This window comes from Prosopis cineraria, unplaced genomic scaffold, assembly GCF_029017545.1.
Source record: "Prosopis cineraria cultivar Desert tree isolate PC_DT_omini unplaced genomic scaffold, ASM2901754v1 PC4, whole genome shotgun sequence".
Taxonomy (NCBI): domain Eukaryota; kingdom Viridiplantae; phylum Streptophyta; class Magnoliopsida; order Fabales; family Fabaceae; genus Prosopis; species Prosopis cineraria.
In genome coordinates, this window is record NW_026555335.1 from 11,822,832 (window position 1) to 11,894,920 (window position 72,089).

The 72,089-nt window shown below is 30.1% G+C and overlaps 3 protein-coding genes across 7 annotated transcripts; all 3 read right to left on the reverse strand.

The window, feature by feature from the left end:
* Nucleotides 1-11,217: 11,217 nt before the first annotated feature.
* On the reverse strand, nucleotides 11,218-14,795 carry LOC129309336 (AP2-like ethylene-responsive transcription factor AIL5). Of its 2 annotated transcripts, XM_054950883.1 has the most exons (9): nucleotides 14,445-14,795; nucleotides 14,015-14,351; nucleotides 13,830-13,912; nucleotides 13,490-13,498; nucleotides 13,230-13,318; nucleotides 12,925-12,998; nucleotides 12,750-12,800; nucleotides 12,525-12,601; nucleotides 11,218-12,335 (listed from the first exon to the last, which is right to left on the reverse strand). In XM_054950883.1, exons 1-9 carry the CDS (start codon nucleotides 14,515-14,517, stop codon nucleotides 11,593-11,595), a joined length of 1,536 nt encoding a protein of 511 aa, XP_054806858.1. In that variant the 5' UTR covers nucleotides 14,518-14,795; the 3' UTR covers nucleotides 11,218-11,592. The 2 variants fall into 2 exon arrangements, with proteins under 2 accessions (XP_054806858.1, XP_054806859.1); XM_054950884.1 differs by lacking the exon at nucleotides 13,490-13,498.
* A 9,852-nt stretch (nucleotides 14,796-24,647) lies between these two features.
* On the reverse strand, nucleotides 24,648-31,253 carry LOC129309437 (probable pre-mRNA-splicing factor ATP-dependent RNA helicase DEAH2). Of its 3 annotated transcripts, XM_054951015.1 has the most exons (8): nucleotides 31,055-31,247; nucleotides 28,527-28,824; nucleotides 27,856-28,058; nucleotides 26,650-27,734; nucleotides 26,118-26,243; nucleotides 25,780-26,018; nucleotides 25,493-25,611; nucleotides 24,648-25,129 (listed from the first exon to the last, which is right to left on the reverse strand). In XM_054951015.1, the coding sequence occupies exons 2-8, from the start codon at nucleotides 28,809-28,811 to the stop codon at nucleotides 25,003-25,005; spliced, it is 2,184 nt and encodes a 727-aa protein (XP_054806990.1). In that variant the 5' UTR covers nucleotides 28,812-28,824; nucleotides 31,055-31,247; the 3' UTR covers nucleotides 24,648-25,002. The 3 variants fall into 3 exon arrangements, 2 of the variants coding, with proteins under 2 accessions (XP_054806990.1, XP_054806991.1); XR_008592914.1 differs by lacking the exons at nucleotides 24,648-25,129; nucleotides 25,493-25,611 and having other exon boundaries at nucleotides 25,995-26,018; nucleotides 26,118-26,356; nucleotides 31,055-31,253; XM_054951016.1 differs by lacking the exons at nucleotides 24,648-25,129; nucleotides 25,493-25,611; nucleotides 25,780-26,018 and having other exon boundaries at nucleotides 26,180-26,346; nucleotides 31,055-31,253.
* A 19,177-nt stretch (nucleotides 31,254-50,430) lies between these two features.
* LOC129309438 (uncharacterized) lies at nucleotides 50,431-55,170 on the reverse strand. Of its 2 annotated transcripts, XR_008592915.1 has the most exons (16): nucleotides 54,944-55,170; nucleotides 54,840-54,874; nucleotides 54,500-54,611; nucleotides 54,307-54,404; nucleotides 53,799-53,895; nucleotides 53,518-53,607; nucleotides 53,274-53,411; nucleotides 53,118-53,183; nucleotides 52,956-53,033; nucleotides 52,137-52,247; nucleotides 51,978-52,055; nucleotides 51,778-51,897; nucleotides 51,480-51,523; nucleotides 51,358-51,385; nucleotides 50,767-50,900; nucleotides 50,431-50,591 (listed from the first exon to the last, which is right to left on the reverse strand). XR_008592915.1 is itself a non-coding variant. In XM_054951017.1 (15 exons), the coding sequence occupies exons 1-15, from the start codon at nucleotides 54,980-54,982 to the stop codon at nucleotides 50,886-50,888; spliced, it is 1,149 nt and encodes a 382-aa protein (XP_054806992.1). In that variant the 5' UTR covers nucleotides 54,983-55,170; the 3' UTR covers nucleotides 50,630-50,885. The 2 variants fall into 2 exon arrangements, 1 of the variants encoding a protein (XP_054806992.1); XM_054951017.1 differs by lacking the exon at nucleotides 50,431-50,591 and having other exon boundaries at nucleotides 50,630-50,900.
* Nucleotides 55,171-72,089: the final 16,919 nt, after the last annotated feature.

Here is a 72,089-nt window from a genome sequence, read left to right on the forward strand (position 1 = left end):
ATACCCTTTGCCTACAAACACATTATTTTTTGTCATTACAATCTTGTTTGATTCAAATGACACTTTAACCCCAACTTTCCCTAAAAGAGCAACTGACACTAAGTTAGCTCTATCTTCAGGCACATGCAGAACATCATTCAGAGCCAGAGTTTTTCCTGATGTGAGCTTTAAAACCACCTTTCCTTTTCCTTGAACTTTAGCAGTTTGGGAATCAGCAAGGTAAACATGGTCTTCCCCTTCCTTTACAGGATTATAGGTGGTAAACATCTCTTGACTTGCACATATGTGCCTGGTAGCCCCGGAGTCTACCACCTATTTCTTCACATCAAAAATCAAGAGAGCTTGTGACACCACTACAGCAATGATGTCATCATCACTGTCACCATCTCGTTGTACCAAATTTACATTTGGCTTCCGAGGCTTATCACGATTTGCTCTCTTCCTACACTGTGCTGTATAGTGTCCTGGTTTACCACAGACAAAATAGTCTCCTTTCTTTTTGAAAGAGGGGTTAGAAGCATTGGGTTTGTAATCAGTTTTCCTATTCTTCTTGTCTTTAGTTTTAGAATCATACCTCTTGTTGTGAGGCTTTGTCTCCACCAGGTTGGCTTTGGATGTCATTTCTCTGGTTCGAGCTGCACGTATTGCCTTGCGGTTGGTATCTTCGATGATGATGTGAGTGATCAAGTCAATCAAGGACAGCTGCTTCTGTTTGTGTTTCAACTGCTGTTTATAGTCAGACCATGATTCTGGCAGCTTCTCAATTAGTATCCCAGCAACAAACTCGTCTGCAAGGTTGATGTTTTCAGCACGAAGCTCCTCCAGCAGCTTATGATATTCGTTGATTTGCTCCTTGACATCCTTGTTCTCAGTCATCTCCTATTTGTAGTAGTTGCCCACAACGAATTTTTATTTGCCGGCATCCTCAGCAGTGTACTTTGTCACCAGGGACTCCCATATCTTACAAGCTTCCTTGTAGACACAGTAGACATCGAACAAATCATTAGATAAAGTGCTAATGATAGTGTGTCGGCATACCTTGTTTGCATGAGTCTATGCAACTCTCTGGGCTTGATCAGTATCAGCAGGAGGCTCGGATTGAGCAAGAGCAGTGGCCACACCATGCATGTCAAGAACAGTGAAGACACGTTCCTGCCAGCGTTTGAAGTTCCTGCCATCAAAGACTTCTATCTTTGATATGTCAGGGAACGGCCTTGGTAGGGGAACGGAAACAGCAGCAGGGACGGATTGACCTCCAGTCGAACCACTGGGCACACCTTCGAGAGTGACATTCTCAGCACCGTCGGTCGCCATTGGGTTAAATAGTTCTTAAGATTGTTATAAAACAGCAGATGCAGAGGCAAACAGTGAGCTACTGATTGCTCGAGTCGTGTCAGGAAGAACACTGTCCTTAAGAACTATTCCGGTACACCTGGACGGTGGACCGGCAGTCCCCCAGGATTAAACGAGCACTTCCTGCGATGGAGCAAGGGAACAGAACAGTGGAGTCTATAAATGAGAACAGATGAACAGAAGATCAGACGGAGGAGAGGACGAGAACGCTCACTATCTGTTCTGTCCGCACCCATGTCTATTTATAAGCTGAGGAATGAGACACAAACGTTGGGTTATAATTACCGTTTAATGCTTCGGTTATACACACATTAAATAACGAACGTTCATGGATTAATACCTCAGTTACACGCCTTAAACAGCAAAAACGTGCACGTCCATTAATCCAAAAACGTTCAGCGTTCAATCTGGAGACGTTAGGCAGACAAAACATTAACGCACAGAATTCGGTTTCCAGAAAACTGCCAACGCCTCAAGTTCAACTTGAAAACAGCTAAATTAGAGGTTTTTCGGGTAAGCAAAAATAATTATTTATTTAACCATTTTTTGTAAAAATAACCCGATAAAAGAAACCCGGTGCCTCTTGAACTCGCGCGCAGGGGGGGCGAATCGGCTGATTTCAACTGTGATTGCCCTGAGTTGGCCTGTCTCATGTGCGCGAGGCCACTTCTCCTCTAAGCCCATTTTACTAGCCCACTTCATTTTTTAGTATATATACACTAAGAGATTCCTTCCTTTAGTCAATGTGGGACTTTGACACACACACACTTTTGACACACATACAACAATTTGTTGAAAAATTGTGAAGTCAATATTTACCCAATTTCTAACTTAAATTAATTCTCATCCCTCTTTAGTGGAGAGAAAAGGAGGAGAGAAGGGAGATTTTAATAAGTTTGAATTAGAAAAAAAAAATAGAGAAGTGGGATTGAAAATTTTTAATAAAAATAAAATGTAAGAGGATTAATTAAAATTTTTTAATCCCATTCATCATTTTTTAAATCAAATTCATTGAAATCTCTCATCTTTATTCCAGTTCAATGTCCCCCTGTATTATACCGGTATAAAATCTAGTTTAATGTGAATAGAGAAAATTTTTTATATGCTTTAATTGTATCAATTATTGTTAGCCTAATCCTAGATATCTACATGAGATTAGCTCAACAATGTAAATCTTAATCATCCAAATAAAAAAAATGAAACTTATAACAGTTATGAGTACTCACCAGAATAATTGTACCACTCTATCAGAAGATAAACAAAGACAGTAAAATAAAAATTTGAAACAAGCCCCATTAGGCCATTCTTTGAAGAGAAGTAGGGTCGCATCATATCCACAGTCTATCATTGTGCTTTTTTACAATTGATAATTGTTATTCAATGGTGTCCCATTATTCATTATTCTGTAGCCACATTAATGTTGCAAGTACTTGTATTATTAGTATTTTCTGTTAGGGTTTGTCTCTTCTGTGATGTAGATTAGATTAAAGGTCATATTCTCTCCAAATCATAATATAAGTTATTATTAATTAATTTATATTTTTTAAAAAAATTAGTTAAGATCTTAATTTTTAAAAAAATTTCACATCTTTTTAATTATATTCTTGAGAGTAATAAATATAATAATTAACTTACTTGAAATATCCTCATTAATTATTCAATAAAGTGAGGATGTAATTGGAATAAAATAAAAAAAAGGCGTATACAAAATTTTATATTTTAAATCAAGTAAAATTTTTAAAAAATAATTTATATTATAATCCTGATAAAGTAAAGTTTCACACGTTGAATTCCTTGAAGGAATATTGCAAGTGAAAATATTAAAAAAAAGGAAGAAAGATAGACACAAAAAGGTATATGCACATCAAATTCTTTATATAAGCTTCTCATCCTGTGTTTATGTCTCCTCGCTTTATTTCAATCAATAAAAACGGATTCGAGTGTTATTAAGGGTTTTGTTTGGTTTTTGTTCTCATTTTTATTTTTAAAAATTATTTTGCAAAGTAATCTTTAAATTTTTTTAAACAAAACAAAACAAAAGAAAATATCTTTGGTTGTGTTAATTCAAAAATAGTTTCAAAATTAAACAAATTTGTCGATAGCAATAGTGACTAGCAATTAATGATGATGGTTTATGATAATTATTTGTTAATGTAACTATAGTTTTAAATAATCAAATGTAATGTATTTTGAAAATAAGAAAATAGCTGTTACATATTTCTATTTTTAATTTTTAAAAATAAAAAATGAGAATATTTTTTAAAACAATTAAATTCAAAATACTCATCCAAATAAGTTTTTAAATTTTTTTATTCTAAAAAACAAAAAACTATTTTTGAGAATAGAAACTAAGCAAGTCCTAAACACTCCCATGGGTATTATTTATAAGATGGAAGTCGAAGAATTTTTTTGATTTTATGTATAAGCCATGTCATCAACTTTTTTATCATAATTTTCTCCTTTTACCCTTATTAAATAATGTTAGTAAGAAAAAATATATTATTAAATTATATATATTTAATAGGGGTTGAAGTTGAAACTTAATAAATTTTTAGATTTAATTAATGAGCTTTAATATTTTTCTTAATTCTAGTAAATTATATTAAAAGTGACTTGTAAATATGATCAAAGAAAATAAGTAAGTTTTTCAAACTTGCAAGTTTAAGTAAAATCATGACGGCAATGTAAGCTGGTTAGAGTTTACTTTTATCAATAAATAACCATTAAAAATATATAATTAAATAATTAAAATACAAAATATAATCACAATTTGACTTAAAATATATTTCAAATTTAAATATAAGTAATTAAAATTAAATTAATCTATATTAATAGACTATCATATTCAACATAAAAGTTTCAAAATTAAGAAACATGTTTTTGGTATTTCTTATTTTTCTTTTTTATATATTAATTTTTGTTTTTTAAATTTTATTTTTCTTTGAATCAAATCATAGCATTTCTATAAACTAAGTTTTACATAATATATACCTAAGTCATCAATTAATTGTTCAACTTGATAAAAAATTTGATAATTTTTATGAGTTTAATTAAGTTTACATTTAATTTGAGTTTGAGTAAGTTAATATAATTTCATAAACTAAAAATATAAAAATGATAAATTTAAAAAATCAACTTATAACTTTAATTAAATTTATTACGAACGAATCCAAATAATTTTATAAATTAATAATATTAAAATGATAAGCTTATAAAATTAACTCAAGACTTTGATAATAATCAAAATAAGTATCGAATGAGTCCAAATCATGCAACATGTGGTGCCATGACATCTATACATGCCTAGTCTATAAGCCCCAATAATGATATGCTATAATATAACTGTAATGCTACATTTAAGGAGCATTACTAATTGATGTCTATTATTGTCCTCATTTTACTTGAAGTTCCTTCAAGAAATCTAAGGTCCTTTGTATTTGGTAGGATGTAACCATTTTTTACATAAATGAAAAAAAGGGAGGGACATAGAGACAAGGCTTCCACTAAAAAAAAAAAATTAATATTCTATTTTAACAATAATTTATTTAATATTGATCATTATCTATAAATAAGTTATTTAAATGGTCTTTGAATATAATTTTTCCTAAAATATTCTACATCAAGATGGGCTGAGATAATCAAAACATTTTATAACTTGAAAGTCATCAACTTAGTAATACATTTTTATTCTATTGCAAGAAGTACTGTTCCTTATTTCAAGTAAAATTAAGCCCAATTCTTTTATACTCACCCATCCTAATTTATAAGACGTTTTTTTAGTAAAATATAGAAGCCTTATTTAAAAAAAATGTTACATTTTAGATGCTAAATCACATTCAAAAATATTTTATAAAAATAAGACAGTTTAATATATACTTTGGATACTTAGACGTATAGCAAACATATCAAGATAAGAAATTCTCTATTCACCGACTTTAATTTTTCTTAAATTCGTTTCTTCCATGTGAAGAATGAACTCCTTTAATGAGAATGTAAGTCATAGATCATGCAACACGTGGCACCTCTATGCATATGCCTAACCTGTACCCTGCTAGAGGATAAAAAGACCTAATAAGCTCCAATAATGGTGCCTTCAAGCTAACAAAAGACAATAAAAAAATATTTGCGAAGACTGAAGAATTATTGCTATGCATGGCCCTAGGGATCCCTAGAGGATGTTAGCCTCAAGTCCAAGCCCAGTGGAGATACATTCAATTAACTCAAGAAAATTCATTTTGGTGAAGTTGAAGGGTTGATGAAGGTTGCTTTCATGACCATTTTTGTCACGTTCATTCCATTAATCGAAGGTTAATTACTAAACTTAATTATTTTTATTAAAGACAAAACACCTAAACTTGTTACACGGTACAAAGTAGAGATAATCATCCCCAGAGAGAAAGCACGGTTTTTTTTTAAAAAAAATTATGAACAAAAATACTTATTTTAAAATTTTTATAAATTACTTTCAACAATACCACGGGAATGAAGAAAATGCTCGAAGCTCACTACCTTTGTTTGAAAACCAAATCATTTTCCAATTATTTGCCTTTTTTTAATCTCATGTGGTATGCTTTTGAAAAAAAAAAAAGAATCAATATTAAATAAAAGCAATATGAGAAAGACGTAATAAATATTCTATATGATGTCTTCTAAAAAAAAATTCTACATATATCTTATAAAAAAACTGGGAATTATATCAAATATGTAAGCTTTCCTTTTGTAGTTGTGTAGCGTGCAGTGTGTAATATAAATGATCATGTTCATGAGTAAATTATTTACTCCTTCCATTTAAAAATATAAAATATTTTTTAAAGAGTTAAAAGTTAAAAAATGTAAGTTATTTTTAATCTTTTGAGGTATAATTATTCTCTTTTTTAAAAACATCCTTATTGATAATGACTTTATATTTATTGTAGGGTGCTTAATAGGGGTAAATATAGAAAAATTGGGTTAGTTTAAAAGCAGATAACTATTTTATTGGGGATAAAATTCAGTTAAAAATATTTTACATTTTTGAATGGAGGAAATATTAATAATACATTTTTTCTATGTGATATATAGTTTCTTTTGGTACTATCTTTCTGTATATTTATTAAAGGTATTGATAAATTTAGATAATTAATGGTTAAACTTAGGTTGCGTTTGAATAAGTGAATTTAAGTTGAGAATTTGAATTTAAAATATCATATTTGAAATTTCACATTTGAAATTCATATATTCTAAATTCTTTGTTTGAATGATATAAAAAATTTTAAATTATATTATTAAAATTTTTTGTTTGGATCTAAAGTAAAATTTTAAATTTTAAATTCTACATGTGAATCTAAAATATACTTGGATGACGTCGGCACTAGTCCATTCTTTGTCAAAGTCGACAGTCTAAATGGGCAACTTTCATAGGGACCAAATTGTTAACGCCAACTGAGACTGTGGCACTAGTGATTACTAGGGTCTAAAGGCCAACTTACCGAGACCGAATCGACGGTGATGACCAAGACTGAATTGACAGTGACAATTGGGATCGAAATACCAACTTCAATTAAGAAGTGACAAGGACCAAATCATTATTGTCGATTGGGATTGTACCTACAACCAAATTAAATAACTAGCTCCCACTATGACTGGGTGGATGGCTTTGACTGCGACTGTGTTGGTGACTTTGACAGGGATCAGAACGATCATGGTGAGTGCCGGCGATCTAATCCTAGTCACAAGAGGTCATCCAATCCCAATCAACAGAGGCTGCCTTGTCCTAATAGAAGTTGGTCGTGCGGTCCTAATAGTTGCTGTCAGTCTGGTCCCCTAAAAGTTAATCATCTTATATTGGTCATAGTCATCGATTCAATCCCAATGGGAGTCAATTGTCACTGCTAGCCTGGTCCCACTAGAAGTTAGTCATTTTGTCCTGGTTGTAGCCATCGCTCTAGTCCTAGTGAAAGTCAATCGTCCCGTCTTAATCATCTCTGTTGATCCAATCTTAGTGAAAGTCAGCCATTGATCCCAATCATTGCCATTGGTCTGGTCTCGGTCGTTGTCAGTTTGCGGTCCCAGTGAAAGTTGGGGGCCTTATTGGATTATCGCTGATGGTCTAATCCTGGTAGAAGTCAAGGGTTGTCTGAGTTATTACTGATGGTCTAATTTGAGTGGAATTCAATCGTCTGGTCTTGATCGTTGTTCGGGTGTGCTCCTAATAGAAATTGCCTCGATGCAAGTGAGGGCCCATCTGGGTTATCACTGATGGTGTAATCACGGTGGAAGTCAGCCATCCAGTCTAGATCATTGCTTGCACTTAGGTCCTTACTAACAAGGGTAGTTCGGTCCTAATAGAAGTCGGACATTTAGTCCCAGTTGGCATTGGCGGTGCAATCCCAATCAACAGTAGCGATCCGATCTTGATCAATGGTGACAGCTTGGTTCTATCAGCTTTGGTGGTTCAATCCAATTACCGTTGTCAGGTCAATCAAGCCTTTATGAATTTGGGTTAAATTTCAAAATAAATTGAGTTAGGATTTGAAATGATAGAGGTTTAGAAAAAATGTTAAATTATGAAGAGATTAAAGTAGAATTTGAATTTAGATTTAGATCAAATTCAAATTCATATATTTTTAATTACCTAAATAATGGATTTGGCTCAAACTCAAATTTAAATTCATATGCATCCAAATATAGTATTAATGAATATTGTACTGTTGTTTTTTTCTGGTCATATCTTATTGACAAGATTTAAATTTCAATACCTAGTTGCATGCAATTGAAAGATACGCATCCCAACTCAAAGGAATAGTTTTAACCATCAAATTTTCATCCCCTTGACAACCAACTAGGTTATTTACTGAACAAAAACCAGTCGGAATTAATGATTAATCAATGTGAAAATTAATATGATATGATAGTTTGAGAAAGATTTGAACAAATGATTACAGAAGCTGGCCACGCGATCATAAACAGACTAATCGTCATTGAAGCAAATTGAAAATTGATAATTAAGCAGCTGCATAACGTAAGCTTTTAAACATCTGTGATTTTGTCTTTGAGAGAATGACAGTTAAAAGTCGAGAATATTGAATTAATTAAATTCTTAACAAAATTTTTAAAAAATAAATTGAAAATATTGATTGAAATAATTGTAAATTTAAAACTTTCAATTACAGTTAAGATATTTAGGTTTAAAAAATAATTTTTAAATGGGAATTGAGATTTCTGTTTATAATTTTCTGAACCATTATTTGCAACTTTATCCTTTTATTTCTGTTTATAAAACACTTTTTAGTTATTTATGAAATATTATATAAATAGAGAGAAAGTATAATAAGGAGAGACATAATATTAAGTATAGTTAATGAAAGTTTATTTTTATGAAAATAAATTATATTTTAAATATTAAATTATATTTTTAAAAATATTTTATAAATTGATATTGGTGGAGTATTTTTTTGAAAACAATTTATCGATTACTAATTCAATATTGTAGAACTTAAAATATCGTTCTTCATTCTTGATTTAAAATGGTCAGAAGAGTGGTCAAAGATGAGAGCGTGGTGGGGAAAGAATCTAATGAGCGCCGAAAGGTTCAGAGGACAGTCATCATCATCAAAAGAGGATTTTAACAAATTAAAGAGACAAGACAAGACAAGACATTTTCTTTGTTCTTCTATTCTCACTTGTTTTCTATGTTTTTTTCCTTAAAAAAATATTATGAATTGAGTTTCCAAACTAACAAAGTGTTTTTACGAGTAATCTAAAAGGGCAGAGGCCCCATCACCAAAAAGTACACGACAACTCTAACAACTAAGGTTTTGTGTCATTTTGTATGCCTATGTAAATGTAATTAATAATCTCTTATCAACACCCTTTCCTTTTCAATTTTGATTTGATTCTTTAACTTTTGGTCAAACTTGTGCCTCCTCTCAATTAATTATTGGCCCCGAAATCACCTTTCTAATGTAAACACCACTAATTAAGCATTTTCTACCAACTTAATTAATGTCTCCATGGCTGGTTTAGTATTACTTTATTATTAGGAGAAATATTGAGTTTAACTTATGAAACGTTGAGTTTTTCTCACCCAACTCGATCACTATTGATTTCGTTTGTCTTTTATTCATACATTTAATTGGACTCTGCAATTTTATTTCTATTTCATCAATTTTTCTCTCCATGTATATCTTCATGTCTCCTCATAAATTGCACAAGAAAAAAGACAATTACATATAATTTGTCTAAATTTTGAATCATTTTAGAAATATAATGTTTACTATTCCATAATTCTAATATGAATATTTAATTTATCAATTATTTAAACTTTAACAATTCTTATTGCTTATTATATGTTTCATGGTATCATTATTTATATTACAACGATTTTTATTCTTATATATTTTTATCGTGGCAGACCAACGTAACCTCTAGGATTACTCATACACTATTCATGAGAACTGTTTCCCCATAAATCAAAGTTAAATAAAATTATTTGAGCACAGAATAAGTTTTAAGAAAATTACCGTCACTAACAAATTTGAAAAACAAATTAATCAATAATAAGAATTTATATGTTATAAAAAAAACTTCCACGACTCAAGATTTAGAAATCAAATAGTAAAAATTAAATTATATATTAAGAGTAAAAACTCTCTCATCTCTTTATTTAAATATCGTAGTGTGTTGGAGTTCAACACAACCTTGCCGACCATTGTGAAACTGCTATGGAGAGCCTCGAAGCTGCACATGAACCTCCAATCAAAGATTCCAATTAGTAAAGGGATTCATATATTAAGATTCATTTACTCTTATTATAACACTGAGACTGTCTATTAGGATTCATGTATGGTGAAAAATTAAAGGGAATGTTTAAAAGTTAAAAAAAAATGATGTCTTAATAAGAGGACTTATGAGGGTCAAGATGAGATTTAATATTATATGAGATAGCAATATCAGTATTGTTCCTTTCATTACCTAATTAATAGAGAAATAATAATGGATAAAACTAACACATAATAAGAAATGGTTGTGTTTTTTTCCCTGAAAAAAAAACATAAATGCTCGGGCAATAAAAATAAGGAGAATTATATTGAAATTTCACATTAGTAATTAATTTCTTGGTGTGGGACCTGAATGTAATTGTCCAATAAAAATATTCATATATATATATATATTACTCCATTTGGATTATTTTCATTTTCTATTTAAAAACGGAAAGAACATATACGGATTCTCATATTGCACTCCATTTTTTTAATTAATTTCTAATTCTAGTTTCTATCTTCACCGCATGCTTTAAAAAAATGTAGACCAAAAGTCACCTTGTAACGTAAAACAAGACCAAATATTATTTCGTGAAGAAACTGAGGCACCTAGACGTGCACGTGTGATAATAACAAAGCATCAGAAGACATCAAGATATCCCCAACATTGTAATGTAAATGAGAGAATAAAATTGTTTTACAGATAACACAAATTAAACTACAAGAAGAAATTTATTTATAATACAAAATGCTTCATCGGATACTTATTATAATTCACTTTCAATAATGTCGTTAGTTTTAAAAAAGGGCAATAAATTCGTTAAATTTATCTTAAAAATTAAAAAGTATTTCAACTTTACACAATAGAAGTGTTGATTAATAGCTTGTGACTTCTATTGAATTTCAAAAAAATAATTTAGAAAACGCTATGCAACAGAAAAAGGTGAGGGTATTAATTCTCTCACCTCACACAATCAAAATTTTCACATTTCCTGCTGTTTAAGACGTGTCCTAAAAATGAAATAAACACTTGATTCCTTTTCAGTCAAGAGTCTTGTGATTAAGATATTAACCAAACTACCCGAAATTTAAAAACAAGTAACTAATTAGGCGACCAGCGATATCACATGAAAATAACGTTTTTACCTTTCAAGAAGCAAAATACAGAGACTAGAGACATACTTGAAAGGGTTACAAAACATTCCTTTCCCTTGCTATCCCCACCAAAAATTATGTCAGTGAACAAGGAGGACAAGCAAAAGGGCTCAAACTAAAGAAGCACCCAAAAAAAAAAAAAAAAATCAAAGCCTAACCTAAACAACTTTTCTTTTTCACCAAGTTAGTAATAGTACAGTACAGTGTCAGCAAATTAAAGTTTTGGGGCCTCTGGTGAATTATTACAAACACTACCCACTTACTCCTTCAATATCCCTTTCACCATCATTATGCACAGATTCTCACTCCCCTTCCTTTCTCCTTCATCGTCTCTCTCATTCACTCATTCCATTCCAAATATTGGCGTCTGAAACAGACTTCCTTTTGCATGTGTTTGGAATGTGCGCAGACCAGGCCCTACACTCCAGTTTCCATATCCAGATGAACTCTCATAACTACTGTTACTATTTAAACCTATCGGAGTGCCCAATGCTATCACTGAACTTAAACTTGAATCCACCGTTCCGGTACTACTATTATTATTATTGCTTCCGCTTTGTTGCTGCTCAATGTTCTGAGCATTAATCACACCCCCATCCATTAATGCATTGCTATTTCTCTGCAACTCCAAGCTGAACGGTACCATTGTGTTGTTATTGTTGTAATTTTGCAGAGAAGCGAGAGTAACAGTGTTGGAAGGGTTCTTGAGAGATGGAGGGTTCTGGTGGTAGCCAAGGATATTGGACCAGTAATCCATGGTTGGATCTTGTTTGATGATGGGCACGGCGAAGCTGAGGTGGTTCGAGGTTGATGGGGGGGACGTGAAGGTTACCGATGAATGAGAGGACGGGTCTCGGTCGACGTTGTTACTATCGGCTGATCTGAGGCTTCCATCGTTGCTTTTGCTGTCAGATGCAGAAGAGTCTGATGAGTTTTCGGCTTTGGATGATAATCCTCCTATGGGAAGACTGCTGTTTGCTATGCTCTTCACGTCGTATCGGCTCATGTCAAAGTTGGTCACTGCACTTAATCCTCTAAATTTTATAGCTGCAATGTCATATGCTTCAGCAGCTTCCTCTTGAGTACCTAATTTGAATCATATAGTATAATCATGAATGAATTCAAAAAGAAAAGGACACGATATAAGGGGCCAAGGCCATTATATCACACTTAACTTTTTTTGCCCTGTCTATTTCTCTCTGACTTCATCATCTAAATAAGAGTCTATAGATCCTAATTAAAGGTAATTGAAGGGAACATGAGAAATGGACTCACTAAAAGTGCCGAGATAAAGGTCTTTATTTCCGGCGACTCGGCCAATTCTTGCTTGCCATCGCCCATGCTGGTGGTGCCTGCAATGAACAAAAGCGTTTAAATCCTCTCACAATTATGATATATTTTATTCACTCAGGATCAAAAAGATTATAGTACAACAAAAGCAGAGATAAAGTTAAAGCATTTACTCACAATAAATATATATACATATAAATACACACCCACCTTGTCACTCCTCTGTATATTGAAGCCCCTCTAGAGAAGCCACTACTCTTCCTACAAAGTGGAGAGAGAGAATTTAGAGAGGGCATAAAACAATAAAAAAGACTGGAGATTACATGCAAAGGTAAATAAAGTGAAACCCTAAAGTGATCAAAATGCAAATGCTGTAAATTACTACCTTCGTAGTGAAGCAACAAATTCCTGCCTTGTCATGTTCTTCATCTCTTCCAGTTCCTTCTCATAGTTCGAAATCTGCAAGAGTTGCACCAGAGAAAGAGACATTAGTAAATATTTAAACGAATTTACATAGGAGCACTGAGCCTTGGGGATCAGCTAGCGAAGGAGTTAATCCAATTTAACCAGAAATTCCGATTTCAAGTTATGGGTATATTAAATTAAAAGTAAAAAACCTAGCATACCAGCCGAACTCACGCACCAAAAAAAAAAAGGGAATATTCACGGAGAAAAAAGGACGAAGCAAACCTGAAAGTTGGTGGTGGTAGTTGGACCCCAATATTTAAGAGCAGCGAGATCATAAGCTCTGGCTGCTCTCTCTTCCTTATCGTAGCCACCTATTGTGATAGGTAACAAACAATATAAACAGAAACGTGTTAATTCTTTCAGGAACACGATGATCAACCTTGACGAGAATCTGAATCTAAAGGCATAGACATCCTTGAAAATGAACAGAACGGAATCTTTAAAGACAAACGAGAATGATAACGGGTCAAAGCCAAACTCACCCAAATAAACTGAAAATCATAATGACCAAAAGCACCCCACAGGCCAGCAATCATTCACAGCATCAGGTAGCCGCACAAAGCAACAAAGCAAGCATGCATCAGAATCTTCTTCTTCACCATTTATTTATATACCAACAATAAGAAAAAGCTCAGCTTGCTTCGTCTAGTTTCAAAACATTTACTACTCAGTATTGGGATTTGAACCCCAAGCACGTTCTGATGCTCCCATTTATTCCGGTCAAATATATAGATTGAGGCGCGTGATATACACGATCCATGATAAGTTTGGCCTCACGGAGAAGAAACGTGTGAATCACTGAACAAATTAAATTAGTATTACCTTGCCTTCCTTTCCTACTTTGACCTTCTCTTCTACAACTATTATCCCATAGATGAGCTTCATATCTCCCAGTCCATCTATGCCTGATATAATAAATTCAAAAGAACAAATAAGTGAAAAAATAGGTTGAAAATAGTATCATTTCTGCTGAGATTATTTATAAGTGAAGACTAGAAGAAAGGTACCGTGTTACGCCGCGGTAGATGGAGGTGCGTTGGCCGAATGTGTCGGCGGTCTTCCTAGGGGAAGGCACGGTCACGGCCAGGGCCTGTTTTCGAGGCTCGGCTTGTTCGGCGGCGGCCAAGCGCGGGAGAAAGCCGGCGGCTATGGTTTTGAGATCAGAACTGAAAACGTTGTCGGCTGAGAACTGAGGAGGAGGAGCAGTAGCATCTGCTACCGACGAGGCGGAGGAGCCGCCCAGGAAGTCCTCGAACTTGCGGCTGCCTCCGGCGAAGATGGAGAGGTCGTTGCTGGTGGCAGGTCCTCCAACAGCCGCCTGCGGCGACGCATCATCGGTGGTACCTGAAAAAACAAAACGCTTTGAGAAATAATAATTTTAAAGAAAAAAAGAAAGCGAAAGAAAGCGGAAGAGAAGAGAGGCAAAGAGAGTAGTACCTGAGGAGAATGAATGGAAGAGAGGGGAGTGATTAGAGAGAGAGAAAGCGAGCCAGTTGGGATAAGAGTCCATAGGGTTGGTGAGTGAGCGTGAAGAAAGAGAAGGTTTCTTTGGAAACGGTGATGTAAATAGGAGGCTAGATTCTAGCTGGTTCAGAGAGAGAGAGAGAGAGAGAGAGGGGAGAAGATGGGAGGCTTCAGGTTTGAATGAAGGAGAAGAGCGAGAAGGTGACACATATAGAGGAGGAGGACGAGGAGGAGGAGGGAGGTGGATGCAAGAGAGAATGAACGTGGGAACAGTTGATTGCTGCTCCGCCTACTGTGCATTGCTCGATGATCGAGGTCTTTCCATCTTCCACCCTCCCCTCCTCCTATACATGTCCTCCTTCATTATCTATGTACTTTAACTAATTAATTAAATTAATATCAAAATACATGTATTTCCTGTGATAAAAAATACTCTACCTCACAAGGATTAAGAAAATCATTAAGTTATTAATTTTATTTAAAAAATAAAATATATTTTTATTTTTATTTAAATAAAAATTTTTAGAAGTACATTTCATTCTCTATTATAACTAATTAGTTAAATAAAAATAATATTAAAAAAATAAGTAACACATTATCAAGTGTCTTGTGTTATAGACCAAAAGGTTATTTCACAGTGGGCCTTCTAAAAGAGACTAAAGAAACAATAAGATATTTTTAATTAAATTATATTTTTAATTAATTAATTATTTGTTTATTTTTAAATTAATGTTATTTTTTCATGTCTGCTTTTATTCAATAAGATGTTTTGCTGAGTGATTTGCATTTATTAACAATATTTTTTAAAAAAATTATAATTGCACATTGAAAAATTCAAGATGCCTTTTATTTTTGAAAATCTAACCTCCAAAAAATGCATTGTAATTTTTATAGGAGGGGGAGGATATATTTTCATATAATTACCATCACCCAACTTCTTAATTGCAATTAAATTTAATTAGTTTTAATGTTGAAACTTAAATATAATAATTAATAATGATATTATATAAAAAGGTTAAATTCTTTTTAATTGTACACATATACTATCTTGGTAATAAATTTTAATTACACATAAAAAATACAAATTTTAATTTGATGTGCATGTGAATTTGATTAGCCGAGAAGGGTAGGCTAAGGAGAATGGTGAGGAGAGCAAAGTGGAAGCATTTCATAGGAAGAGAGGGCGGCGTGTGGGTGGACGGATACAGAACGTATGGGGATTCTGATGAATTTATTTATAATTATGGAACTTCATTTATAATCAGATTACGTGAAATATACAATACGTCGGTAAATATATATTATTAGTATATTTCTCTTTATATTTCTCTTTTAACATTTTCACAGGAGTTCCTATAAATTTTTTTAAAAAATTAACCGTTTAATTTTTCAACTTTTAACTTACTTATAATTCAATCCCTCAATTATGACTCCCTGCGACTCAATCCTTCAATTATAACTCGCTGTAACTCAATCCCTCAACTTTTGATTCACCTATAATTCGATCCTTATTTTTTAATTTTTCAAAAAAAATTTATCAAATAAGAGGAATAAAAAAATTCTCATATTATTCTAAAATATCTTCCTCTTGCTTATTGATGTCAGAAATAAGCTAACAAAAAAAAATTAACAAAAATTTAGGGACTAATTTATAAGTGATTCAAAAGTTGAGGGAGTGAGTCATAGGCGAGTCATAGTTGAGAGACTGACAGCGAATCATAGTTAAAGAATTGAGTTACAAGTGACTTAAAAGTTGGAGGACCAAAAGATTAATTTTTTCAAATTTTTATCATAACTCTTAAACTTTTTTAATAAATAACACCTCCAGAATTATTATTTTTTTAAAAAAATTTTACTTAAGTTTAGTTAAATTTTAATTAAAATTTGACTGTATATAGATATATAAACGCCCGTTATTTTGGGTGAAAAAAATATATACTTACCTTGTTTAAAAATATAAAGTAATTTTAACTAAATCTCATCCTCCAATAAAGTTATTGCCTACTTTTAAATTAATCTTATTTTTTTATATTTATTCCTATTAAATACCCTATAATAAATATAAAATCACTATCAATAAGGACATTTAAAAAATAAGAAAACAATTACATCTCAAAAAATTAAAAATACTTTACATTTTTTAATATCTAACTCTTTAAAAAATGTCTTATATTTTTAAACGGAGGGAGTATTATTTTTAACTTTCATCATTCTTAGAAAATATTATGTGAATAAAAATATTAAATTACCCAATTTTTTTATTTTTTATTTTTTATTTGAACATAAATTTATATAATCCTAAAAAAATGGGATGCTTTTATTATTTTAATTTACATTAATTGGAAAAACCGACGGTAATATATAAGATATACTCCTGTTCAAAAATATAAAGCATTTTTAATTAAATCTCACCTCCCGATAAAGTAATTGCCTACTTTCTAACTAGTTCTATCTTTTAATATTTACCCTTATTAAATACCCTTCAATAAATATACAGTTATTATCAATAGGGGTATTTTAAAAATAAATAATGATTATATCTCAAAAATTTAAAAATATTTTACATTTTTTAATATCCAACTCCTTAAAAATGTCTTATATTTTTTAATAGATGGAGTCTTATAGAGTACTTTTCTTATTTTTTGTTAGCCAAAAGTCTACCTGTCAAAAGTTTATTTGGTAGTTTGGCAACAAAAAAATTACTTGATAAAAATTAATTTAATAAAAAGTAAAATTTTTAACAGAATTTGTATTTAAATATATTTTTAAAAAATATTAATTTATTAAATTGAAATTTATTTTAATTATGTATAATAAAAATTATTTTTTAAAATACAATTAAAAAGGATATTGTTTTTTATGATTTGTAATTTTTGTTATACAAATACTTTACATTAAAATTGTTTGAAAAATATATGTGATAAAAAATTTATATAGCAGAAAATTTGATATGTTAGATAATAAGTGTAAAAAATATAAATTTTGATATATGGGACAATATATATATATATATATATATATTAATATATATTAAAAATAAAAATTAACACAATTAATTGTTTAGTCTATGATTTCTTATACTAGTCATAATTTATTTTTTAAAAAAATTAATTTGATCTTATCAAAAACATACCCACGATATTTTTTTTTTTTATAAAAATCAAGGATAGCAGGGTGATATAAAAATCAAGGGGGTCATGTCTCAAATGAGGCACTCAAATCGCAGAGCAAAATTCTGTGAAATTATTTTTTAATTTTGTGAAATTAATTTTAAATTATGACTAAAATAATAATGTTTCAAAATTGCATTACATAAAATATTCTTAGAATGGCTGAGCATTCCATTGCTTGTTGAACCTCCGGCGATCGTTCATGCAAACAGCAAAACTAAATATGCAGTTTGAAAGTTTTCATTACGTAGGAACTATTCCAGCAGCCAAACAAGGCGTAACGAAAAATATTCACAACTCAACCCCACTTGTCACTCTCTCTCTCTCTCTCATAAATATTATCCACCATGAGATATTGACGGAGACGACTAGTCGCTTCCAACCCTGTCCGTTATTGTGCCGTTCATTTTACGAATGAAGCATACTGGTAGTATCCAAGCGATTTCATTTTCGCATTTTTTTTTAATTTCAAATAATACTGTCCTTGCTTGTAATGCATAAATAATTTAATTATTATATATGTCAAATTATAGATGTAAAAAGTTAAAGTGATAGTTATAAATTATTTTAAAAATAATTGTAAATAATTAGTATTAAACTGTGTTACTAACACTTGATCAATTTAACTATTAGATATGTAAAATTATTATTGTAAAATATTAAAATGACTATTATAAATTACTGATGAGATAGTTAGAAACAATTAGTGCTAAATTTTGTTAGTAATAGATGATCAATTTAACTATTAGATATATGAAATTATAGTTATAAAATATTGAAATGACTATTATAAATTATTAGTGAGGCAGTTGTAAATAGTTAATATTAAATTTTGTTAATAACGCATAAATATTATATATGTGAAGTTATAATTGTAAAATGACAAAATAGCTGTTATAAATTATTGATGAGATAGTTATAAATAGTTAATGTTAAACTTTGTTAATAACACATGATTAATTTAACTATCAAATATGTGACGTTATAATTGTAAAATGTTAATGTGATAGTTATAAATTACCAATGAGATAATTGTATATAATTAGTATCAAATTGCAATGCATGACCAATTTAACCAATGGATTTGTGAAGTTACAATTATAAAAAATTACAATGATAGTTGTAAATTATTTTATTTATGTAATATATTTTTAATAGATATTATTCTCTTTCCACCCAAATTCCAAATTGTTAATTTATATATGATTTGAACTAATTGTACACACTAAGCTGCCTAACTGTTTACCATTAACCTTCATGTACATTACCTTAATGAATCATGAAAATGTGTCTTGATACAAGCAATCACAATCAAACAGTATATGCTATTGTATCTTACTCTTGTTTCGCGTAGCTATTATTGGAAGTCTGAATAGTAGTAAATATAGTTAATATATACTAATTGTTGAATCATAAATTTAGTCTTGATAAAAAAGTAAAAAATATATACTTCTCCCATTAAAAAATATAAAACGTTTTTGAAAAAGTTGGATATTAAAAAATATAAAATATTTTTAGTCATTCAATGTGTAATTATTAACTTTTTTTTAAGTGCCTTTTATTGAATAAATTATTTTATATTTATTTTAAGGTGAAACATCCTATTTTATAAGGGTAAAATATAAAAAAATATTGTTAGTTTAAAGATAAATAACTACTTTATTGAAAATGAGATTTGATTAAAAATATTTTATATTTTTTTTAACGGAGGCGGTATATATATAATTCCATGATATGGCAATATAATTTTTTGATGGAGTTACCCTATATTACTCATCCATTTGGGTATAATACATAAGGAGAATGATAACTAGCTCATAAAAAATTGAATTAATAACAATTAGATTTCCTGATAAAATTTTTCAAAACATGAGTTATTATAAATTTCAATTCAAACTTTTACAAACAAAAATCTTAATTGTAATTTAAAATTTTTATTTGAAATATGAATTTATTATTTGTAATCAAAATTATTAAATTTATAATTATCTAAATTAATATTTCTATCTTATTTTTTAAAATTTTTGTCAAAGATCTAACTAATATTAATTCAATCTTTGAGGGTTCAACTATTTTCCTCCAAGCAAATTTTTTCCGAGCCACACCATAACACTCACAATCTCTCTCTTTCCAGGAGATGTGGGGTGTCATTGAGTCAATAGGCTTTTGGCAACAAAACATATTCTTTATTATACTGAAATAGGAAATTTTGGAATACAAAAAAGTCAATAAGAATAAATTAGGGCTTATTTGATTTTATTGTCATATTTTATTTTTAAAAATTATTTTGTAGATCAATTTTTAAAATAAAAAATAAAAAATTGATTGTTAATTTAAAAATAATTTTAGAATTAAAAACGGCTAATAGTGGTAGTTGCCAATGGTAAAAGATGATAGCCTATGATAATGGTTGACCATAACTAAAGATAATTTATACTTACTTTGTTAAAAAATATAAAGCATTTTTAATTAAATCTTATCCCTTAATAAAATAGTTACTTGTTTTTTTAACTAACCTTATCTTTTCATATTTATCCCTATGAAATACCCTACAATAAATATAAAATCATTAATCAATGGGGGCACTTTTGAAAAAAGGATAATGATTATATCTTAAAAGACTAAAAATACCTTACATTTTTGAATGGAGAGAGTAATTGTTAAATTGTAGAATCAAAACGGAAACAACTCTAAATTGTTTTTATCTTTATTTTTTTTAAAAAAAAGCAGTTTTGAAAACATTGAAATCCAAAAGACTTAGTTAAACAAATATTTTGTTTTTTCTTTTTAAAATATAAAAAAAATTTTAAAATGGAAACCAGATTAGTTTTTAATAACAAAATTTATTTTTCCTCTAGAATCCTTCAGCTTGCTTGCCCTATTTGATAGCACGAAAGAATTTTTTTTACAAAAGTGAAAATGGAAAACGAAGAAATAAGACTTTAAAACATGTTTGATACCTAAATGAAAGTGGGTCATTTTTACTAAAGAGGTAAGAAAGGAAGCGAGTTCTAAATGTATGAAAATAGAAGTAAATTCTGTCAATTTTAATTGAACCAGATTTTCTAGAGAATTGAAATCTATTGTACCAAACAACTTATTTTCAGTTACATTTTCCCTCTCAGTTATCCAATCCCAATTCCATGCTGCCAAAAGGGCATGGAGGGAGAACATAAAGGTTGCCTCCCTTTTCCAACCGAACAACAAATTCCACTGCCCTCCCCTTGAAAAGTCCTGAAACAAAGCAATCCTTAAGTACCAATCCGGGCTAGACCATTTAGCTTGAAGGGTTAGCCCATAACCCATTCTAACCCACGTAATAAACCCGATCTAAATCTTGTCCGTTTTGCCTTGGGTTGATTTTTTGCTCCCAAAGTTATCAAACCGCTTTTCTCTGGGTCAATCCGAGTTCATGCGGCCCAAGACTCGTGCTTTCTTCTAATATCCTTTATAGTATTCCAACTTATCATCTTTTTTTATCATTTTTTTTAAAATCATTACTTTTTACATAAAATAAGTGACATTTTAATTTCTTACCGTACCAAAACAGTAAATATTTGTACAACAACAACAACAACAACAACAAGCCTTTATCCCACTAGGTGGGGTTGGCTACATGGATTGCAAAACGCTATTGTGCTCTATCATTTATCAAACTTTTAGGAATATTATTAATTAAGAGATCGCGTTCAACAACTTCCAAGAGTGTTCTCTTAAGCCTTCCTCTACCTCTCTTAATCGGACTCAAAGTTATATGTTCCACTCTTCTCACTGGTGCCTCCCTTGGTCTTCTTTGTACATGCCCAAACCATCTCAACCGATTTTCTACCATTTTTTTCTCAATAGGTGCCACCCTCACTTTTTCGCGTACGTACTCATTTCAAATTTTATCTTTACGTGTATGTCCGCACATCCATCGTAACATTCTCATCTCTGCTACTCCAACTTTATGCTCTTGCTGTCCCGTTAGAGCCCAGCATTCACTACTATATAACATTGCCGGTTTGATAGCAGTGCGATAAAACTTTCCTTTAAGTTTATTAGGCACCTTACGGTCACAAATAACTCCTTTAGCTTTTCTCCAATTAAACCACCCAGCTTGAATTTTATGTGAAATATCTCCACTGATTTCGCCATCATTTTGAATAATGGCTCCCAAATATCTAAACTTTTCCACTTGAGGTATAATTTGATCTCCCAATTTCACTTCCAAATTATTGTCGAATATTCCTTTACCAAATTTACAATATAAATATTCCGTCTTACTTCTACTCAGACGAAAACCTTTCGACTCCAATGTCCTCCTCCATAATTCAAGTTTACAATTAACATCTTCTCTTGTCTCTGCTATAAGAACTATATCATCCGCGAAAAGCATACATTTCGGGATTTCTTCTTGAATATGTTCCGTCAAAACATTTAAAATCAAGTTGAACAAATAAGGACTCAGAGATGATCCCTGATGTAGTCCAATCTTTATAGGAAAATCCTTTGTTTGACCACTAGGTGTTCTTATACTAGTTTTTACCCCCTCATACATATCTTGTATGGCTTTAATATAAGCAATCCGTACTCCCTTTTTTTCCAACGCTTTCCAAAGTACTTCTCTTGGTATACGGTCATAAGCTTTTTCCAAATCAATAAAAACCATGTGTAGATCTTTATCTTTACAACGATACTTTTCCATTAATCCCCTTAGTAGATAAATCGCTCTGTAGTTGATCTACCTGGCATAAAACCAAATTGATTTTCAGAAATACTTGTCTCCAATCTCAACCTGTGCTCAATTACTTTCTCCCACAATTTCATTGTGTGGCTCATGAGTTTAATCCCTCTATAGTTAGTACAATTCTGAATATTTCCTTTATTTTTATAAATAGGAATTAATGTACTTCTCCTCCACTCATCAAGCATTTTCTTGGACCGTAAAATCACATTAAATAACTTAGTTAACCATCTCACCCCTTCTTCACCTAAACATTTCCACGCTTCGATAGATATACAATCAGGTCCGTTGGCTCTACCATTTGCCATTTTCTTAAAAGCTTCCTTTACCTTCTTATCACGTATTATTCGATAGAATGACAAATTTTGTTCTCCTTCACCAGTTACTAAATCCTTCAAGTTACTAGATGAATCCTCTCCATCATTGAAAAGTTTAGAAAAGTAAGTCTCCCATCTATTTTTAATTTCATCATCTGTAACTAAAATTCTTCCCTCTTCATCCTTAATACACCTTACCTGTTCTAGATCTCTTGATTTTCTTTCCCTACTCTTGGCAATCTTATAAATATTTTGCTCTCCTTCCTTCATCTCAAGGTTCTTATAAAATTCTTCAAAAGCTTTAGAACGAGCTTCACCCACAGCTCTCTTAGTTTCCTTCTTAGCCATACGGTACCTCTCGCAATTTTCCTCATTGTTACACAAATGTATGGCTTTAAAACAGTTCTTCTTATACTTGATTTTGTCCTGTACACTATTATTCCACCACCAAGACTCCTTATCTCTCGGATCAGAACCTTTCGATTCTCCCAAAACTACTTTTGCAACCTCCCGTATCTTTTTAGCCATATCCTCCCATATGATGTTAGCACTTCCCTGAGATTCCCAAATTCCTTTATCTAAAAGATTTCGCTTGAAAATATCTTGCTTCTCACCTTTTAATTGCCACCACCTAATCCTTGGTGTTACTACTTGTCGACGTTTTTGAATTTTACTCATAATACACACATCAAGGACTAGGACCCTATGTTGTGTCGTAACAGCATCTCCGGGGATCACCTTACAATTTTTACAAAGTCTTCTATCTGTGTTCCTAACCAAAAGAAAATCAATCTGTAACCTTGAGGCTCCACTTTTGTAAGTGATGAGATGCTCATCTCTCTTCTTGAAACAAGTGTTGGCAATCTTAAAATCATACGCCAATGAGAAATCAAGAAGAGTTTGTCCTTCATTGTTTAGCTCTCCAAAACCAAAACCACCATGCACCCTCGCATACTGACCAGCTTCCCTCCCCACATGCCCATTAAAGTCTCCTCCAATAAAAATCTTTTCACTCTGTGGTATATGTCGAATCAACCCCTCTAGATCCTCCCAAAATAATTCCTTAAGACTGGCTTCTGTCCCGACTTGCGGCGCATAAGCGCTAATAATATTAACAGTCTCACGTCCAATTATCATTTTTAAGGAAATAATTCTGTCTCCGATTCTGCTAACTTCTACAACGTTCTTCTTCCACTTCTTATCTATAATGATGCCTACTCCATTGCGTGCACTTACTTTTCCTGTATACCAAAGTTTGAAACCTTGAATATCCTTAGCTTCTTCTCCACGCCATTTTGTTTCTTGCAGGCAAAGGATATTGATTTTCCTTTGAATCATAACCCCTACAACCTCTAAAGATTTACAATTTAATGTCCCAACATTCCAAGTACCAAATCTAATTTTGTTCTTATGGACTAACTTCTTTAGCCGCGTGCGTCCAGAATGACGCGGTAGCCCTTGCTCATTTAACACTACATTCGAGCGCCGATGCAGCGGCTCTAACTCACTTATCACTGTACTCGAGCCATGCAGCGCGTTACTTACGGGCAACGACCTAGCATTAACATTATAACGTCTATTGTCCATGCTCATAATAGATTCAACAAAGTTTTACATTGGCTGTTGATGGCCTAACACAACCCTCCTCCTTTACCCGAGCTTGAGACCGGCTATAAACATAGGCGGAGTTCCAAAACAGTAAATATTTGTAGTTTTTAAAAAAACCAATCCCTTTTATTTTTAAAAAATCATACAAACATAAATCCTTACCATATTAATACTTCGAGATATTAACATATTGTTTATTTTATGTACAAACTATTGATCCAAAAAAAAAAAAGAACGAAAAACAGTTAAAAAATTAGAACATCACCAAAAACACCAGAGAAAGGCACGACAGAAACCCTAACTTTTGAGCTCACCAGGTTTCAGGTTTTGCTAAACAGCCCCAGCTAAAAGAGGATGAAAAATACATTTCGGTCTAGCCCTTTTCATTCAAACTTTCAGCTAACAAGCTTGCCTCATATATGTAAGCTTCATTCTCACTTTAGCAAGAATATCATATCAGTCACAATAGAATCAAAAATTGGGGAAACACAAATCAATCCCATAAATGTCAGTTACTTGATAGGTTACAGCTTCACTAGGATTTAAAAACAAAACAAAAAAGACAACACGTTACTAACACAATAGTAAATAGTACAAAGAACTCTAGCCAATGCTTAAGAATTCCCTTGGGAGGTAATAAAACCCATTGCTGCAGATGATGCGTATAATCTCCACATGCAACGGCTTGATATCTGTGGATCGCTAATACTTCATTTACGACTCCTGGCTTCCTCATTTTCCCTCTCCCGCTTCTTGTAAAGCCTCTCAAGAACACGCTTGGCCTCGCATTGTGGAAAATTGGATAAATCATAGTAATGTGGTGCTATATCAACTAGCCTGCGTCAAATAACAATTCTATGTGTCAAAAGTAAACAACAATTGAAAGGCCTTGCACAATAATAAGGAAAAATTGTGAGAACAATTTTGTGTAAGCACAGGCCTTCGCTCCATGAAACATTTTCTATTTGTAAAAGGAAAATTCAATATTTAATCACTCGACAGAAACAGACATTTCTGTAACTAACATAGGAGACTGCTTTATTGATTAGCATTTTAACAGAACACAGGTTCAGATTTTCACCAGGCTCTCTACTTTGAACATGATTTCCAATTTTTCCAGTACAAGGTAGTCAAATTATGTTTGCTCAAAATGCAGCATAAAAAAAAAAAAAACTGACGTGTGCATAGAAAAAATCTTACCACTCCCCACGTATGTCTGTCACAGTACGTATAAAATTCCTGCTGGTTAGAACATATTCATTGTAGATGACCCATTCAGGCTTGTGGTCTAGGCAATTTGACGGATGCAAGTGCACCACCTAAACACACAAGAATATTAAAATTTACAAAATCATACAAACATGAATAAAAGACAAAAGACCAACACTTGACTGTTCTGGCGGTAAATAAAAGATGAACATGAACAATACTTATTCTGGCATGCACAAGAAGAAGAAAGAAATTTAAAGCAACTTGTCTTAGCAAACCTGGTTGTCTTTTACTGTCAAGTAGTGTCCTGTGCGCTCCAGGTGAGCTACCTGCATAAAATATCCCGCTAACATAGCCTTTCTTATGTTGACATAGTAGTCACGACTGTTGAAGTCAGTACTGCATAACTTCAGGTTGAACCGGGCCATGATGCGCACTAGTTGTTGTCTAACATTATCAGCTGCTTTCAGCGCCCTGTGGTTAACGAAGTTATCGTAGCACCAAGAGGGATCCTCATCTGAAGGCATTCACACAGTAAATATACCACATTTAAGGAAACATATCAACAGCAAATCATTAAAAATACAAGAGAACAGCGACAGAAATAAGCACTTACTGTTTTGCTTGTAAGCATGATACACATTCAAGAGGGTCAGATGATCTCCATCAATATGCCCAAACCTAGCTTTTGCTTCATCCGCTGCTTTTTGTGCCTCCCTGGGCCGGACAAAGCAATTGGGTACTAAAGAAAGAAATTGATTATCACAGAGGAGGAATATCGTAGGTCAGCAGATGCATAGAGGCGAGACCACACCAATTGCTTCATGAGAGAATACTGAGAGAAACTGCAACTATCTGCATCAGCACTTACTTAGAATCCTATGGTGCATGCCAACCGGTGGCATGGAACCCAAAGAAGACAGTTACTGATGACAACCTAAATGGACACACTTCATTGACCACTTTCATGCGTGATCTAACACACATGTAAGGAGTCAAACAACCCCAGCATGTGCACAAGACTACTTATGCACACATGCACAATTGCTCGGCCTCCATTTCAAAAAGAAGCCCAGCAGAACCCCAGTCCCTTGAATTAATGGCAGGACTCAAGACAGACACTAAAAATACATTTAAAATAATAATACCTGAAAGCATGGCAGAGACTGACAGAATCTCATTTGAACAATTGAATTCAGGACTCACAACAAGCATCTTTGACATCTGTGGGTCCAAGGGAAATTCACTCATAATTTCCCCCAGCTTTGTTAAGTTACCATCATCATCCAGTGCACCCAAGTAATTCAACACTTCCAGTGCACGCATCAAGGTCTCAGGAGCAGGGGGGTCCATGAAATCAAAATGCACCAAGTCATCTATACCCAGTTTCTTCAATGTAAGGACTGTGTTGGCAAGATTTGATCTTAAAATTTCAGGATAGGTCTGGGGCTGAAGATCATTATGGAAACTTTTCTCAGTGTAAAGTCTAAAACATTTCCCTGGTTGAGTTCTTCCCGCACGCCCTGATCTCTGGTGTGCACTAGCTTTTGATATTGGAGATACTAACAAAGACTCGACTCGAACCCTTGGGTTATAGACCTTCTGCTTAGAAAACCCAGGGTCAATAACATAGACTATACCATCAATTGTCAAGGAAGTTTCTGCTATATTTGTTGATACCACAATCTTCCTTCCAGGAGGCCCACCCTCTGTGAGCGGAGGTGGAGCTGGCTCAAAAATCTTCTGCTGCATAGCTGGGGGAAGAGTAGAGTACAAGGGTACAGCTTTGACAGGTCCCACCTGATCTCCCAAATTTGCTATTTCTTTGGATATTTTGCGGCATGCATCTTCTATCTCTTCCTCACCAGTCAAAAATACCAGTATATCTCCAGGAGGTTCACACATGTGAATCTGTACCACAGTCCTGATCGCAGCTTCCAAGTAATCCCTTTCAGGTTCCTGAGTATAAAAAATTTCAACTGGATGCAGCCTTCCAGGAACTTTCATAAGAGGTGCACCATTAAAATAGCCCTGAAACTTTTCAGCCTCAAGAGTTGCACTCATAACAACCAGCTTCAAGTCAGTTCTATTTTTAAGCACTTCCTTAAGAAGACCAAATAGCACATCTGTAGCTAAAGTCCTTTCATGTGCCTCATCAAGAATAATTACTTTGTATCGCTCCAAAAGTGGATCTGTCATTGCTTCTCTTAGAAGCATACCATCTGTCAGGTACCTATTATGGAAAAAGAAAAAATCACCTTAGACAATGCTTAAAAATGAGAACCAAAATGGTGGGAAAACTATATTAAGGTCTGAACCAATTAAAGGAAATATTTTAATAGAACAAGACATACTTCAAAACTGTCCTGGCACTACTGCAATCCTCAAATCTGATGCTATAACCAACCTCTTCTCCAATATTTACATCCATCTCTTCAGCCACACGTCTGGAAACAGACATTGCAGCCACCCTACGAGGCTGAGTGCATCCAATCATCATCTTCCTGCGTTTATCTGGTGTTTCTAAATCTACAGCTTCCAGAACAAACTGAGGAATCTGTCATCCGAAAAAGAAACAGAAAAACACATCAATAACTGGAGGCATGTACAAAGAATCAGAGTAGGAGTTCATGCAACTAGAAATCCAAGGCATATCATCGACAGTTAAATAAGTTGTCATTGGTAGGGCATGCCATTACTTAGAGCTCAAGAAGTCCAATCCATGACAGTTGACCCAAAATTTTAGCCATTAAAATTCCAACACCCTCAAAAAGGAACTGGCCGAAATGAAGTGAAAGCAAAAACTAAAAGAAATGCAAGAAACCTAATCCATGGCGCAAACTAACAATTACCATTGTACAAACTGTGAAGCAGTTCCAACTTCGAACCTTCACTGATATCTTAGCCCAGAATTTACCTGTTCCTATTCCTCTTTCATTCAGCATGATCGAGTATCTGACCTAGACTGATTCCCAAAGACATAAAAACACACTACCAGAAATATTGTTTGAAGCAATAAACTAACCTGGGTAGTTTTGCCACTGCCAGTCTCCCCAACTAATATTAGAGTCTGGTTACCCTTCAAAGCCTGGAAAAACTCCTCCTTCTGTTGCCATACAGGTAAAGTTTTTCTCTTCTCCAAAATTTCATAGTATCTTGGTGAGTAAGGTCTCCCAGTCCACCTATTAATTAAATTGTTACCAATGGTGTTGTTGGCACCAACTGCCCCACCATTTGCTTTGGCCATTTTAACTGTAGAATCATCTACCACATCGAACAGGCTCACCTTCCTCTTTCTTTCAGTACCCATCAAAACTGTAAACCTGCAATGCAGTAGCAGAAAGCAGAAACTAGTAAAGAAATTGTTTTTAGAATAAATCAACGAAGATCCAGCTAAATAACTCTTCAAGAACTAGATCCAAATGACCAAATCCCTCAAGCAGGTAAGCCCACAGCAGAGAGGTTAGGGCAACGTTATGGCATACAACTATAAAAATGATGGAGTATGAGATTCCAGAATTACAAATGAGCCCTTTTATATTGTTAGCTATTATTTTATTTAAAGTAATTAACTGAACTCACTTTGATCTAATCATGTGTTTGGGATATAGGGTTGAAGCAGGGCAAATCGACAACAGGCTTTAACATCACAAATTGGAACTAAATGAATTAGATCTAAACCACATCTTATGAAGCCCAAAAGGTCTTAGCTTTGCCCTGTTTTGGGTTTTTTTTTGGGGGGGGGGGGTTTAATCATTTTTCACGAGAATGATAAAAATTACTACAAAGAAACATAATCGCAAGCAACTTAATGATTGCACTTGCTTCATTAACTAACCAACATAATATAATGTCCAAAGACTCGAAAACAATCAGAAAGTCAACCAATACCATTACTAACACAATCTAAAATACCAATGTGCTAAAATAGATATCCCATTTAATCTACCAAAAAACCTACAAGCTAACCACTATAAATATCAGAACATTTATGGATGTTTAATGAGCAAGAACAATTAGTAACCAACTGGATGATCTTATGTTCTTGCAATGATTATCTCAATTCAAAGGTTATCTTAACAATTTACATTGATTTTCAACGTAAGAATGAAAGGACCCTCAAATATTAACTGCTTCCCGTTCTCATCTGTCCGTTTCTTCAATATTTCTGTTAGCTATTAGCTTTCATCTTACAATACATTAACTACATATTTAACAGGCTCAAATACAAGTAAAGGTATTAAACCTGATTGATAACGGAACTCTCCAGTCTCCATTGAAAAAACTGATAGTTTGAAGTCTTACTAAACAACACAAAAGTGACAGTGAAAAAATAAAAGGAAAAACACAAACAGATTCACATGCGCTCAAGCTAGCTTGCAAGAGGTCGGTGCTCTCCCTTAAGTCAGTGCACAATTTGTTACTCCTTCTCTCTACCGCACTCACCCTACATTCATTATTCACTAGACTACATTCTCTCTACTCCAACAAACAACCCATTAATTTCCCCCACTCAAACCTTCCATCAGACTTGGACCAGTTAGGCCCCATCCCCAAGTCCAAATGAGTTGCACCTTGTCCTCCATGCGGAAGGTAGGAAATTGAGTTAAAAAATTAAAATAATAACACAAGATTCCCAAGTGTCGTCATGCTCAGGTAAGTCTCGCCATTGAACCATAATCATAAAGATAAGAATAAATGATATGTAAATATAATAAGAGAGGAAGATAGTTGTGTAGCCAGTAAATGACATAACAGGCAGTTAGGAATTTTAGTAAGCCAACAGCTATAAAAGGGGTAGGGGCTATTGTAATCAGATCATCTGGAATTATGGAATAAGAATTGAGTGTTGAATCTCCCGTCCTCTCTTGCCCTATGTCCCTCTCTCTCATACCTCTCTTTCTCTCTTTCCCTCTCTTTCTGAACTACATACCATAACAATAACATTTAAATTTCAAAGAAAAACAATAATCATTAAAAAGAAAGAAAGCAATATCCATCCATCGTCATAAATCATAGTAGTAATCACAAGAGTAGAAGTTTCTCAAACGTCAATTCCATCTGAGAAATCTTATCATCATACAATGAATTTAGAATCTGGACGAGAAGCAATTCTACGATACGTTCATCCATGATAGTTAGACAGAAAGTGGAAGGCCAAGTTAGTTTTGCTATAAATCTCCAACAGATTCCAGAATAAAAGACCAGAATATGACAATTAAATATTAGAAGCAATTGTGAAAACAGGTTTATCATAACCATACATCCAGTTCACAAAGCATAAAAGTCCAAAAACCATCTCCTTGTGACTTGGGGCGCCTTCGCCAAATGTTTTCTTGTTTTCGTAATCAGGCTAAAACTCTCATTTCTTAACTTTTGAGATTAGTAAAAAAGAATGAACTGGGACATCTTTTATGTAAGTGGAATGTCAATCTAAATTCCGCAAACAACAAGCATACGTAAGAGATTTCAACATGAAACTCGGCTACGATTGCGGCGTGCTGAAGAATCCCGAGAGAAGAAACTTAACACAATAAAAATTAAAAACCAAACCTTGATGAGCTCTGCAACGAAGGCTGAAGACGCTAGAGCAGTGGGCAGAAGCCAACGTAAGGTGGAAGAGCAGTGTGACGGGGGGAGAAGATGCCGACGGCGATGCCGACGACGGAAAGAGCGGGAGTCGGCGATGATTGCAGGGTTGGAGGCCGAAGATGTTGGGGCTTAGGGATTTAGGTTCGGGAGACCGAATATAGGAGATTGATTTCATTTAACCTCAGTTCCAAATTGAAAATTCAAAAAATAAATAAATAAAAAAATAAATAAAATATATAGGCTGATAAATAATGGAAAATATGAAATAAGGTCAAACTGTGTCGTTTAGACGTTTTATATGGCCCCATAAATTTAAAAAAACAAAAATAAAAGGCGGCAAGAGCACACACCATGATATTGATGAAATAGTGGCTTTATTCCCTGCATTTTTTTTGACACAATTTATATTAATATTTATAATTTATAATTTATAAATAAATTGTCCTTAACATAAATTTGTTTGATATATATATATAATATAGATGATTAGTGTCTTGAAAAAAATTAACCAACCAAAGTGTAATATAATGCTACTAGTGCTAATCCTTGAGAAAATGGACTATAGTCACTTAAACTTGAAATCTTGAATTCCAAGTTTATAGTAATGGAAAAAATACTTTGTATTAAACTATAAATCTATCCCTAAATTTTTTTTAAAGAAGTACTTAGTATCCTAAAATATTTAATGGCACAATATTGTCTTAACATTTTTAAAGAAGGTATGGATCTTCCCTGCCTTAATAGACCTTAAGGTTTGACTATTAATTGACCAATTCTCGTTACATGGCATGCTTACTTGACTTCCATTTGGCTACTTCTTTCATCTTTCTTACTCATCTTTCTCCTACCTTCTCTCTCTCTTTTTTGTCTATCGATTCTTCTTCCATCTCTCCTGAAGCCTATATCTCTTCATCACATATCTCATCATATTTTCTATCACACTGCAGGTTGGCTTTATTGCAATCATCGAAAGCTCTGATGATGATGTGCCTTGGGGTATAAACCCATTCAATCCTAAGGCATTTATTGATTCAATATTGGGATAAGAAGATCTAGAACAGACTATCAAGGTCAAAATTCTTGGTAACAAAAGAGGGCAAATTGTTCACTAGCTACTTCAAGCCTATTTCCTTTTCCCTATTTGGGTCAGAGCCTGGAGTAGCACTCTAAGGAAGTGAGCCCCCCCCCCAGTGACAATAAGCAGCCTTAGTGAGTTTAAGAAGTACGCCAATTCGATCAATGTCCTTAATCTTCAATTCATCTCCTACTTTGATGATGCTAACATGAGAAGGCAAATTGTTCACCGGCTACTTTGAGAACGGAAATGTTGGGACCAATCTCATCATTAAACATTTCAAATGGCACTCGTACTTCGAGTTCATATAATTTAACCAGGAAATCTTTTTTTTTTGTTGTTTTTAAAATCTTCTTCTTAATAAATAATTCAATTATTGTTGAGAGGAAGCGACTGATGATAGATTTTAAAAGATTGTCAATTTTACTTTTTGGGTTGTCGATTATCAATTGTGAATCTGAGTTGTTAGATGTTTTGATTATTGCTTTATATTTCTTATCAAAGAAATGTGCTAGATTGTGTGATATGTTGTTCATCTATTTTGGGATTTTGTCGAAGACATGCACGGATTATTGCTTTGTTATACATTTCATACCATTAATTATTTGTGAGTAGTGAGTTTTATGATATTTGGTTACTGAAAAAACTGAAATATTTCTTTCTTATTGTTTGATTTGCTCTCATGAACTTTTATTGTTAATGTTGGCAAAGATGATCCTCGGCAAGATTGTGAATGAGGGGAGGAGGAAGATGGTGAGATGGGAATGATGAAGAAGGTGGGACCCACTTGTGTTTAATTTTTAAAAGAGAGAGAAGGCACGAGAATGATGAATAAGAAAGATGAAAGAGGTGGAAGCCAAGTGGAAGCCAAGTAAGCATGTCATGTAAGCAAAGTTGGTCAATTGACTGTCAAACACTAGCGTCTGTTAAGGCAGGGCAAATTGGTACCGTTTTAAAAATGCCAAGACAATGTTGTACTATTAAATATTTTAGGATACCAAATGTGTCTCCAGAAAATTTTGAAAAGTGGATTTATACTTTAATCCAAATATTTTTGGAATAGTTACTTTTAATTGAGCTGATGAAAAATCAAGTAGAAGTAGATGATAGGTATGATTTAAACATCTTTGTGTGCGTCACTGATTGTTACTAATTAATTAGAATATGGATAATATTGTATTTAATTCTCCTGAAATTGGTTTCTATAAATTTTTGTGAAGTTATTGTTTTTTTAATATTTTTCCATTTTATTATTTTTTAAAAAGATTAACTTTATAAAGATTTACAAATGTGAACTTTAAATAATTTAAATCCAATAATGTTGAAGTCATGATAGAAATACACTAGTGGTTCTGTTGCACATTTCACTTTTTTTTTCACGTAATTACTAGCTTATTAACTTTTTTTAATATTGCCTTATTACGTAAATAAAGGTAACTATTCTAATTATCTATCTAATATGATTTTTATATTCGCAATGTTTAAATTTATGATCTTGGTAAGGAAAGTGAAGTCTCATGTACTTAAATTAATTAATTACAATTATAATACGCTGATAATAAAATTGAGAGGAAATTATGATGAGAAGAATGGCAAGGCAAGCAATGAATTTATTTATGAAATTTTTGCCTCTTTAATATGGAATATGATTCCATTCGGTTGATGTAATTAATATTCCGGTGCAATCCACACTAGAGTTGACTTTGTAATTTCATTGAGTTCCTTGTTGATGTCTTTCGTGTATGGCCCTTTTAGGGAAGAAGAAAGAAGGTTCTAGATTGGAATGAGAGGAATACGGCTGCCATCATTGACGGCTCATGTCCGAATTTGAGGGTTTTTAATTGCCTTTCATTTTTAATTATATATTAAAATTAAGGGAGAATCACATCTAATAACCACGCAAACAAATTATTTATATACAAGAATTAATAACAAATTTCATTTGAGAAAAAATAAATAATGTTCTTATTTTAATAATAATTTATTCTATATTAATCCTTATTTATAATAATTTTTTTAAGTGATCATTGAATGTAATTCTCTCTAAAATCAACTATGAATCTAAAATTGTCATTTTTCAAAAAAAAAATATTGAAACACTTTTATGCAAGTAAAAAACACACTCACAAATAAAAACTGAAAAACAACCACCATCACCATCATGGAGTAGCTTATTATATATATATATATATATATATATATCAGTCCTTATACAAGACATTATAGTCAGTAATTTGGATAAATTAAGATTATTAAGATTAGGCTTAAAATATTTAAACAAAAGCTTACAAAATCAAACCTAAACATAGCATCTTGAGCTTTGAAGGAATTTGTGCCATTGTTAAATATTATTTTATTTTTCTTTTTTTGAACAAATTTCAATTTTTATCTTAAAAAGTTAAGAATTTTCAAGCAACATGACACTACAACTCATCTTTTTTCCCTCTAATTTTTATGAAAGTGAGATCAAGCATTGAAAGAGTAAAAATAAAGGCATATGGCTTAATCTCTTGTGGTTATTTTTTAAAATATTTTTAAAAAAATTCAAAACAAGCAATTATTAAAACATTAAAACTTCATTTAGAAGTGCAAAATATGTGAATTGAAAGTTTTGGAAAAGGATTTGTTAAGGTTGAGTGTTGTTGGCGGGGTGGTTCTTTGAAGAATAGAAGAAGTAGAGATGAAAAAAAAAGTTGTGCACCTCATCTTCAAAGCATGTGCAGCACTTTCCTTTAGGCTTAATTCAACCTCACCTATTCTAGCATTCGGATACAAATTGGGTTAATGGTGAATTTCCTTTAGGATACAATGACCTTTAATTTTAATTTGTATTATCAAGACTCAAGTTAAGACAACAATTTTTACAAAGTAATAATTTAACTTTATTTTTGGTACACTCAAAGAATAAAGACAATGAGTTTCAATCGATAGTTTTCTTTTTGAACATCCCAAATGAGTGATGGTGAGGGGTATTTTTAATTACTAAATTGTGACACTTTGAAATGGTATCTTGTGAGTAATAAAACTCTCATTAAAAGTTATAACTAATATTGGTTCATAACCTTTATATTAGTTCATAAACAACCTTATATTAATTCATGAAGATCCCTATGTTAATTTATGAACTTGCACAATTTAATAATTAATATTAATCAAATGTTATTTATAATAACTTTTCTTGAAAGGAAACATCCTTTTAACATGTAGAGTTTTCTTGAAATATATTTCCTTTTATCAAGTGACACTTTTTATTTTTATAACCCTTCAAAAATGCCTTTAAAATTTAGAGAGACATGACATTGGTAATTATAACTCTCTACATAATATTTTCATAAAAACATTTCTTAATTTGTAAGGACATGATTTTTCAAAAGGATATGACTTTTAAACAAGATATCTCTTTATTTTAAAAATATCCTAACAAGTGTAAGTTGAGTGAAATGTTAACTTCATATTATTAATAATAAAAAAATTGAATATTCCAGCTAAGCCCATTTGGATTTGGCCTGGTCTAGATTTTTTTCGGATTTATTCAAAGAGTTTATGTAAGTTCAAAGTGAATTTTTTTTTTTTTTTTCAAACTTTCAAACTTACAAACTTGTACTTGGACTATCCAATCGGGGTTGACTCAAACTGTGGCATCGGCCAAAAAACGTTATCATGTTGGTTTTCATCCTTAATTGTTTAAACAATACTGGAGCCGTTAAACTATAGAGCATTCAGAGCTAGAACGAATCACGAAGTTACAGGAATGTCTGGTAGCAACTTGGCGAAAGAAATATACTAAAGCCAACATGGCTCGGGCAGATAGCAAAGCACAACGAGTTGAAAGATGCAACAAAATCTTCTTCCATAGAAGTTTGTGGCACCATACATTCTCCCCAAGGATTTTGCAAACCATTGCTTAAATTGACCAAGTTAATTACTATCCATGAGTAAGAGAAATGGATTTTTGTGACCAAAAGAAAAGAAATATAATGGTTTTCATGAGGACTTGTAGTTAAAGTTAATGGATTGGAAAATTACAAAATGTTCCCAATAATAAAATCAATAATAATCAATAGGATCAACATATGTAAAATGTTGGCATGTAAATCGTACTTATTACCAATTAAATTCTTTACCTGGAACTTCCATGTATTTTTTTTATGACAACGTCCATGTATTTTTCCTTTGTCAAATTATAAATAAGCGCGTTATAGTATCACATCTATCTATTTGCTCCCAAAACTTAAGTGGCTTTTTTTATATTTATAATTATGATTAATATTCAATTATTAACTCAATCATTATATCGTTTAGATTATGATCATATCAAAACATATATGATACTTTGAATTAATAATTTTTGAATGACAAGTAGCTAGGTATCGTCAAGATGAATTAGTAACAACGAATTGAAGGAGTTTTATTTTTATTTAGAAGCTAATTAATATAGTAATATTAACTAATAAAATGGAGTGACCATTGAGTTATTATAAAATGGAGAGAATGGAATGGATTAAATTGTTTCCTTCCACCATGTTTGATTTATGGTCAAGCCACTCACTACATTCTATTCCTCTCTAAAAAACTCCCAAACATACCTCAAAACCAACATAAAGGAATTTATCTCTTATATAAGAAACTTTATTCTATCATATACGTCTTCTGGTTATGATATTCCCGGTTGAACGGACAAAAAAGAAAACAATTTTCTGTGTTTGTGTACATGTGAAATTGAAAGATCTAATCTCTCTACAATATAAGAAATAACGAAAATGGACTCTCAATTTTCTGAGCCATTATTTCTGATCCTCTAAAAATTATTAAAAAATGAAGATGAATACAGAATACCACTTCATGAACTTTCAGTATCTTGCCAAATTTCTGAAGACAGGGCACTAATGCAAATTAAAAGAAAGTACATTTCCTCTAAAAAAGAAAACAAAATTACAAAGACATATATGTAATTGGAAACAATAACTAATTGTGAGACACGATAAGCTTAAGCTTACGAGCTTTATTGAATTTGTCCAAAAGCCAAAACCCGGATTTAGATTTAGTAAGATTGATCGTTGGGGCCAATTTCGTTGTACGAGGTGGCAATGACGATCCGTCTTCTAGTTTCTCGTGATGAAATTCATGTGTCTGATCTTTCGATTTGATCGGAGGAGGACGAGGAGGGGTAAGAGCCTGAGGAAGTTTTGGCTTGCCAGGGTGCAATTCCCATGCAAATGGAATTTGAGAACACTTTGATCGAAAATATCTAAATGAAGTAGAACATTTGGATTTGCTCCTTGTCATGATCTTATCCACAAACTTCGTGTTGCCGTCTAGAACTGATTCCAGCTTCAAATGGTCATTCTCTATCATGGCTTCTATACTATGAATCTAACTAAAGGTTTAAGCCTAAGGAAGCCCCAGAGAGAACGTACCATAAATTGAAATTAGGGTTTTTTTGTTAAGGCATATAAGGTAGGAAAATTTATACAATTATGAGATAATAATACGGGTTAACCACTCAGATATGATTTGATTTAGTCAAATCTTGATTGCTGAATTTGGTGAAGATTTTAATTGTAATTATAATTATATATAAAATTTAAATTATATTATATACTTTATATTTTATTCTAATTATGTAATTTTTAAATCTGATCAAATCCTAATTTTTAAATTTTATATTTTAATATATGTGCACGTGTTTCAAATTTTGAAATTTAAAAGTTAAGATTGATCAAAATCTATCTAATAATATTTATGATTAAAAAATATATAAATATCAACTCATTTATAAAGTCACTTATTACAATTACTTCTTGGTTTACTTATAACATCTTTAAAATATACCCTTTTATTGTAATTACTTATTTTATTATTTAATATAGTTTGATATTTTCCTAGAAAAATGTAAAATCATTTCAAAAGAGTATATGTTAATTAGTTACATTTTGCTTAGAGAATGAAATCCCATCCATACACGTGTGTATGAGATGGGGTAAGTTTTGTCTTTTTATTAAATGTTTTATACTAAAATCACTCATTATAATGGTCCTTGAAAAGCAATTAATAAGGTGAATGTTGATTAAAAAAATTAGTTCACTGTATATTTTTTTATAAAATATGTAACATGTAATTAAGAAAATCCAATCAGGCCAAAGAAAAATAAGAAAATCCAATAACATATAAATATAATTAAAAACAAATGTTTCCATCATATGAAACATAATTATAACTCCAAATAGTACGTACAAACTTAGGCAAAATCAGCTGGTAAAAAAAAAAGTCAAAATCATGATATGATAATGATGAAAGTAAAGGTCATTTTATCCACAACAAAAAAGGAAGGAAAGAAAGTAAAGGTCAAAAAAAGTTGGCACTTGTTAATAGATATGAATGCCACTTGGCAGCTGGCCTGGCACCAAGTTTTTTTTTTGACCAAAGTCCGGCACCATTTCAAAGTAAAATAATTTTATTGTGTGTGTATATACAGATTAATATTTTTAAAACTGACCGGATATTAAATTAAAAAAGTCAATAGTTCACGATTCATATAGTTCAATCAGGTTGGATCGATGGTCAAACCGGTGATATAATAATTAAATTAAAAAAATTATATATGTATATAATAATCTAAATATAAGAAATACATATGAAATTATTATTTAACTTAAAAAATTAAATATTGTAAGTTTATTATGACTTAACAAACCACATGATACAACATAATATCAAATGATTAAAAAAAGTAGTCATTTTTTCAAAAAAAAAATGACAAAAAAATTAAAAAAAGGTTTTTTTGAACAGTTCGTTTTTGAAAACCTGATTCGATTCCCAATCCAATTGCTAGTTTGAAATGACTCAACCCAACTCACCTTCTAAAATGGTTTTTTTTTGTATGAATCAGATCAAAAACTAGACCGGTCTGGTCTAACTTTAAAAACACTAATACAGATAACAGATGTATCAAAAGAATTATATGTTAACTGTTTTTGCTATTCAAAAAATTCTCCTATTGAAAACCTAGGCTGAAATATAAAATAATATAATTTTTAACTTTTGTACTATTTGTAATTTTAGATTACAAGAGGAAACAAGTAAATGTAATCTAGGATCAAAATATTAATTCAAGTAAGTTTCACTGGCGTGACTTTTCACCTAAGAAAACATGATTAATGTACTATTGGTGTCTTCTACATTTAATTTCACACCCAGATAATAAATGGATCTCAATATTTGATTTAGTCGAATATTGATTCTTCAATTTTCTGAACATTTTAATTATAATTATTTATAATTTAAATTATATATTGTATAATTCTTATTTTATTCTACTTGTTTAATTTTTAAACTAGATCGAATTCCAATTTCTAAATTTAATATTTTAAATATGTGTGTTTCAATTTTTTTTTGAATTTTAAAATTTATCAAAATCATTCTAATAATATCATTATATATTATATATTATATATAAAAATAGGGTTTAAGCCTATGAGATAATGCCACGTGTTTAATTTTAGGTTTGTCACAATTCTATGCTTCGAGATGCCTTTCATGCAATTCTATGCTCCAGAGTCAGGTTTGAGGTTAGGTATAGGATGTTTTATTTTTTTTTGAAAAATATAAAATATACAATATATAAAAATATACTTTTACCTATTTGAAATTCAAATCTAATTATATTTAAATTAAAATTAATATTTATCTATTTAATAACTCTATCCAACCTAAATATATGGAGAAAAATTAGTTTCATAATTTTTAGGGTATTTTTATGCATGTATATATTGGGATTCAAATTTAAATTAATATATATATCTCTTTACATTTAAAAAAAATATTTTTTTACTATTTAAATCTATCCTCATAAATTTTAAAAATTATAAATATGATTTTTATTAATATATAAAATTTGACATAATATATTCCCAATTATTATAGCTAAAAGTAACGCTCATAATTCCATGTACATGTACATATATATATATATATATATATTATATTAGGATTAAAATTTAGATCAATATATATTTGTTTAAATATTTAGAAAAAAAATGTGTTCTATGCTTTAAGATGTCTTTCTTGTGATTCTATACTCTGAATTCAAGTTTGGAGTTAAGTTCAGAATGGTATTATTTTTTAATATATATAAAATATATTTTCAGATTTAGAATTGGGTGCAAGACAGATTAACGCTCATAATTCCATGTACATACATACATATATATATATATATACATATATATATATATATATATTATATTAGGATTAAAATTTAGATTAATATATATCTATTTAAATATTTAGAAAAAAATGTGTTCTATGCTTTGAGATGCCTTTCTTGTGATTCTATACTCTGAATTTAAGTTTGGAGTTAAGTTCATAATGATTTATTATTTTTAATATATATAAAATATATTATTTAGATTTGGAATTAGGTGCAAGATAGATTATTAATTTTTAAATGTATATAAAAGTTGTTTTTTTACCAATTTAAAATTTAAATCTGATCATTTTTAAATTAAAATTAATATTTGTCTATTTAAAATTTCCATCCACCCTAAAGATATGCCAAAAATCATTATTTTACATTTTTCATAAAATTCTAAAATTATATTTTATTAAAAGTCATTTTCCATGTGTGTGGAGGATATTTTCTAAAAATATTTATCTATTTAAATTCAAATTATTATATATATATATATTTAGAAAAAAGAATCTGTGTTTAAAATTTTTTATTTATCAAAATAATTTCTTAAAATTAAGCCTCAAATATGCATATTATTTTTGAAATCTTCCTTAAAGTTTATTTGACATTTATTTTTCTTTAACTAGATCTATCTGTTTTGATTGCAAATATGTTAAAAAGAAATAGAATTAAAAAACTATTGAAGATGAGTATATTATATATTCAGTTAAATTATTCCTGTCAAATAAAATTCTTTAATTTAAAAAATTTGTTTTGAAAAATTAATATCTATTTTATAATAAATTATAAATGTCTCGGTTAGAATTAAAGATTTTAGATCTATTTATTTGAGATTCAAATCAACATTTTAGTCAAAAATTAAGGTGGACCAAAAATAAAATGAATAAATTTTAAGAATGGTCTATTAGCTCTAGATATATTTTCCTTATGCCATTTTTTTTTGTTATAATGTCCATTTTTAGTTCTTTGAATTTTTTTCCTCTATGTTTTTGGTGTAGTAAAAAAATTATTTTAATATTAAATGTTTTGATAGAAAATTAAGGTGTGGAAAAAAATTAAGATGACCAAATTTTAAAAATGACTTATTAGCTCTTGATATGTTTTTCTTCTATTATTTTCAGTAACAATATTTTTTTTGAAGTTTATAATCTAAACAAAAATATATTTTTGATCATATTATTCCATCATTATATAATTCAATAATGGATAATAAGAAATCTACTTATTTTAAAAAGCAAACTATTATAAAATATATTCAAATTTAAGTTTAAATTTAAATTATATTGATATTATAAATTGATGGCTTGAATTTCAATTTCAATTTATATATATTAATATTAATGATAATCATTGCTTCAGTTGTTAATCAATTATTTTGTTTGGATTTTAATTTAAGCTGAATTTCATTTGATTAAAAGTTTGAATTTAAAATTCCCTCCAACTTCAGCCTTGATACTAATTATAAACAAAGCAAACTGGATACAAGGTCATTCATGGATTTTGATTTTTGTTGTTGTATTTCATTTATTTTTGAGCCTATTATATATTCAGATGCCTTATCATTATTTTTTATCTCTTCAATAATTTATATGAGAATTAATCATTTCCTATTTTGTTAGTTTAGGTTGTTTATTTCATTGACATTTGTTTCATTTTGTTGTAGGATAGCAACAATTTATAATTCCTGCAAGGTGTGACTAACATATTATGGTTTGAGTAATTCATCTTTAAAATATAGTTGAGTGAACCTTATCAAACAATTCAATTTGTACATAATTTTTTTACTATTTGTACAAAATTTATCACTGTGCCTACTCATCTTGTAGAATTTTTGCGTCTTTTCATTTGTAGGCCTCTTCATTTTCTTCAATTTCTTTGATATATTTAATTATGTTCCATCATGACAATTAGGCAATGTAATTGGTAAGTAACTTTGATTTTATTTTCCTTTTCTACTTTTGCTATTGAATTCCACTTTTGGTGAAATGAATTTATAATTTTTTTTTATTTTAGGATATTTTATTTAACTTTAATTAATAAATTTTTCACTTTCTATTTTTTAAATAGAAAAATAATATTTTTTATTAAATTATATTGTTTTAAAATATAATATTATGAAACTATTTTTTAAATAAATAATTTGATTATAAATTATTTTGAAGAAATTAATGTTACTATAATTTTTCCTTTAATTTATTTTTATAAAGAAAATTATATGAAATATAATATATTTTGACATGAGGGTATTGTAGTCATTCTAATATTTATTAATTTTCTTTTATATTTATTTTCTTCTTTTCATTCAAATATAATGAGAGATAAAATTTTCTTCTCAATTTTCTCTTCTTTCCATTTTTTTCTCTCTTTTCTCTCAACTTTTTTTATAATCTAAATGAAGGATAAATTTTCCCTACTCATCATATCAATTGATGATATAAATGATAAATTAGACTAAGCTGATAAAGGTATAACATAAATTAAAAAATTAATAAAAAATTAAAAATAAAAAAGAAAAGACTATAAAAAATTAAGATATATTTTTTGATCCATGATTCTATGCTTTGAGTGCCCTTTTTTTTTTAATTATGTGCTTCAAGAGTTAGGTTTAGTTGTTGATTTGTAGGAAAGTTTTTGGACTATTTTTTAATTATTTATTTATATAAACTAAAAAATTATGGTTAATGATATAATTTGAATATGTGAGATTCAAATCCACCCACTTGAATATTATTATGAGCTCCTAATTGAACATCACATATGCTGTCAACTTATTTTTATATAATTATAAAATATTGTGATTTGAATTTCAAGTGTTTACATTTGAATGAAGTTCAATAAGATCTTACATATTTAATTATTTGTGCTAAATATAATCAAATTTCAATATTCATGTGTGCTATTTTCAAATTTAAAATTGGTAGCTTATTAACTCCAAAACCATATAATCCAAAAAAATAATTAAAATATTTTTTTAATCAATCATATAATTCCAAACCAATTTAAAATTGATTAAAGTTTTTATAGTTTATGCTTTTTATTTCACTTATTTAATTTTTTAATGTTCTTCCATTTTTATTTTTAATTTTATAATTGACAAATGTTAGCTTGACCTTTTTTATAAAAATTTGTGAGCCCTACATAATTATTCACAAATTTTTTTATCTGGCACATATGGATTGAGATATCTAATTTGTTAAAAAAAAAAGTAGCATAAAATTCAATTGGTTGAAAGAAAGTTGCATGAATTTCCATCTATTACTAATTTTACTTTTCTATTTTTTAGAAAAAGACATTTCTTTATTCACTATATAAAATTTAAAAAATAACTTAGTAAATTATCTATGACATTAATGGTATAGATTGTTATATATTTTTATTACATGTATTTTATATGTTTTTTTTGCTCGTTGATAGTGTCCTATTAGGGGTAATCTTATTCAAGGTATGGTAATTAAACACCGTTGAGCAGTTTTATTTGAACGCTAATATATTTTATGGTGTCAAGTTATTTTATATAATTGTAAAATATTGTAATTTGAATTTTAATTATTTAGATTTGGATGGATTCTATAAAATACAATATTTATAATTAAAAGGAAGTATATTAATTATTGTGAAAAGAACAATAGAGGAGTTTGAGAGAAAATAATAAAGATCAAGTGAAATTGGACTTTGAAAATTTAAATTTACATGAAAATACTAATTGGTTTGAGTTTGCTACTTGAATTACAGAAATCTTGATTAATTGGTTGTTTCTAATGTGTTAATTCAAATGACATAAAAAGTGATATAACCATTCAATAAATATCAATATAATATTGACTATTTAAATATCTAAACTATGTAATTAATCAGTGGGTGGTAATCTTGAACTTTTATTCTAATGCCTAAGGAATAAATTAAAACAATAAAAAAGGAATTATGTTATTATTCAAGGAAAACTTTTGTTTAAAAAATAATAACTTTTGTTTTGCGAATCATAAAAATTGAATAAGATATCATAATTTGTTAAGTGTAATTTCTATCTCAAAATAATAAGTCCAATCACAACTTTTGTTTAAGGAATAATAACTTTTATTTTGTAAATCGCAAGAGTCGAATAAGAAATCACAATATGCCAAATATAATTTTTATTATTCAAAAATAATTTTTTAAAATAACAAGCTCCAATCACAATTTTTGTTTAAAGAGTGACAATTTTTGTTAAAAGAATTGCAAGAATTGAATAAAAAATCACAACTCATCAATAAAGGTAAAATAGTTTTTTCAATTTAAAATTTACTAACACAAAAATTTCTAAAATTTTTAGTGAAATTATGATAATTTGATGGACTAGATTATTATTTATATAATTTGAGTGATTTTATTATTATTTTTTCAATTTTAAATCATGGAGTTTTTTAAAATATTTTTTTAAATATTGTTTGTGTGAGAACGTAGAGGGTATAAATTGAGAATTAAGATACCTAACATCATTTATTTCATTCCACTTTTGATCAGATGGCAATCAAGTAATTTTAAGTGAAAATAGATAAATTCGTTTGGGGGTGGGGAACAAATGAGAAATTTAGAGTGAGATGTTTCTGAGTAAAATTTTAATCAAATCATATTCGATTACTTATCATCGCTTGATGAGCACTCCATACTCATTATTGCCTTCATAGCTGGACCATTTAAATTGGATTTGGACTGTTCATATTTAAAAGTTTTAAAATATATTTTCATGTGATATTGATTGTTTAAAAAAAAAAGTGGGAGTTATGAAATTAATTTTATTTTATATTAAAAATATATTCAAATAAAAAATATTTAATTTATAAAAATAGATTAAATTTTGACAAGCCAAAGTTAATCTAAACATTTTACATTGATGAGGACTCCATGCTCATGTTTTTTTTTATGAGCATATAATGTGTTCCCTAATTAAAGGATTAATGAGTAATTTAAATTTTTTTATGGTTTAAGAGAGATTTAAACCTCAAAAATTTAAAAGGTAAATTCTGAATCTTAAACATTTAAAGTTGGAACAATTTTGCTTTCATCATTAAATTTAAACAAACGTTGTTAGTTTTTTAAAAATTAAGATATAATATATGATTTTTATTAAATTTCACTCTCCCTCTCTCCTACCTTCATGTAAAGAAAATCACTCATTTGGCCCCTTTTTAAAAAAATTGATGGACATTTGTTTAAATTTAACAATGGGGTGAAATTACCCTAACTTTAATTATTTAGGATCTAGAATGTACCTTTTAAATTTTTATAGTTCAAATCGCCTTTGGACCTATAATTTATGTTCAAATTGCATATCAATTCTTAAATAAACATGATAATATTCGAATTTGATTCAATTAGATAACTATATCAAGAAAAATAAATCAAAATCCAGGTTTTATTATTTCCTGTTCCAAAAAGAAAAAAACCAAGCAAGTGCAGCATAGTTGGTAGCGGTCTAGGCACCCTTAGCATCATTCTAGAGTTTGATACTTTAATTTTTAAAGGTGTGTATGTAAAAACATATCTTGAGAGAAGATAACCCATTAAATAACTCTCAGATTTTTTGAAAGGTTAATCTCATAACTTTTGGTTGTGAAGATACCTTAGATAACCAAAGTATAACATATATATATATATATATATATATATAATATATATATATATATATATATTTTGTTTAAAAATATAAAGCATTTTTTAATAAGTTAGATATTAAAAAATGTAAGGTATTTTTAATTTTTTGAAGTGTAATTATTTTTTTTAAAGTGCCCTTATTAATAATAATTTTATATTTATTATAGAGTATTTAATAGAGATAAATATAAATAGATAGGGCTATTTTAAAAATAGATAACTATTTTATTAAAAGGTGAGATTCAATTAAAAATACTTTATATTTTTGGAGAAGTATATCTTAAAGAAAAAAAAAAAGATTTTATATTCTCAAAAATTTATTCGTCAACTTCTTGTTTGTCGAATTGCATGAGAATAAGTGAATAACCACTCCCACAAATCCAGTGACTACTTATTCCAAATCATTCTGGCAAAAAAAACTTTATCAAACTCACATGCAAAGATAGAACAATGAAAATAAAAGTCAACAGTCAACTTCATTAATAGTAATGAAATAGCGACATTATTGAAAATTCATTGAATCGTTGATAAATAGACTCTGCTATCTTTACGATGGAGAAAAGTTAGTCATCATGTCCCTTATTTCCCAATCAAAGATGCCAATAACTTTGCGTTCCAGGGTTTCTTCATTTTTTTTAATTGCAAATTAAGAACTTTATAATATCTTTTCTGGCAAAGGTGTCTATCGGTTAATTTATATGTTATGTGAAACAATAAATAAATTCTCTAAATATATATTGAATCAAGGTTTAGATCACTTAAATAGTCAAAATAAGTGACATTTCTTCTTAATCATCAAGCTAATTCTTTAGGATTAAGTTTCTTTTCCGCCATAAAATTTGCCGCATTAGTTTTGAAAGTGAAGCCCTTTTTATTAAGTCCAAATAGAATGGTACGCTACCACCTCCCCTCTAGAGTCTGGTGTATATTAATTAATTGTTTATTTTATATTATAAATTATAAAAGAAGTTTTTGAAAATAATATCCTAATAATATCTTATGTTTTTTTTTTCATACAGTATCTACTATCCAGTATTATTAATTCAAATTTAAGTATGATCAGGTTTAATTTGTAAAAATATTTTGTTTATGTTTACATGAATTCAGACTCAAATTAAAAATTCATGATTAAGTAGTCATAACTTTTTTTGTGAGTATAAGGAGTAAACTCTAACAAGTAGAGATATTATTTTTGTTGAGGCAATGACAGTAAAATGTATACCTCTCTCCAAACTAAATACATACACAACAATTAAAATTTGAACCCCTGATCACTTATTTAAATTATGAGAACTCTTAATACTCACATCAACTTAAATTGATTATGTTATTATAACCATATTTATATATGCTAGGACTAACCGCGTTCATAGCGTTCATGGTGACATTTGAAGCAATGCTATTGATTCTTCAACATGCTTAATAAGTTGTTTTCTAATAAATAACAAAAGGATATTTTCCACCTAAAAAAAAAGCCAAAGTATATTTTTAGTTTTCTAATTTTATATAAGGTCTCAATTTGATCCTTTAATTTTGTAAAGTATCTTTCTATAATTCTTTAACATCGTTAGTTTTAAATAATTATTTTTGTGTCAATTATTGTTATTTTGAAAAAATTAAACTTAATATATCAACATTTAAAGATGTTTTATCAATATTTGAAAGTTTTATACAAAAATTCATTGGGATAAAACTAATAGTATTATGATTAAAGGACTAAAAATATATTTTATGAAGTTAAGGAATTAAAATGAAATGTAGTGTAAAGTTAAAGGACTAAAAATATACTTTAATTAAAAGAAAATTAATCCGTGAGTTTCACTAAATATTAACATTAATTTTTATTCACATGCATGTCATTATGATTTTTTAAATAAGTTTATAACATGTTTTTGTAACATTTTAGACAGGAAAAATATCCTCACATACAATGTTGAAATGTGTTTCACATGTAACATGCATATGAAAGTGTGTAACATATATATATGATGAGTCTCTTTTATTTTTTGAAACTACCTAGAAGTATCTTACACCAATGATAAAAACTAATCTTTCTCATAATATATGAAAAACAAATGATAGATCGATTCCTTTCAACTAAATTTGTTACATATACAAAAATTAGTAATTGAATCTCATTTATTTAATCTAATCGGTGATATAGTCCCTACCACACCATCTTTCAAAACACAGGCGAAGTAAATCAACATTTTTTTTGTTTTGCCAACAACTATATTAGATCATTCTGATAAACAAAGCCAAATTAACCGCCTAACTTTTTGTCTCCCAAATACTCCATCCATGCATGGCCCAAAGGAATTTCTTTATAAAGACACACACATACACGTGCAATGGAGAAGCTTGAAAAAATTGAAGGCTGTAACAAATGGACTTCAAGGGGAATCACAAAAACATTAATGATCTCTCAAGAAACGACGACTCTGTGGGATTATCGTACTTTCGATGCAACGAAGGAGTCCCATTCAAATGGGAAATGCAACCTGGAATCCCAAAACATCCTCAACAACATCATCTTCAACACATTCCTCCACTCACCCCACCACCTGCGATTCTCAGTTCCAATCTTCCCAGGCCTTCCATTTCTCATCATCACCACTTGATCTCTAATAAGCCTTCCTCGTCAAACTGGTCGACCAGGCTGCGATTTTGGAAGAGAAATGTGACTGGTGAAGCAACCAGCATGCTCAGGAAACAGAGTCGTTTGAGTAAGAAGGTCATCAGAGATAGTAGTGTTGAGGATGCGATATTTGCAAGGTCAGAGTGCTTTTCTTCTGATCGTGAATCTGTGGCTATGTCGTCTTTGCCGTTTGATTCGAGTTTCTCTGTTTTTCATTCTTGTTCTTCAAGTCGCTCACAGAGTCCTGCCGGCCGAGGAATATATGGAAAGTCTTTGAGTTGCTTTCCGATGCATTATTCCATTAAAAATCCTGGTTTCCATGGCAAGGCGAGATTGACATTATGATATATATATATATATATATATATATGGATATGATTACATGATATAGAGTTAGAGTAGTCTTTCTCGTCGTTGCTGCAAAATTATATTTGTCATCAATTAAATTTGCATTTTTGCATTACCCTCAAGACTCCTTGCATCATATTTTTTGTGAATGTCCTTTTATTAAAGCCATTTGGTTTGGCTTTATGAGAATTTGTCTGGAAGAAATTTCTTATTAAGGTTGGATCTACTGGTTTCTTAGAGTTTCTGATAGATTACATAGAGATAATGATCTTTCTAAGGTTGAGGAAATTTTTTGCTTTTCTACACTTCATATGGATGGCAAGAAAGTAATAAAGGGAAACTTTTAATGCCGCATCAAGTAATTAAAGATTTTCAGGAACGGATGAAATTTCTTGGATATGCTTATACTTGGAATTCTTCTGGAGATTCATCTAAACACAAGGAGAATAATAATTTGAATGCTTCTTCTCCGAGGAAAATTGTCAATGTTTGCTACTCATCAGTTGGTATAAATTCTGCAAATGATTCTTCTCTTCGGACTATCAAAATTTCAAAATTCAAGAGAAAGAACATCAATTTTTCTGAAGCAACACTCTATTTTGGAGAAGAAGAGCTGCAATGATTTCTTATCACAAAATCATTTCGTTCTTCCTCGTGCGGCTTCTTGCAAGCTTGCCTTCGTAACATCTTGCAATGGGTGATGGATACTAACAATCAATCTATTATAAGAAGTTTATAGTTAGGAGATTTAAAGATTATCATATATAATGGAGATTTCTTGGTTTTACAATCTCGCCAGAAAAAAAGTGTTATTTAACAAAACATTCAACATTATGCTATGTTAATTTAGCTCAGTGCTGGTGTAACAGATTAATCAACATTGTATTTCTTTCTTTTCTTTTCTTTACCTTTACTAATTTATGAATTGTATTTTCATTGATTTTATATTTTTAATTGATCATTCGACCCTTTTATTAAAAAAAAATTATATACTTCTAGTTAATTATTTAAACTTTTATATTCAATAAAATTCTTTTCATTTTGCTTTAACATGCTTTTAAAATGGGCTTAGTGAACAACTTTTTTAATTCAAACAATTTTTCAATCGTCTAGAGTAATTATTTTTTATGCATTTAGAACATTTGCTTATATGTTAGGAATAAGAACAACAAAATATTCGAGTACATCATACTTGAATAAAATGATATTTCATTAAATAAAAACAAAAATATTTTTAAAATCTCGCTTATATATATAATCAAAATATGAAAATATATGTTAAATTAATTATACTGGTTTAACTACCATCCGACTTATTCAGTTCAATAGCCAATCCATAAATTTATAAAAACAAAAAAAAAAGTGCTATTAAATACAATGGGTAAAATGATTTTTTTTTTTTGACAAATTCTAAGTGCTGATGTTTTGAACTAAAATTGGTTGGGAGAAAATACTTATATTTTGGACCACAGGAAGTATATCATACATGACATTTGTCTGTTTCTTTAAAATATATATATATATATATATTATAAAAAATGAGTAACTAAACTCCAAATAGTCTCTCACACTATTCATTTATCCCACTCAATTGCGTCGTGAATTTTACCAGAACCTGCAGCAGCAATATCAAATATTAAAGCATCCAACATGAAATGCTATTAAATTTGATTGTAATGCTTGTGACACATAAATATCTTTTTCTTCTCAAAGCAGTTCCACAGAGGCAATAACATTACTTAATTAATCACAACATACTAAATACTAATTACATCGATATTATATCTTACATCTCAGCCTCGAGTGGGCTTGTTAACACAATCAAGAGCAAGATTGGTTAGTTAGACATGCTGACACTGTTGACTTGATTAATCGTGTCAAGAACTAAACTAGTTGTGCCCCAGCTTTCCTAGTTACACACTGCCTGCAAATCAAAAGGCAACAATATCACAACGAAATAACCAGTAATGGGGTTCGTTAGGAAGCGATGGCAGACGGAAACACAAAATGAGATGCCATGGCAATAACAAATTTTTTATCTTATCAGTATGAAGCATCGCCCAATCTTTATAAACTACGAGGCATCCTTCATTCAAAAATTCAAGTGGGCATAATATAAACATGAATAGAAGTTTTCTTTTTTCTTTTCCTTTCCTTTCCTTTCCTCTTGTTTTTCTTTTCTGGATGAACACAAGTAGTTTGTAAGCATGTGCTATCAGGATTTTACAAACAAGCAAGACAGGTAATACATTTTTTTACAGCTAAGAACAAAAATAAAAAAAATTAACATGATATGCTCTTACAAATTACTTGTATGGTTAGGGAAAAAAAATCACTTCACAGATGACGGGAAAAAAGAATACAGCTGCATAAATGCATACCTCAGCAGGGGATGAGATGACAGATTGCCTGCAAAATTACAGAGGCAATTCAATTGAAGGCAGATATACATAATTGATAAATATAAGGAGTACTTCCCAAATCTAAAGCATACTGTAAGTACCTCGGCCTCTCAGACTTTGCAAGATGTTTGGACATTATGGAAGCCTGAAGTATAAACCCATTATTGAATTAGCTTCTAAATAAATATGCATCGCCAAATAAACATGAACTGAAATCTGCACGAAATAAATTGCCAAACAGCTAGCTCCAACAGCAGACAGCTCAAAAGCATGAATGATGAAACTCAGTTTAATCTTGATCCAGGACGGCATTGCAAATGCCTCCGCCCTTTCCCTTCAATTTCTGGACAAATTATTGACTAGTACCTATCTTGTAATAGCTAAAGGAAATAGCCTTACCTGTTCCTGTATGATGCTCCTTGCTTCAACAAGTTGAGCTTCAAGCTCAAGTTCCCTTTCAGTTGCTTCTGAGGAAACTTCTGCTCCTTTCTGAGCATCTTGCAATTGAACCATGCGCTCCTTCATATTTCAAGGCATTAGCATCCCAAAATCATTCATATATGAAAATACTAAAATGGACAGAGATATTGAACAGATACCTTTATTGAAGACATCTTGTTACGAAGACTTTCTTCTATTTGATCTCTGGCCATGTGAAAAGGTAGGTCAAACACGTCCTACAGATGGCAAGGTCATTAATCTAATATACTTGTTTTCCATTGGGAAGGAAGTATCTGAAATCTAAAAGGCCTCCATACCGTCCTCCCAACCAATGGAGATCGTGAAGGATCGCTTTCACCTTTTTCATTGGCAGCTAGCGATTGCTTTGAGGGTCCATTGGGAGCATTTAAGAACTCACGCATATCCTCCTGTAGGCAGGGCACTCATATATCTCAGAATCAAACACAAAGCTACGCACTGAATGGCAGCTTCTAAAATCTCAAGATGAAACCCAGTAACAAAATGCTTGAGTTCAAACACATAATTACATGGATAAAATTTTTAAGGGCCTGACCTCTTGTAAACATTTTCATCATGCGGCGAAGTATTTTACCACCACTATTTGTAGATAAAGTTAAGTTCCCTTTTCCATATCCATTTTAACATAATGAACTGGTGGACAGTTACAGCAAGACCATTGTCCCAACTACTAGTCCACCATATCAAAAGATGCTGCTATCATGCAACAGTTTAGAACTATGTTATTCATTAGAAGTAGCAGTCACGCAAGCAAAAGTGCCTAGTGTTTACATTTGAAAGGGGCAACTTCATGCTAGTTCTAATGAGCAAGATGTAAGAATAAAATTCAGGTCAATCTTGCCATCAGCCAAAAAATTCCTGCACAGTGGCACACAGAGAGATATTCACAGCAAAGAGAGACAAACAGGGAGGTCCTAATATAATCAAATTGAAAGCAAGGAAAAATTTGAAATAAGAAGTGGCTATCACTGGAATAGAAAATTGGTGAAGAATCCAAAATCACATCATAAGAATATTCAACAGAACATGGGCAGCAGGGACATTAGACTCATAATTTATTTGTCTTAAAGATATTGGAGCAATTAACAATAGCCAACCTGCATTGATCTCAGCAAGGCTCTCAAATCAGCATTCTCAGCCACCAGTCCTTGATTTTTCGCTTCATAAGCATCCACCTTCAAATATTTTGAACAAAATGTGAGAGATAATCATTGGCCAAAAATATCAAGAGTTATGATGACAGGGTCAAAGCAGATTACAATCTTTTTATAAAAATCATTGTCAGCCTTCTTTCCATTCCATGTTCCACGTTGCCTCCCTTCTTTCTATTTACAAAACGCACACATCATGAATAACAAATCAACATGAAAATGAAAAGCTAACAAGCAAAATGAGACTGTTTATACAGTTGATACCTGAAGCAAATTCATTATTTCCATGCCTGACCTAGATTCCTTCTTCTTCTCCATCAATACTTGGTTTAACCTCTCTTGTAACTTTATGTACTCCTTTTCCTTCTTCTTCATCTCATGCATTTGTTGAGTTCTTACTTGCTTTGGCAGAATTGATATAATTTTGTCCAAATGTCAGAATTGGTCCATTTTCAAGTGAGAACTGACCAGAAACAAGCGGCAAAAAAATGTAGATCCATTTTCTAACCTGATTACCAAGAACCATCTTTTGAAATTCATCCCGTTCTTGTTGTAGCTTTTCAATTTGGGCCTTGAGAGCTGATGTGTTCTTAGCTTCCTGAAAAGAAAGAATTTTCAAAGGTATTAACCCTATATATATATATATATATATCCATGCAATGTAGTAGAGTTACTCAGCAAAATAGAATACTATTAGATATTAAATATTTCCATAATTGGCACACTCTAACTGTCATGGTATGTTTTGTATTCGCTATAACATGATTATCATTTTATCATCTATCTAACCGTTCTAGTAATTGTTGCTATCTCCCTGTCTTTGGCTTGCAGCTGTCCTTCAAGTCTCTCAACTTTGGCCTCCAATCTTGATATATCGGATAACAGTCTATGACAAAGAAAATTAGGGGAAAAGCCCGATCAGATATACATGAATCACGACACTTAAGTGATGTTCTGAACTTCTGATACTAGTTTGTGACTAGTTCAAACTATCATTGCCTCATTGTGGCCATCCTACACTTTCTTGATCCATATACGTCAACAGAACATTGAAAAGCATTATATGTTGAGTAATCTAAGGAAAACAAACACCTACAAATAAAAATTCACAAAGATAAAAGGACCCTTAATATCTTTCAAATTAAAAAGAGCCGGGAGAAGCTGCATAAGCAACTAAAAAGGTTTTTCAGTTTATATACTAATACATGAACCTTGAATATAATCTAAGCCTTCAAGGATCGGGTACGCTAGGGGAGAACAAAAGTAATTCAGAACATCGAGTAAACAGTATATTTACCGTTGTCTTTGTTCATTAGCAGAATCTCTAAATTCAACATCACGCTGTCTCTGCTGAAGCAAGAAGTATATGCAATTGCAAGTCCGTGCGATGGAAACCTACCAAAATAAACACAGGCAGATATTAAAAACAACATACCTTTTTATTCTCTTTAAACAAAGAGCAAGTTGCGAAATCGAAGATCGACGCTCACAGGATCATTTGCAAAAAGATCCAGAGAAGCTGGAAATCCGTACGTAACAAGCGATTGGTTCAAGTACTTAGCACAATGGTCCAAATTCCCCGCATCCGCAAATGTGTACTCCCTGGAGAGCAAGATGGATTGAATAACAAATAAAATAAAACAAAATCAGAAACCTCAACATAAAAACACAATAACTCAAAACCAATCAACAAAAACAAAATGCCAATGAGTGTAGGAGCAAAACACATAATGGATCAGAAGGACACGAACGCAAATGCACGACGCAAGACCACATACAACATTTAATGTAGAAATTCAGAGAACGATGAAAAGGGAAAGTGCGACTCACCCCATTGTGAAAGTAGGCTGAGAATGAGAAGATTGCTGCGAAGAAAGAGTATAAAGAAGAGTTAGATACGAATGACGCACGAGTAGGGTTTACGGGGATTTTACCGTAAGATTGAATTCTCCGTCAGCTGATAGCAACGGCATTGATGAGAGCTTCTTTAAGCTTCGGATAAACTAAAGAAGCAATGTATGTGATCGATCGGAGTCTCTATGCGACTGTAGGCAGATCTACGAAGTTTGGCGTAATTTGAATTATTGTAGTGGAGAAATGTATAAATTTTGAAGCGGCGAAGTATGGCAAGTTTATAATCTGGTGCAGTGATGTCTACGTAGGCTTTTGATTTAGGAATAAGGGATGTCCCGTGGAAAGGTTTAAATGGTTCGCCAAGTTTGCCGTTATGCGAACGTGGCGTTCTGTTATTCCTTGGAAGTATTAGAAAGATATTTAGCGGTTCGCAGGTTGCCTAAAATAATGGCGCCAGGTCCCAGGTGGTTCTCGCCGCTGGAATGGTTCGTGGCAATTCGGCTCCGGCCTTTGGCGTGGAAGCTAAAATCCGAATTGAAAAATAATTAGTAATGATGATATTATTAATGAATTATTTAAACATCTTCAATATTTCTGTGACAAAAAGTGAAAATTTGAAAATTACATAAATTAGTATTTTTAACAAATTATGTGTAAGTGTTACACTATGTTGTACAGTGGGTTATTATTAGTTTTTCCATATATATATATATATATATATTTGTTATAAAAAAAATCTTGCACACATACTCCTCTGTTAAAAAATATAAGGTATTTTTAATCAAATTTCATCCTCAATAAAGTAGTTACCTACTTTTCAACTAACCTTATCTTTTAAAGGTAATAATTATACCTTGAAAGATTAAAAATATTTTATATTTTTTAATATTTAATTTTTTAAAAAATACTTTATATTTTTAAATAAAGAAAATATATACTTATATAACACGTTGCTTTCAAACTTTTTGTCGTTATATATATGTTGTCCATGGTGGGAAAGACAGAGATCCATAGACCCGTGCAAACCCAAGGATTTTTCTTTTTCCCAACCAAACTAAGACATGTTTATATTTTTTTATTCCTGATTTAGTCTATGGCTAATGCTTGTTACCAAGTTTTTTATTCTTTTTTTAATAGATTTAAAATCCAATTGTTAATGTTATAATTTGATTTCTTTTCCCTTAAAAAGGTACAGTTAGCGTATAAATTCTTTTTCTAAATTATGACACCAAGAATATAATTATTTTTTTTTGTCTATAGATATCTTTTTATTAGAAACTTCTTTCTCAGAGTTTTAAGGATTGATTCCATAACTATTTTTCCCTCACATTAGACAGATTTTCTTCTTGGCCGGAAAAAAAAAAAAGACAGATTTTCAATTAAAGAAACAATGAGCTGCATCACACAATTATCGTACTTTTGGATTTCTTTAAGTTAACTCTGCTCTTAGCCTATTGATGCTCACGACACTTTTTCACATGAGCCTCTTTTGTACTCAATCATTCAAAAGCCACTTGTTTCTTACTCGAGTTTATTAAATCAAATGGGAGTCGATATGAATGATAAGTGACTCAATTTTATTTAAATAAGGTTTTAAATTTGAGTCTTGTATATATAAAAAATTTTCGTTAGAAAATTCACCTATCAAAGCTAGGTACGCAACGCGGGTTGGATCTGAATGTAATTAAGGTAAAGCTTCGATGAAACGGGTGGACAACAAAAAAAAAGTTTATCAAATCAAAATAATTAAAAACTGTAGAAGATGAAAACATGCATGAAACCCACTTGGAGAAGGATGGTTTACTCATAGCTCAATCAACTTCAATGGCACAATAGCTTTGTAGCAAGTGGTATCATTCATGATAATAGTATATATAAAACAATTCTCTAAACGTCTCGTTTACTATATATCCTAATATATATAGCCACAAAATTCTTGAGAATACTTGTAGGCCTTACCTTGTGTTGGAATGCTACAGCTCGTAAAAGTAATGTCTTTATTAATTTTTTTAGAGGCTTTTACTTTCATTTAGAATAAATTCTCCCAAAATCATTGCCTTTACCCTTTCATCAAGAAGATAAAAGACCTTGTTATGCAAAACTAAAATGCCAACTTCCGATTAGAGCCCAGAATTTATGTCGGGTGTAACACTCTCAAATTTACAAATTGATTTTTCATAAATTATTAAAACCATTATCATGGTAGAAAATTTTTTTACCATGATACATCCAAGACATAACACAAGATTTAAAATATCCAAAAAGGCAATTAGAACCATGAGGGACAGACATTATCCTCATGACATGATATTCAAATCAAATCATAAATCAAGAGAGATAGACATAATCTTCTTGGTCATATAAATACTTTTAATAAAAAGGATTAGAGTTTACATGCTTCATAAAGAAGATATGTCTTAAGTTGGCACAAGATACATTGTATAATCCAAAATAAGAGGCAATATAAAAGATGGTGTTTCATACACCATAATTACACCTCTGGTGCTTTCTCGGCCGGACTCGCTCCTGTAAAAATATTAACCACGGGGAATGAGACTTAAAAGTCTCAGTAACCAAAAATTAATATGTAATGATGCATGCGGTTGTAACTAATCATGCAATTGCTAAGTGGGCATACAAAATATTTAACCGAACAATATTTTCAAACAAACCGAACAAGTATTTAATTTGCATAACTGCACCTTATATCCTCCTTTTGCCATGCTCGGACGCCAAATCACCAGGCCAAAAGTGAGTTGGACCAAGCGACACGCCACTCATTGGGTCCAATGAGGGCTTACCACGTGGTAATAATTAACCAAACAGAAATTTTCATTAACACCATATATTAAAATACCCTGATAAGTCATGCATCATTCAAATATCCAAACAGAAATATATCCGAACAATAATATCTCATCATGATAAACAAAAACAAATTTTTTTACCCACTTGACAATAATTTCAAACAAGTATATCCAGTATTTATTTTCAATAATTCATACTTTTTTCCAAACAATAAAACAACACATAACCATTCACAAACACACCCATCACAATACATTAATAATGGTTACCTTGTGTTTTGAATAACAAGTTTCCCTTCACAACTCCTCTTTCACCACAATCTTTGTCAACACAATCTACATAGTTATTTCATAATACTATATATTAATTTTACATAAAAATAAATAACTCTAATTTAAAGAGTTAGAAAGTCTTAGATCTATAATCTATATTAACACTAATTTAAGATTTATGCCTCATTTAACTTTTCAAATTCTTTTCTAAAATTTTCATACCTTAATAAATCATATTTAAGCCTCAAATCACCTTTTTATAACCTCAAAAATACCTATTCATACTTAAATAAATATTTAATAATCAGAGGTTCATTCCTACATCTCAGATTCCACATAAATTTTAATTCAAAAATTCTTAAACATGAGTTTCAACCTCAAAAAAATATTCTATAATATTTATTATATCCCAAAGAGTTTTAACCTATATTTTTAATCCATCATATCATCAGATTAACTATCCTATAGAAAAATTCTAATCAGAATATTTACTCTATCCTACAAAATAATCATATCACTAGAAAGCTAATATTATTTAGAAAATAACTATAAAATTAATTTTATAATTAAATAAATTTTTAAATGCTAATCTAAATAGGAAAGTTAGAACATACCTAAAGAAAAAGAAAATAATCTCCCTTTGCGAGAAAATGCCGAGCAATGTGAGAGGAAGAGAGAAAAATAATATAAAAATGAGATTGTGGGTCCCAAAATTATATTAAAAAAATTATAGGTTTGAATTTAATTATTCAAACCTTTGGGCCATTATTTGTAATTTTTACAAATTATATCTTGAGCCCTTAATTGCAATTTTCACAAATTGTATAAACTTTTCTTTTTCTTCCTTATGCTCCTCCTCCCCTGTGCCTCCTCCTTTTATATGTGAGGAGGCACCTCACCTTCCCACATCTAATTGATGTGGGACTTTTATAGTGCCTTTCTCTCTTTTTTTTTAATTCAACCATTTTTTTACTTTTTTTTTAAAACTCACACACACACATAAATTTTTTTATTTTAAATCTTATAATTATATCTTAACAAAATATTTTTTATATAATTTTAAACTTAAATTTTTAATTCATAATTAAATTTCTAACCATATTATTATTTCTGAATAATTTTAAATAATATAAATTTTTATTATTATCATCATTTTTTTTTAAATTAGGATGTCACATTGGGTCATGAGGTTTAGCCCAAATAACTAATTATAAGAGTTGGATCGGGTTGGGAAAAAAAGTGACTTAAATAATTAGTAAACCATGTAGGTTAACTCTTATGAGTTAGGGTTAGCCCGTTTAACCCATATTATTTTTTAAAAAAATTAGAAAAAAGAAAAAAGGGAAAACTTTTGTGGATATAAATTATATTGGGCATGATTTATTTAGCTCGATCAATTTATATATTTCATATAAACATTATAAATTAATATTTTAATATATTTAAAATGAACCATGAAAGAATATCAAATTAAAAATTATTATTTAGATGTATTTTTTAAAAAATTTATAAAAATAAATAAATGGATTAGTGGGTTAGCTTATTTAACCTAATAATCTTTAAGGGTTGGGTTGGATTGAGATTTTTTCAACCCATATAAAAAACAGGTTGAATCCCAACCTAACCTACATTTTTTCAACCCATATAGATCAGGTTGGCCCATATTTTTACCTCTACCTTCAATCATATTTTTTAAAAAACAAATAAATGTGTTAATTAACTAACTCACTACTATGTAATATGGTGTGTGTGTATTGTTTATTAACATTACGTTGTATCAATAATGAGATTTCAACATACCCTCTCATCTCATGAGGTTGAGATCGTACCCCATAGATTATCTCTACATGGATCTGAAATATAATCCAAAAGCGAAAGAAATAAGAACCCATAGATTAGGTGATGAGACCCATATCACAGCCATCTTTGTCTCTCCATCCATACCTTCCTGCTGCATTGAGACAAGATCCTCTGTAAATCATGAGATGGGTTAGACATTACTCGTGAGCTGTATGATTGCGACTAAATTAGGGTTCAGGTTTCTAATAGCATAAAACACTAATATATATATATATATATAACTTAGATAGCGCCCTTATTGGAACATTTATACTTTCAACACTAAAATGTTCCTAAATATTAAGGCGGATCATATCGGGATGCTTCTGGTCTAAAAAGCTAAACTTATTGAAGCGCTGTGATATAACTAAAAAAATTTTAAATTCTTCAAAGTAAAACCTCATAAGAGCAATTTTATATATAAGCACGTGTTAGTAGACTTTTTTAAAAAATAATAGTGAAGTTTCTTGTCAAATTATTCAATAGATAGTTTTAAGCTCCTATGCTAAATTCGAAGTGATGATGTTTGAATTCTGATTGTGGCAAACTGATCAGCTTAATTATGGGGAGTTTCGTCTGAAACAAAATTTGTTCACATAAAATTTTTGGCAAATTAAAACAAAAAAAAAAAAAACAAGAAGAAGTTGACATACCATTGTACTGTCGTTTTAACGCAATAAATCCAAAACCAATAACTGTTTGTGTAAATCTGATCATCATGTGACCATCTATTATTATTTGCATGAGCTGAGATAGCTGGCATTCATGATGCAATTTATACATAGGACCACACCAATAATAAATGATAAATCATCATACGCTTTGTATAACTTATTAAACATTACTTGTTTTCACTCTTGCATCAGATGTAATATATTTGTAAAAATTTCAACAACAAAAATTGTCTAATCAAAACTAGAAAAAATATATTAAAGGATTAAAAGATTAATTTAAGCTTAATAAATTAAAGACCAAATAAAGGCTCTAAAAATCCCGAATAAGGACTAAAGATCTTTTAGTGAATTGGTTTAAAAACTTACTCTACTTTCATGATTTGCAACCATTAAAATAAAAATTTGCAAGTAAAGATCACTAATTTATTAAGGAAAAACTTGTCAAACATATATTATCATTTCCAGTTTTACTACTTACATACCTTTATTTGTAACCCTCTCAAAATACATATTTGCAAGTACGATTCGTTTATTTGTGAAAGAAAACGATTTTCAAGTAATGATATCTATGATAAGTTTTTTCTTTTATAAATTAGTGAATCTTACTTGCAAACTTTTTATTTTAAGGTCACAAATCATGGAATGATTAAAGTAATTAATAAATTCTTATATCAATTCACTAAAAGACATTTTATCCTTGCTCTAGACTTTCAAATCTTTTTTGTCCTTATTTAAGTTTGGTTCAATCTTTTGGTCTTTTAATTTCATTCACCGTAAAAATTAATTAGCTACAAATACACATAAGTTCACTTTCTATTAAGATTATATTGAGATGGAGTTCTTTATATTTTTATTGAAAAATAATCAGTACGCAGTTTAACTGAAACCCCTGTGAAAGAGCAAGAGAGGTATCTTACGGTTATCATATTATTAACAGTAGCATAAAGCCTTGTGTCTCTTGGGGGGGGGGGGGCAAATGGAGTTATGATAAAACCCATTTTATATTAGTCATCAAACCCTACATAGGGTTTCTCATTATTACTAGAAGGAGGGTTAATATATAATTTAAATTTTAAACTATAAATTCACAGAAGATTTAAACCATAAATTCATATTTAATATATTTTAAATTTTAAAGAATTAAGTTTGGGATAATTTCAATCTCACTATTAAATTAAAACAAATATATGTTATTTTTTAAATAAAATGGGACCTGATGTACAATTTTTCTCAAATTTCATTATCTCTCTTCGCTACTTTCATTTGAAAAAAATTGTATATCAGACTTTATTTTTTAAAAAAAATAACATGTTTATTTTAATTTATCAGTGTGGGTGAAATTATCTCAAATTTAATTATTTAAAATTTAAAATATATTAATATTAAATATAAGTTTACGATTCAAATTATTCATAGACATATAGTTGATGGCTGAAATTGTAATCCTTACTAGAATTTTGGCTTTCCATGTCAAACGATATATGTAGAGGACATTGGATGTTAGGGGAATCTTGACCTCAAATCTTGGGCTTAAATATTTTAAATATGTTCTTATCATTATCTCCACCACTGAGTAATTATTACCTTTGTTTTGCTTCCCAGATATTTGATAGATATAAATCTTGTAAATAGAAAAAGGGACAGAAGATGAGTGATCCACATGGCTCTCTTGTAGGACGGTGCTTCTCAACAAACGATCTAAATCAATAAACCTCTTCCGTGTCTCTGAAGGTCTCTAAACATGTGTGTGTAGAGTTAACTATTTCAGCTATATGAGGATCTGTTTTTTTTTTTTTCCTTTTTACCAGCATGAGGATCTGTTCATTTAAACTTATGAAATTTTCAAACTATTTAAAAGAGTAACGGTTAGCTTAATTCATATATAAAATCTTTGAATAATAGAAGACGTGAAAACACCGTTTTCAAGACAGTGATTTTTTTCAAAAAAAAAAAAGGCCATGGAGCTTATAAAAGCTAAAAACAATTTTCTTAGAGTAATCATTATGAAAACAAACAAATCTTTCATGTTTAGCTATTGTCAACTCCGCTCGAGGTCACAAGCACAAGTTCATTCAGTTCCTTCCATGATCAATTCTCGGGCCTAAGGAAATACTGCTGCTATTCTTCTTGGGCATTTGTGATGGGAAAAAAATCATACAGGAAACTTAATTCCTATTCGAGATTTGACGGTGTTACCAACAAAAATCAGTCCAGCTGGTATGGATCACCAATATAGAATTGCTTACATTTGACATCAAGTATTTGACAATTAAACAAAAAAAAAAAGGAATAAATAGAGGCAGAGGATAGATATGCACAAGTTTGACAGTTATGTTTGTAAGTGAGAAGCTTATTTGAAACTAAATTAGACGGTTGTTATGAAAACCATCAAACTTATGCTAATTTTTTTTTAAAAAAATAAAACTCCATAAGTTTAATGGTTTTTGTTGGAAACCGTCAAACTTAAGAATGGTTTATTTGATGGGTCTTGAGGTTAACCGTCAATAAATCTAACTAAAATTCCCCCTAAAGCCCTCATCCTGTCGCATTTGAACTCGTCGTCCCCAAGCATATTCACCCCTGATTGTTTTGCAAAATTGTCTCCCAAACCCCGTTCCAAACCTCTGAAGCAAAACTGACAAAGCCAATTGTCTTCCACGAAACTCTCCAAAAATTGCATTGTTCTCGTGCCCTAACATTTGTTTAAACGAAGCTCACCTCGAATATTGTCGACGTCCTGCCTTGTGGTTCTCCATTTTTTTGCCCTAGCCTCTGTTCCCCATTTCATCTCCCATTGTTCTCCGGGAATCTCTTTCTCTCCACGGTAAGTTGAATTCATCTCCCCTCTCTCGTGTTTTTTCTTCAATTTCAGACTTGCTGTGGTTCCTTTGTGTTGATATTAGTCTTGATTCATTATTGTGGAGGAAGTTAGTTGTTGAATTGGTTAGAATGGTTAGGAAATATTTTGAATAGGGCACACCTTGATGATTTTTATTGAGTTTTGGCTAGTTTAAGTGCTATGAGTTTGTGGGTTTATGTTTATCTTGCTAAGAATTTGTGTTCAAAAATTATGGTGGTTGAAACTTAGTTTCCACTTGATTGCTAGAAAAAATAGAATATAATGAATTGAAAAAAAATATAGGCAAAAATAAGATGATTAAAATGTAGAAAGGATAGGTGAATGTGAATCCTATTCATAAGGGAGCGGTAATTTAGTTTATAAATTAAAAGTCATGATTCATGATATTTTTAAAAAGTGTGATGATTTTCACATTTATGACATATAATATTGAGTTTTATTATGTTTATTATGAAGAATAAGAGTGATTTAATTCATTTATGTTCTGAATTTTTAATCTGTTCAATTCTTTTCCTTTCTAGCAACTAAATGAGACTTTAGTTAATTATCAACTGCCATTCGAAGATTTCTATATAATTGTTGTAATTGTCAATTGTAGCATATGATAAAGAAAAGAGTATGGAAGTGAAATAAAACTTTTATGTATATATATGTTGTGATTTCAGCATGCGTGATTCTTAATGTTGATTAAATCAATTATTCACAGTAAAAATTAGAGTCAAATGCTATTGAGGGACTACTTTGCTTAATTTTTGGAAACTAGGGTTGCTTGAAATTTCTAGCATTTCTTCATGTACTTTTTTGTTTGGTCATTTGGATATTATAAATTTGGTTGTTTTTGTTCTAACTAAGTAGGATTGACTTATATTAGATTAAAGAGTGTACAAAATAAAATTTAACATGAAGAGAGGAAAAAATGTCAAGAAAACTTTCAATTATAATGTGTTGCTAAAAGTTTGTTAAATAGTAACAAAATTTGTAACTTTATTCCTTAAACTTTTAATGTTTTAAACTTTGTTTTTGTGAATTTGGTTGTTGTTGTAACTAAGTAGGATTGAATTTTGTTAGATTAAAGATTGTATAGTGATCAAATTCAATATGAAAAGAGGAAAAATGCTTGGAAATATTCTATTTTTAAGTCGTTGTGTTGCTTAAATTTTTTCAATATTAATGAGTCATTAATCAATTTTTTCCTTAACATGATTCTTTCTGAATGTAGAAGATTGACAAAGGATAGATGTTTTACAATTGATTAATAAAAGAATACTTGAATGAGGTAAAAGAGTTTATTAAATTTGTTCTTGAGCACACAAACAACCATAATAGTATTGTGTGCCCTTGTGTAAATTATGGATATTATGTGTTGAGATTCATGAGAGGCATCATCATTCATGGCCAGACTACAATCCCTCACAAGGTTCACATTTTATTAAACTACATTTTATATATAAAAAAAAGTTAGTCAGCTAATTTTGTCATGGTTATGATTTAAATTGCATTGCTATGCTAATGCTTATTGCAAATAATTTAGGGATGCACACCTCAATAATGTTGTGGAAGAATTGTGTCAACACGTGTTCTAAGTGTAGATTATGCAAAATGCACGCAATGTTTAGTGATTGTATATGGTCTAGTTATGAGTTACAATTTTGTTATAAAATTATAGTTTAGGACCAAGGAAAATTGTGATGATTTATGACTTAAGATTTTGGAATTGTGATTTAAGCCTGTAGTTTTATAATTTGTAATGTACTTACTTAAATTTAATGCATAAATCTAGCTATTTTTGTGTAATTGATTAAATTTAGTATTGGATTATTGATTTTAGCTATTCTAGACTGGTTGTATATTATATTGCATTTTGATTGTAGGGAGCTTGCTTGAAAAGCAGCTTACATTAAAAATAAAAAAATTTGCTTAGCATATTTGACAATCATTGATATAACCATCAAATATGTAAGCTATATTTGATGACTATCATGAATAATCATCAAATATTTTTATCTCATTTTTACAAAGTTTGTTTCTAGTGCCTTATATATAATGATTTTGCATAACCGCCAAATATATGAAGGATCATATATGACAATTATATAACTATCAAATAATTGTGACCCTAATATATAATGGTTTATAACCATCATGTATAAGGTCAAATAACTATCAAATATGGTCTAATTTGTGGTAGTAAATTTGGCTCATAACTTGCAAAGTTGTGGGTTTAAATGCCACTATTGATGTGAGTATGTTATTGTTGGGCATTTTATAAGTATCTTTATAAATACTTTTTAAACCTAAAAGTATGTTTTAGCCTTGATAAGCTTTCAGTACTCAACACACCATTTAAAAAAAAAGGCAAAAAAAAAATATTTGACAATGTTCAAACTCTAAGTAATGCATAATTTTTTTTTTGGCCACCTAAGCAGCACATAATTTAATTCTTAACAACCTTGTTTTAATATGACTTCTGTTACAATAGAAACTCTAATCCATTTTCAGATGAGATAAGATGCATTATGTACACCCTCGGGCCTCAGTGCAATTGAGCCGGGTCCAGGAAATGGGCTATGATTGCTTTTTCTGGGCCTTGCTATATGTGTATTTTTCTCAACAACCCAATTTCTCAAATCTTTAGTATGGACAAAACCAAGGATGATTTAGATTATGGACCAACGATGTCCCACTTCTTGTTGTTGTTATTAAATATTTAATCTAATGATATTAATTTATTTTTACAAAAAATAATCAAGTTATTTTTTTAATCGTGTTGTCATTGTGATTTTTCTTTGTTCTCTCTCTCCTGATTTTTTTTTTTATATGACTATCCAAATGAGTCAAACTCGATAATTGACAAGGCCGGTTGAGATAATTCTCCCGGAGATACTTTTTTTGCATTTACAGAGACTCAAACTTGATACTTTATGTTTAAGTGGTCACAATCATTCTATTAGGTCCGACTGATAGTATGATTTGATTGATGTCCAGTTACCACCATCTTCGCTATTGTCTTCAGTTCTGGGCCTGGGTTCAAATAAACTTGTTGTATAACAATCCCAATTTTTCCTTGCTTGGGCAGTTGGGCTATATTCTGGCGAACTATTAGACTTTAAGGACTCCAAGATTTATTCATTAAAAAAACAATATTGATTAATTGGGAGCATATTTTTTTAAAATTTTTTTTACCCGTAATCTAATCCTTTCTCATAAAAAGGAGACACAAGCACTCACACATTGAAATTTGAGGAATCCATGAAAAAATAATATGAGGTCTGAATTTGATACACGTCAGGCATCTGTCCAGGTATGGAGACTTTAATGTTGCATTAATGATCACAACGATACCACACACCAAAATGAATAGATGTAAACCGTCCACGCAGATCGTAATAATTTTTTTATACAATTATATTTATGGACCGAGTGAGGTAAGAGCATATTAATGACAAAACTCTTTTAATGGGTATTTAACATAGTTGTATACTCACAACTCAAACTCAACATCATTGATTAAACTAACACAATTCCTTGCCAATTAAGTTACTTGCCCATTGGTTAGCTTGTAATAAATTTTCCAATAAGATTTAAAAATAAATTTGGATGTTTTGTTATTAAATTTAAAATGTAACATATGAAAAGGTTAAACATTTTATAGTGACAATGATAATATTATTTAAAAATTCCCTATTTTATTATATTTTCATCAATCAATCAATCAACATAGCAATGGTACAAAAAGCAAATGGGAGAATCACATATAGGTTCTAAGAGAATTAATTATTTAAATTAGGTCCTAACTATTTTTAAAATATCAAACTTTAAAAATTTACAAGTTTCTTTCAATTTTATAACTTCATTGTAATAAATTTATAATTTATGTTTTAAATTTTAATAGAAAAATAAATTTATTTATTTTTTAACTATGTTAAAATTTTAAAAACAAGTTACAAATTTATCACAATGAAGTTGTAAAATTAAGAGCCATACTTATAAATCCTTAAAATTTGACATTTTAAAATTAGTTAGGACCTAATTTAAATCAATTGATTCCTTTAAAAATTATCTATCTTCCTCCCACAAGAAAATAGGGATTTGTCTCTATGGCAATGCCATCTCTTTAAAAGTATAAAATTTAGGATTCAAATCATATATTAACACATAAGTATATACATGGATTGTAAAAATTAAATTGACTATTTTAAAAAATCATAAAAAACAAAAATTATGTCAAATTAAAGAAGAAGATATATCTTTTCTGGAATGAGGAAGGCCATGGAAAAACATGCAACTAATAACAATTAATTAAGTTAGAACTCAAAAAGCTTTTGCACCCTAAAAGTGTCTAGTCTAAATCTTAATACCTAGGTTATCATAAAGAGCTTTATGTGCCAGCTGGTTTGCACAATTATTAGCTTACATAAAAATGTGTTTAAACGCAATGATCTAATCTTTTATAGTAAGGTCTCTGATTTTCGTGATAGTTTCAAAAAAAATGATGATTGTTGTTGAAATCAAGAATAAGAAGCATGAGAACTTCAAAAGAGTCAAAGTAGATGTTGACTTTAAAAAATTTACTATTCCAATAAAGGTTGAGCTCTTCAAGGATACACAAAAGTTTGGCAATAATATTGAGATAATAGCTAAGGTATTTATAGAAACAATGTATCTAATTCTCATTTTCATCACGAATGAACCCTCCACAAGTAACAATTTTGTTTAGGTTAACTAAGTTATCAGTGTTGAGTTTAACTTGGCCAAGTTCAAGGGGTGTCATTTATCTTAAGATTTATTATGATCCATTGATATGAGATTGAGTTTTGATTGAAGTTTAAGGTCATTGATTATCTCCCCAATGCAAGTGAAAGCAATATCTTTAATAGAATTGTCTCCTTAAGAGTAGATATATTTGCATCTATCTTTTCATATGTTTTGGTATATGAGCAAAAATCCTTTACCACAAAATTCTTATTATGGATGGACCTTTTGTATCATTCTTAGCATTTTAGAGTAAAAAATTAAGAGATTTCAAGTAGAGTTGGTAATATAAGCCAACTTGCAGATTGCGGGCTTAACCATGTGAGCTAACATGACTTGCATCCTAGCAGGTTATATGGGTTGGTGAGCTAATTCACTAGTAAAACCTTTTTTTTTACAATTTTTTTCAATTTTGAAAATTAAAAATCAACTTCTTTTTTTATTATCTTTAAATTAAAATTTTCAACGACTCCATGATTTAATATTTTACAAAATTGTTACTATAATTCTACATAAAAATATATAAATAAAATTAAAGTGTTAAAATTTTATCTTAATAATTTAAAACTATAATGAAAAATTGGAAAAATAAAATCACCTTATAAAATATTTTAATAATAGCTTACAGTTTTAATTAAATTAAATAGATCAAGTTTTAACTGTTTAAATTTAATTATATATTTCATTAGAAATCATAATTGTAATTTTATAAAATATTAAATCATAAAAGAAGATTTTATTTTTTTTATAGAATAGGAAGAAGCAAAATTAAACTACCCCATAAATTATTAGATTCTCAATCACCCACAGCACATGCATGATATTATGTAGAGGAGATCGAATAAACACCAAAATCTCCAAGTTATTGATCCCCAATGTCTAATGTGTGAGCTTATCACATATAATATTTGCTTATCAAGTAATATTAAAATAAAAAAAAAATCCATTGCAAGTTTGGGTTGTATGGTGCGAGCCAAAAATAAATCCACACTTAAATAAGCTACATTTTTTTGCTAAGTCAACCTACATTTCTTGATAATTGACTCAATTCATATTATCAACTTTAATTTCAAGTTAGGTGAGACAACCGTTTAGTATAGTTTTTTGCCCACTTTTGATACCAGGCCACGAGATCAAATCACGTAGGGTGATAACCGATAAGAAGCAATGGTTCTCTCCTGGTGCTGTCCTTAAAATTATCTTCTATTGTATTAAAAACAGTTGTAACAACTTTTTTCTTTAGGTTTCATTTCTGTAAAATATAAAATATTTATCATTTTACTACACTTTAATACGCACCAGAATAGAAAATGAGCCAGCAAAACTCTCGATATATTGAGCAATTTGGTCAAAAAATAATATCACAACACGATAGATTCCTACAAGCTAGGGGGAGGGGATTGCGTAAATAGATATATAAGGTAAATTATAAAGAAGACTTCAAAAATTACAGAAAAATGATTAAGTAATTTTGAACTTTTTTATATGATATTTATCTGTAATTTTAGGATCATTTTTTATAATTTTTGATATCATTTTTTTAATCTTTTGGTCAATTAAACTATTAAAATTAATTTTTGTTAATAGTAGAAACAACATTGCATTATTTTAAATGTTGAAAAATGTATAAAAAAATGAATCTAAAATTTCAAACGTTATTAAATTTATAATTTAAAAATAAAATTACCCGTTAATTCTTCTTCTTATTATAGTAAGTCATCAAGTAGGATGTCAATTAAAGTCAAATGCTATTCTTCTTGGTGACTTATCTCCATGCAATTCATGGTTTTAAATATATACAAATTTAAAACAAAAATATTTCTAAATTAAACTAATAACTTAACTTTTTTTTTCCCTATTATGATAGAATAATTCAAAATATGTTATAATAAGTATGAAAACGAGCATTTGAAACTTTGTTTAAATTAAAGAAGGTTGGCTGGATGGGAACAGCTAAGCTAGTTTGGTGGGAGTTGAGAACAAAAGAATGGGCTAACTCAGAAGTTTCCCTCAACATCAAATTAAATTTGGGCAGTCGCCAGTCGGCACCGATTTTTTTGTTTGCACTTTCTTGTTCCTTCGTTGGTGTTCTTGAAGAAGACGTTATTATAAGTTATTAATTATTACAAGTCATAGCATAACCTCCTCATAAACTCAAATTAGTTAGGTGGCTCTCGTGTCCACGCCAAAGCCACTCCAAGTCAGATCCTGTGTGCGCAAATTATTGAACTTGGATTGGATTCTCTTGTTTTGTTTGAGAAAATTATTTTTTTTTTAATTCTCAGGTTATAAGAATGGTTCAAGTCTATTCAAAACGGTTTTTTTTTTTATTATGCCAGTAAAGGAATTAATTTACATTGTTTAAATCGACTGAACAGTTTTGATTGATGATTAAAGAATAAGTCATTTTTCGCTCAAAATTAAAAGGAATGAGGTATCTTGATTATCTTTTACACCCTGTTGTGCGTTCAACCCTTTTTTTTTTTTTAAGGTCACACCTTTTTTTTCCTTTTTTAAAAGCAAAATCCACTTTGTTATGCTTGTAGCTCCCGTTTTATATACGACACATCTTTTTTCCCTGCTAAAAGTTAATATTTATTATTCATTAATGTCAGTTAATACTCTATAATTTTAATAAAAAATATTTAATATTAAAAATTATAAAATAAAATAAATTATTGTTCAAATTTTAGTTTATGTAGGGATAATATATGTTTAAATAACACATTTTTATTTATGTTTTTAATATAAATAGGTTAACAATTTTTAAAGCAATTTGTGCGGGAAGAAGAGAGAAAAAAAAATGAGCCATTTTTACTGTCAAGACTCAAAAATGAGTCATTTTTCGCTTGAAAGAAATGAGAAAATGCACACTTTTCCACACACTCACTCTTATAACGTGACTTGAGCCTGCAACAAAGTAAATTATCTCTCTACAAGGTTTTTTAAGTCTGGGTGTATGTTTTGGTCTTATGAGTCCTTGGAACTTGATTTATATAAAGTTCTGTCCCAAAAGAAAAAAAAAAAAAAAGACTTCCATGGTAAATTAACGAGAGTGCATTATCGTATGTCTTTTTTGACCCAAAAGAGCTTGAAGGTCAATGCCACTTAACTGAATAATTAAGCCCACCTTTGTACATATTCACACGCATATAATTAAGTTTTCCCTTTATGCTTATGCTTAAGATAAAATTTGAATAGGTCAGATTTATTTTCTATTTGTTTTAACAAATTACACAAGTTACTTGTCAAACGACGGTTTGATAGCTATGCTTTTAGTTTAAAAAAAAATAGAGAATTTTGACCATCAATATATCAATATCAATACAAGCATACACGTATACAATAAACAATAAAATCTATAGAAAGTTGTGCTATTAATAAATTATAAACAACTTAACTTCAAAAGCATCAATATTCGCTATATTTTTCAAAAATCTTTCGCTCTTATTGACTTTGTATTTGCTCTTTCTTCTTATGAATTTCCATAATATTCAAAGATGATTTTTGACTATTTTTATTTTTATTATGTTGGTCATTGGTTTTTGGATTATATTCAAAGCATGATGCTAAGTGTTAACACGTGGTGATTGTTTTGGCAATGTCTTACCTATTAAATTTAAATAATTACTAAAAAATTATATTGGGCCATGTCAGATCGAAATTATTAGTATATTATATTTTTAACATTTAATCTTTTTTTTTCATCTTTCAATGATCTGACATCATATTACTCCGATTTCAAATATAAAAGAAATAATTATATTTCTTTTTATTTTTATTTAAAAATAAAATTATAAATTTTAAGAAATATTTATTACATTTTTTGTAAAAAATTGTCCCTCATAAAGTCAATATTTATCTCAACTAAGAAACTTTATTTTTATTAATTATAGGGATAATTTAGTCCACTTTTTTTATTTTAAGATATAATTATTATTCTTAATTAACTTTCTCGAATCATATGAGTTGATTATTATTTTTTTATATTCAGAGACGGATACAGTAATGTTTTATTATT

What these genes read in the sequence shown, in the direction of transcription:
- LOC129309336 (XM_054950883.1), bottom strand. Translation starts at nt 14,517, where the DNA reads ATGGACTCTTATCCCAACTGGCTCGCTTTCTCTCTCTCTAATCACTCC. An exon ending in ATCTACCGCGGCGTAACACG is followed by an intron (nt 13,913 to 14,014) that starts GTACCTTTCTTC and finishes TTATTATATCAG; the next exon opens with GCATAGATGGACTGGGAGAT. An exon ending in TTTGTTGCTTCACTACGAAG is followed by an intron (nt 12,801 to 12,924) that starts GTAGTAATTTAC and finishes TCCACTTTGTAG; the next exon opens with GAAGAGTAGTGGCTTCTCTA.
- LOC129309437 (XM_054951015.1), bottom strand. Translation starts at nt 28,811, where the DNA reads ATGGGTACTGAAAGAAAGAGGAAGGTGAGCCTGTTCGATGTGGTAGAT. An exon ending in AGTGCCAGGACAGTTTTGAA is followed by an intron (nt 27,735 to 27,855) that starts GTATGTCTTGTT and finishes TTTCCATAATAG; the next exon opens with GTACCTGACAGATGGTATGC. An exon ending in ACAGACATACGTGGGGAGTG is followed by an intron (nt 25,130 to 25,492) that starts GTAAGATTTTTT and finishes TATTTGACGCAG; the next exon opens with GCTAGTTGATATAGCACCAC.
- LOC129309438 (XM_054951017.1), bottom strand. Translation starts at nt 54,982, where the DNA reads ATGCCGTTGCTATCAGCTGACGGAGAATTCAATCTTACG. An exon ending in CTCCATTGGTTGGGAGGACG is followed by an intron (nt 52,056 to 52,136) that starts GTATGGAGGCCT and finishes TGCCATCTGTAG; the next exon opens with GACGTGTTTGACCTACCTTT. An exon ending in GGAGCATCATACAGGAACAG is followed by an intron (nt 51,524 to 51,777) that starts GTAAGGCTATTT and finishes TTTATACTTCAG; the next exon opens with GCTTCCATAATGTCCAAACA.